Source organism: Thermobia domestica, chromosome 17, assembly GCF_964235325.1.
Source record: "Thermobia domestica chromosome 17, izTheDome1.hap1.1, whole genome shotgun sequence".
In the NCBI taxonomy this organism is placed as follows: domain Eukaryota; kingdom Metazoa; phylum Arthropoda; class Insecta; order Zygentoma; family Lepismatidae; genus Thermobia; species Thermobia domestica.
The window spans coordinates 163,709,594-163,781,682 of NC_137470.1; the positions used below are offsets into that span (position 1 = coordinate 163,709,594).

General features: G+C 36.3%; 2 long non-coding RNA genes across 2 annotated transcripts in view; one reads left to right on the top strand and one right to left on the bottom strand.

Moving 5' to 3' along the window:
- Positions 1 to 15,100: 15,100 nt before the first annotated feature.
- LOC145673790 (uncharacterized) lies at positions 15,101 to 27,798 on the top strand. Its single transcript, XR_014128814.1, has 2 exons — positions 15,101 to 15,246; positions 27,592 to 27,798. It is a non-coding gene; the product is annotated as an uncharacterized LOC145673790 (long non-coding RNA).
- Positions 27,799 to 61,358: 33,560 nt separating this feature from the next.
- The window catches only part of LOC145673791 (uncharacterized), a 13,512-nt gene continuing 2,781 nt past the window's right edge, over positions 61,359 to 72,089 (bottom strand). Inside the window, exons 2-4 of the long non-coding RNA XR_014128815.1 lie at positions 65,157 to 65,279; positions 64,669 to 64,807; positions 61,359 to 61,426 (exon numbers count right to left, since the gene is read on the bottom strand). This is a non-coding gene — a long non-coding RNA (uncharacterized LOC145673791). The remainder of the gene's footprint in view (positions 61,427 to 64,668; positions 64,808 to 65,156; positions 65,280 to 72,089) is intronic.

Sequence of the window (72,089 nt, forward strand, 5' to 3'; positions counted from 1 at the left end):
ATGTTATTTTGTTTGTTTTAGAAACGAGATGAGAAATTCCTCTTCTCGTGGGCAACATTAAACTAAACCGAAATATTCTTTCCAAATGTCACGTTTCTGCTTTTAATGGTATGACCTGAGCTATAATTAGCTCCTAGCTTTTAATCTTCTACGAGATAATAATAATTATTATTAGTTTATTATTATTACTATTATTATTCCTGAAGATTTGATAGTTCAAGTATTGAAACATCCGACTATTCAAATGTCTGAATATAATTAAACGTATGTCATCGCCGATCAATCGCCATCAAAAATCCTAAAGTAAAAAAGAAAATGTGCGACGTGGATTCGAGCAAGCACCTTGACCACTGAACCGCGATCGCTATGCCGTAAACGATTCGTCTCTAGTCTGGTTACGTTAGATTTCTTTGTCTCCGCTTGCAAAGTTGTATGTTATATTTCTTCGATTCGAAACGTCTTTCGTATTTCTTATGTGAATAATTTTCACCAAACTTTATATTAATAACTTGAGTGGTTCTTAAACCTTTGGTTCACAAGTTTGTTTTTTCTCCACACGAAACTTCAGATACACAGATTTAATTCTCATACTTTGCATTTGTTTCAAAATTGTTGCATTTGTTGCATTTTTTGAAAATTCCGAAATTCAGAAAAGTCTAGGAATTCGGAAAAATTCTGGATTTTTCGAATTTCAGAATGTTTACGAAATCAGAAATTCCTAACGTCTGGATTTTTTCCGAATTCCGGAATTTTTCCAAAATCGGGTTTTTCCGAATTCCGGAATTTGAAGGGTTTTATTTTCGGGAGTCCGGAAAGTAAAAATTCCGGAATTGGCCATCCCTTGTTTACACACAACCTTTCAGAACACTAAAATAATAGCTGTCTACAAACAAAGAAGTAATGCAAAGCATTTTGTATCCTGCAATACATCATGTATTAAAATCCGACAGCAGTTTCAGTATCTAACCAGAAGTTGAATATATCTAGCTACTGGAAGTTGAGGTATGAAGAATTGTATTGTGTCTTAGCTTTTTGTGTCTTATACAGCCCTGCAAACCACTGAATGTCTAAACGGCTTTCGTTAAATCCAAGTTGTAGTATTCACTGTTACATCCATTTGTGTCTATATGATCTTGTTAGTAAAGCTTTCTATATGATAGGGTTAGTAAGACTTTCTCTGCTCTCCCGTAAAGTTGTAGGATACAGAACGAATTAATCAAGTTATTGTATTACTACACATCTGCTTCCGCCTCTGTCAACTTTGATCGATCTCGTCGACGCTACATGTTTGGTTTATATACCCCTTTCTTCGTTTACTGAACTAAACAGTAACTATTCTGAATTATATTACTGCGCATGTCTCGTAGATAAATATTTCTGATGCCAATAGTTTCCATTTTCTCCAAGGAATGTTCTTTTTCTTATTCTCAGCTTGACCCTTTTATTACATTATATGAAGAGCATGTAAGTCCAAATACCTCAAGTATTACATAGAATGTAGGTTTAACTCTTCCAGCAAAGAAGGAACATGTAATCATTGTATACAACCCAGAGAAGTGATAGCTGGTAATACAGTGGTCGTAATCCCTAACGACACAGAAGGTGAGTAGTGCCCTCCCCGCTGGTCTAGTGGCTAGCACTTGCGTCTTTGGTGTACGGTGTCCGGGGTTCGATTCCTGGCGGGAGAGCCTTTATGATTTTTAACTGTCCTCGATGTTTCTGCGTTCGTGTCCCTGTAAGTAAGTTACTGAAACACGTTCGGTGAGTCAGTTAAAAAACAAAAAGTGGACAAAACACTGGCTTTTCGCGCCGTTCATGCGAGTTCGAATCTATCTTGGCTTGATTTTTTATCCATTTGAGAGAGAGTATTGTTTCTTTTCGCGACAGGTAATCACTCTTTTCGTATTTTCGCCGTCCTTCACAGTTAAAGTAACTGGCTATTCTTATTCTTTCTACGAATGATGTATCTTCTCTTTAGTTTCATGTCAAACATGCACACGTAATGAAAACACACTGTTGATAATAATAATAATAATAATAATAATAATAATAATAATAATAATAATAATAATAATAATATAAAATATTACTAGCTAACTCGTGTGTGTATTTCGCACAATATAATTTAATATTATCATGTGTAAATAAGTAAGTCTGGCTGGTGCCCTCCCTCCTAATTTTTTCGATGCGCCTTAGTGGTCCACAGTGTCCAACGTTGGTCCCATCCCACTATCACCTCCTACTCTCTCGATATATGTTATCAACATTTTGCTTAAAGAGGGCTCTGCCGTGGCCCCATGACTCCTCATGACAATGACTCTTCGTCCTGTTTGCATTGAAATCGCTTATTTTTCTGAGTACTATGAGTGCATACTGTCCAACGTTGCTCCCATCACTCTACCATTTACCATTCTCTCGATATAAATTGCTAATATTTTGTTTGTAAGGGAGATATGGCGTTACGATCATTTCGTTTGAAGAAGAATTGAGGAAGATATTGCCTTGTCACAAACAACACCTTTATTATTATTATTATTATTATTATTATTATTATTATTATTATTATTATTATTATTATTATTATACTTAGCACTAATGCTGCCTACCACCATTTGCAATGCAATGTGTTACTAAAAAGCAAATCAAATAACACTCCTCGCCATTCACACTCCCGAACTCGAAATACATGATTTACAGTTCTCTGTGTTTTGGGAAAGCACATTTATTATATTATTCTTTCAAATAACACGTTTCACAAGTTACTTCACTTTCAATGTGTAACTTCATATCCTAACTAACAATCATCTTGTTTCGATAGGAAAATATCAACATTTCAATAAAAGAGGAAAAGTTACTCAAACTTTGTGAATACCCATTCATGGGCGAAATTTGGTTCCCTTGGAACTTTTAAAGAGTTTGAAGGGCCGCCATTTTGAACATTTTCATCTGATTATTCTGGTTAACGAACTCAGTCAAGATATTGCAACAATTAATATTTGTGCCAAGTTTCGTCTTAATCCATTGAAAATTACGGTAGTTATGGCTAGTGATGTGAGGTGGAAAATTTTCCGCTATATTTTTCCGGAAAATTTTCCGTTCTAAAAAATATCAGTAATCAAGTAACAATTCCTCAGCAATCATGAAATTGATTGAATTCATATCTAGAAATGCTAAAAAGTGAAAAGAGAATCTGAAAATTTTCATGTCTTAGAAAATTTTCAGTACTATGTAGGAACAAGTTAAACAATTTTTCATGAATCCAAATATTTTCTGCCTTATATGGAAAAATTGAAGAACTTTTTATGAGTCGGAAAGTTTTTATCATTTTGAAGCAAGAAGTAAAACAACTTTTTTGTGAATCGGAAAGTTTTATTGCTCTGTAGAAACGAGTGAGAGGAATTTTCATAGATCGGAAAATTTTCATCACGATGTAGAAACAAGTGGAAAACACTTTTCATAGGCCTGACAATTTTGATATTATGTATAATGATGTTAGGTGGAAAATTTTCCACTATATTTAACTGCACATAGAACTACAAAATTGAATTTCAGTAGAGGAAAGTTAGTCAGCAACAAATTATAATTTTCCAACTAGCTTTCAGGAACCGGAAAATTTTCTATTTCAAGTTGGGAAATAAAATTTTACAGTGTATCTCTCTCTATCTCTTGCTCTGCGAGCTCCTTCGCTGCTAAGCGGTTAGCATACGCGCCTTTGGCATGGAAAATCTGACTTCGATTCCCAGCGGGAGCTCATGTAGTTCGGATTCCACATTAATCAGTTGGTACCGTTTTATATAGTCTCGCTGTTGAAAGGGACGTTAAACTCAAAATCAACTCAATTCAACTACGCTCTCTCTCTCTCTCTCTCCCACTCTCTCTCTCTCTCTCTCTCTCTCTCTCTCTCTGTGTGTGTGTGTATGCAAAGTGCAGAGAACATACCTCGAGTTCGTAGAGTACAAATATCCCATTCTATTATTTAAAATTTCAATATATTAAAAGTCATGAATATTTTCCGATTCATAAAAACATACTCCACTTATTTATTCAATTCATAAAAATTGTTCCACTTCTTCCGACATAGTACTGAAAATTGTTTAAGCCATGAAAATTTTCAGATTCTTTAAACGATCTTTCACTTTTTAACATTTCTATATATGAATTGAATTGATTTTATGAATACTGACGAATTGTTACTTGATCATTGATATTTGTTAAGAACGGAAAATTTTCCGGAAAAATATAGAAGAAAATTTTCCACCTCACATCACGGCTAAACAACGATGTAGGAATAAGTGGAATATGTTTTTACGAATCGGAAAATTTTCCGTTTCAAAATTTCCCGGAAGATTTTCATCACTGTACAGGACACAATTTTTCGATTCATGAAAAGTTGTTTCACTTGTTCCTACATAGTACTGAAAATTGTCTGAGCCATGAAAATTTTTAGATTCTTTAAACAATTTTTTACTTTTTAACATTTCTATACATGAACTCAATCAATTTTATGAATATTGAAGAATTGTTACTTAATCACTGATATTTGTTAAGAACGGAAAACTTTCCGGAAAAATATAGAAGAAAATTTTCCACCTCACATCTTGACTAAACAACGATGTAGGAATAAGTGGAGTATGTTTTTGTGAATCGGAAAATTTTCCGTTTCAAAATTTTCCGGAAAATTTTCATCACTGGTTATGGCATTCACAACTAGCGTTATATATATATATATATATATATATATATATATATATATATATATATATATATATATATATGAACAAAAACACCAGAGGTGAAAAAAGTTCGTCAAGCAGCCAAGTTCGTCAGCCTCAAAAAGTGTTGAGATGAGGATGGATGAGCCAAGTTCCTCGGCCACTGCATCTGAAACAAACACTGGAACTTGGCGCTAGGTGTCAAGGAAAATGATGTTAAGGAACTTTAGGGATAGTGGTGGTGGGCGTGGTGGATTTGGGATCACCACCAACCTTAGGAATATCAACTTTGCTAAAACGCTAAGGCCAAGGGCGCCCATCAAGAGGGGCAAGGTTGGGCGCTTGCCCCCTTAGAACAAATTGCACTTCAGAATATTCAAAACCCAATAGAATTTTTACAGTAGTTACAGCAAAATTTGAAACTATATTTGAAACGTCGCTTATACTTGCCCCTCCTTGGAAACTACAACATTGGCGCCGTTGGCTAAGTCACATATACAGTATACTGCAGTAAGATTTGAAAGTACGAAACCCAGACAAGAAAATCTTATATTCCTCCACGAAGTGTCAAGGTAAATGATGTTAACGAGCCCTCGGGATGGTGTTTTGAGCGTGGTGAATTTGGGGTTCACCACTAGCCTTAGGGCTGAAATGTCCCAGCCATCTTAATATATTCGAATATGATAGACACCTCGCGCCAAATTCCAGTGTTCGTTTCAGATGCAGCAGCCAAGGAACTTGGCTCACCCATCCTCATCTCAACACTTTTTGAGACTGACGAACTTGGCTGCACTTTTTTCACCTCTGGTGTTTTTGTTCATTTTTCACTTTTTTGTAGTTCACCATGTCAATGTCGTATATTGGGATTCTCAATTGTGGCATATTGCTGGATTTAAATTTAAAATTGTACATTTTTAAAGGAGTCATAATGTGTCACATGCAACATTAGTTCCCAAGGGTTCTCTCATCGGGAATCGAACCCAAGACCCTGTACAAGAAAGGCGCACATGCTAGCCACCAGAACAGCGGGGAGGATTTATTTTATTAAATATCTGTCAGAGAGTTATGTCCAAACGAGTTTCTAATTCATTTACGCGGAGTACAAAACCACGATCGCTAATATCTCACTTTTCATTACCCAAATACGAAGAGTATCAACAGGGCCCAAAACTCTTGATGCTGAATCCTCGCTGCTACATCACTAGACATGGTTGGTGTTTCAATATACTTAGTTGTTCTCTACCTTTCCACCTTGCAAAATTACGGAGTTCATTACATGACGCGCATGTTGCGCAGTTTCATACTGCCTCGGGTTTTCTTTCCAATGATCCACACCTATCAAATAGTTTGTAACCTTAATAATATTTGCCACCAACATATCCTAACTGTATATAAAACTACAGGAACTGACAAAAATTAAAGGGGTGCTTCCGGTTGACGTGGAAAGTTGAAATGATGAAGGGGCATGAAGAATTTTCCGATGTTATTTAATTTTTTTTTTTTGACATAATCTCATGTTTTAGGAACTTGGAATTGGAATAAAAAAAAATGAAATTCGGTATGCTTGTATGTTTTTGTTAGTATTACCTAAGTAAATCAGTAAAAATAAACAATTCCAACTTTAGAGTGGTTTTATGGGGAACTGAAAAATCTTTCCCATAGTATTTATATGGGACACCTTTTACACCCAAAAATTATAGGGCACTTTCTGTAGGGCTACAGTGATTAAATTTGATATGATTGTAGCTTTTCGGAACTAATCGACCGAAAAATTGCCAAAAGTGAATATTTTTAATTTTTAGTGTGTCTAAAGTGGAGATGAAGAAATTCCCCATGCAATTTAAATGGGCCTTTTTTGGACTTATAATCTCATATTTTAGGTACTTGAAATACAAACGTGAAATTCGGTATGCTTTAACGTTTTCATTAGTATTACCTAAGTAAGTCAGTCAAAATAAAAATTTCCAACTGTGGAATGGTTTTGTGGGGAACAGAAAAACCTTTTCCATGTTATTTATATTGGACGTCTTCTACACCCCAAAATGTTTAGGCACTTCCGGCAGGATTAGAATGATGAAATTTGGCACGATTGTAGCCTCCCGGGACTAACCTACAGGAAAATTGCTAAAAGTGAATATTTTTAATTTTTAGTGAGTCTAAAGGGAGATGAAGAAATCCCCATGTTATCTAAATAGGCGTTTTCCTGGAATACAAAATCTTATCTTTTAGATAGTTGAAATAGGAAAAGAAACTTGAAATTCGGGAAGTGTGAGCTTGAGAGATGTGAGGAAGTAGGGCGAGCAAAGGCGAAGGTGTTGGGGGCGAACCCCCAGGAGGGAAAATTCAAGAAATATGAAGAACAAAGGCACGAAATTCACTGTTGATGAAAAGGCTAATACGAAAGAGATTCGCACACTGTTGACAGAAAGAGACACGAAGCATCAAGTACATTTTACATAACGACTGTGATAAACAGAATATAACTCGTAGTACCAATATATTTACGAAATCGGTTACATTTTGTTGCTAGTCTCACATAAATTCGAACAATTGGATTTCTCATTTCTTCGTAAACTTCATTAATTTCAAATATTCTCACCTCAACATTATCTTACTTATCAAATTAATTTCAATATCTATTTAATATCAATGACTGCAATAAAGGAAAAATCTTCACCGAGAAAAGAAAATAAATATTGGTTTTCCTTGTCTGGGTTTCCAACCACGAAATTTACGGCAGTATGTACGTGTCTTAGTCCACGTTTTTAAAAGTTAACTAATTCACAGAACGTGCCTCATTAACTTTTCTTAACTACTTATTACTACCTTTCACTTATTTTACTCGCACACTGAGAAAAATGAATGTGGCGTACGTAAAAACGTTGGTTACATGTGTAAATCCTGTAGTTTTTGGACTTAACGTACACTAAACGTATAACTGAAAAAGTATATTTTAAACATACTTTCCGTATAAGTGTTCCGAATGAACGTACTTTCCGCACGAACGAAAGACCTGCATGGAGGCGGTCATGATCTCACATAGAGATGGCCGTATGTAACTTATAGCTGATGTACGTAATGTTCGGAAGATTGTTAGATGTCAGACATCCTGCAACGACATTGTGTAACATCTAAGCGGGAAAGAGGGCAGTACGTATGTAGCATATGGATAACGTATGTTAAGTATTGATTTCTGTAGTAAACATAAGGATCCCGTATATTTGTACACTATACCGCTGTCCAAATAACGGATTTTTCTCAGTGACCTTAGCTCGTTTTTCTATTAACCTAGAACGACAGGGACACGAACACAGAAACATCGAGGAGAGTTAAAATTCCAAGGGCTCTTCCACCGGGAATCGAACCCAGGACCCCATACACCAAAGGCGCAAGTTGTAGCCAATTAACCAGCGAGGAGGGCACCAACTCGACCACTCGGACGATTGACAACGTTATCACTACACACATGATGTGTTCAATAACGGAATCGTTCCCGATTTCTGATTGTAAGAACAGTTTTTTTTTTTTTTTTTTTTTTTTGCCAATGAAAAATTATCCATAGCAAAATTCCTCAAATTTCATTCTCAAGCCGTTATAGGGTACCTTCATGGAGAGTTTTGCATCTTTATCTTATTAAGAAGTACCTAATGGCTATGAACAGTTCTTCGCCCATAAAAATTCTCATAGTACATTTCTTAAATTTGGTACCTTTTACTTACACAAGTCATTACGTAGGTAGGTACCATTATGCAGAGTTTCAATTCTCTATCTCATTTGGAAGCACCTAATCAATGATGACTGAGTAAATGAACCGATCTCTGTTTGAGTATGGGCGAAAAGCTGTCCTTATTCGCCCATAGAAAATTCCATAGCACATTCCTTACATTTCCCATGAAAAGTGATCCATGAAAAATTTCCCATAACACATTCCTCACATTACCGTCCTTTTTCACACTCAAGTCATTATAAGGTACCTTTATGCACAGCTTCACGTCATTATCTCATTGGGAATTAGCAGATCACTGTGATGAGTGAGTAAATGAACCCTTTTCTGCTTTGCTAAGGACAGTTTTTCGCAGATGAAAAATTTTCCATAGCACATTCCTCATATTTCGGAATTTGTTCACACTTAAGCCATTATAAGATTTACGATTACATTTATGAAGAGTTTCACGTCTCTGTCTCATTGGGAAGTACGTAATCATTTTTGATGAGTGAGTGAGTGAAACGATTTTCTTTCTAGCTAAGAACCATTTCTCACCCATAAAAAATTCCCATAGCACATAAATCATATTTCGGACATTTTCTGTACACGAGTCATTATAGGGTGCCTCTATGCAAAGTTTCACATCTATATCTCATTGGGAAGTACCTAATCAATTTGATGAGTGAGTGAGTGAAACGATTTCTTGCTTGGCTAAGGACAGTTTTTTGCCCATAAAATTTTCCCATAGCACATTCCTCACATTTCGGAATTTTTCTATGCTCAACTCATAATAGGGTACATTTATGCAAAGTTTCACGACTCTATCTCATTAGGAAGCACCTAATCAATTTGATGAGTGAGAGAATGAACCGATATCTGTTTGAGTAAGGACAGTTTTTCGCCCATAAAAAATTCCCATAGCATTTCCTCACATTTCGGACTTTTTCCATATTCAAGTCATTATAATGTACCTTTATGCAGAGTTTCACGTCTCTATCCCATTCGGAAGTACCTAATCAACTTGATGAGTGAGTGAAACTATTTCTTGCTTAGCTAAGGACAGTTTTTTGCCCATAAAAAATTCCCATAGCACATTTCACAGATTTCGGACTTTTTTCATACCCAAGTCATTATAGGGTACCTTTATGCAAAGTTTCACATTTCTATTTCATTGGGAAGTACCTAATCAATTTGATGAGTGAGTGAGTGAAACGATTTCTTGCTTGGATAAGGACAGTTTCTTGCCCATAAAAATTCCCATAGCACATTAATCATATTTCGGACATTTTCTGTACACGAGTCATTATAGGGTGCCTCTATGCAAAGTTTCACATCTATATCTCATTGGGAAGTACCTAATCAATTTGATGAGTGAGTGAGTGAAACGATTTCTTGCTTGGCTAAGGACAGTTTTTTGCCCATAAAATTTTCCCATAGCACATTCCTCAATTTCGGACTTTTTCCATACTCAAGTCATTATAAAGTACCTTTGTGCAGAGTTTCACGTCTCTGTTCCATTGGGAAGTACCTAATCAATTTGATGAGTGAGTGAGTGAAACGATTTCTTGCTTGGATAAGGACAGTTTCTTGCCCATAAAAAATTCCCATAGCACATTAATCATATTTCGGACATTTTCTGTACACGAGTCATTATAGGGTGCCTCTATGCAAAGTTTCACATCTATATCTCATTGGGAAGTACCTAACTAATTTGATGAGTGAGTGAGTGAAACGATTTCTTGCTTGGCTAAGGACAGTTTTTTGCCCATAAAATTTTCCCATAGCACATTCCTCAATTTCGGACTTTTTCCGTACTAAAGTCATTATAATGTACCTTTATGCAGAGTTTCACGTCTCTATCCCATTCGGAAGTACCTAATCAACTTGATGAGTGAGTGAAACTATTTCTTGCTTAGCTAAGGACATTTTTTTGCCCATAAAAAATTCCCATAGCACATTCCACAGATTTCGGACTTTTTTCATACCCGTCATTATAGGGTGCCTCTATGCAAAGTTTCACATCTATATCTCATTGGGAAGTACCTAATCAATTTGATGAGTGAGTGAGTGAAACGATTTCTTGCTTGGCTAAGGACAGTTTTTCGCCCATAAAGAATTCCCATAGTACATTCCTGAAATTTTGGACTTTTCCCATACTCAAGTCATTATAGGGTACCTTTATGCAAAGTTTCACATCTCTTTGTCATTGGGAAGTACCTAATCAATTTGATGAATGAGTGAGTGAAACGATTTCTTGCTTGGCTAAGGACAGTTTTTGCCTATAAAAACTTTCCCATAGAACATTTCTCAAATTTCTGATTTTTTCCATACTCAAGTCATTATATGGTATCTTTGTGCACAGTTTCTGGTGTCTGTCTCATTTGGAAGTACCTAATCAATTTGATGAGTCAGTGAGTGAAACTATTTTTTTCCTAGCTAAGGACAGTTTTTTTGCCCATAAAACTTTCCCATAGAATATTCCTCAGATTTCGGACTTTTCCCATACTCAAGTTGTTATAGGGTATCTTTATGCAAAGTTTCATGTCTCTATCTCATTGGGAAGTACCTAATCAATTTCATGAGTGAGTTAATGAGCCTGAGAACTGGATATTTTAGGGGTCCAGTACTCGAATATGGTTGAAGGTAGGAATGTGAGATTTGGGATATGATTACGTTTCTCGGATATATCTTCAAATTCTAAATTTCATGTTTCTACCCTTAATAGAATCGTTTTTACAAAGCCTCGAAATCGGCGACTTTACTCAAAACTCTTGTTCGTGTATAATATGCTTACGGCAGTGCAGGCCAGTTTTCATTTTCTTCGCGGAACTTGGCTGCCATGCACTGCCGTGCATGTTGATACAGACAGATAGATAGATAGACACAGAGGGAAAAAGAAAAAGTGTCTTGCACCCTTCTCCTTTCTCGCACCTGTGCTGCGTCAGAGCTAAACCAGGCCTCTTTGCAAAACGTATTGACCAGCCTAACCTAAACACAAGCCTCTTAGTAGTTAACGTAGAAATATGGTCGAGAGGTTTAAGGCATATAGTGATTGTATTTTTAATAACCATGAGTATGGGTTTCGAACCCTCCACTCCCATGTTTTTTTTATACTTTTTGCAGCTACGTCGGAACATTCAATTTTTATTCTTTATTAATTTCAAATGACGTTTACATTCAAAATAAGAGGAATTTTGGTGGCATTTGTTCGGATATTCTTCTCTTTCGAAATGAAGACAAGAATAAAAGCAATACGCAAAGACAAAAAGTATTATCAGTACTAAACATTACCAATAATAATTGCTACGAAAGACTAAATAGACCCCTTTTACTATCTCTCATGAGCTGTATGTGTTATTAACAAAACATTTAAAAAATGTCCTTGCCGGGGATTTGAACTGGCGTCCTTTGCATTTGTAAGCCAGCACCTTACCCACTACACCAAGATCATGGTTTGGTGAACGTTGAGTTGTTGGTGTACTGTATTTCTTCTATTTGTGTTTTATGTTCCCACATCTACAACTTTTGCTCTTTTTTTCTCTGTTTAGCAGCTGTTTCTGGTTTTCTCTTTCGGTGTCGTTCCTTATTTACACTATGCACTATTCGTATTCACAGCTTGAGCCTCTCTGTAATGTCTTATTCAGACCATAGATGTTCATTTTACTTCGACCTCACTCACCCTCGCCCTCGCAGTAGCAGTTGGCCCTCGCCCTCGTTCACCCTCGCCCTCGCAAATGGAATTGTCCATCGCCCTCGCGCGCCCTCACCCTCGCTGTCGAAACTTGTCCTCGCCCTCACGCACCCTCGCCCTCGCCGTCGAAGCTTGTCCTCGCCCTCGCGCACCCTCGCCCTCGCGGCCAAAACTTGTCCTCGCCCTCGCGCACCCTCACCCTCGCCATCGAAGCTTGTCCTCGCCCTCGCGCACCCTCACCCTCGCTGTCGAAGCTTCTCCTCGCCCTCGCGCACCCTCGCCCTCGCGGCCAAAACTTGTCCTCGCCCTCGCGCACCCTCACCCTCGCTGTCGAAGCTTCTCCTCGCCCTCGCACACTCTCGCCCTTTTCGTCGAAGCTTTTCCTCGCCCTCGCGCACCCTCACCCTCGCCATCGAAGCTTGTCCTCGCCCTCGCGCACCCTCGCCCTCGCGATAGGAGTTGTCCATTATCCTCGCTCGCCCTCGCCTTCGTGCTCAAAACTTTTCCTCGCCCTCGCACACACTCGCCCTCATATCATTGAGGGCGAGGGTAATTGAGGGTGAGGAGGCCTCGAGAAGTCCTCCTTTGTGAGGATCAGAGCATCAATTATATTCAACCTATTTGTTGAATTATTTCCTTATCGTCAGTGGCGGATCCGGGGGGACTTCTTTATTTTATATATACAAATAAAACGCATGATTAAACTGTTTACCCACAACAAAATCCTGCTTGTTTTGCTGAAGTGGCTTTTCCTAAGTTTTATATGTTTCATATATCCTACAGTTTTTTTCAGGCCTTTTTTTAATTTGTCCAAATTCATATTTCTGCTTTTACCACACAATCGTTCAATACTCGCACTATAATATTTACAATCAGTATAGCATCCTGTAACGTATTTTATTCCTAATAAAAATCACTGAACAACACAACATACAAACCCTATCTCACTGGCTTGCACGCGAACCGTTGGTGCATGGGTCCTGGGGACAATTCCGAGTGGGAGAACATTGAACGACAGTGGATCGAATTCCGCGTTAAACCTATAGGTCCACTTCTCATATAGCCTCGCCGACGAAAGAGGACGCTAAACGGCAATCAGTCAACAGTTGCAAATTTCGGCTGCATAAACAACTTATGTCTTGTGGAACTTATTAAATTAATTTTGTTAAAGCAGCTCTTTTAACAAAATTTCAGTATTAACGTGTCAGATATTTCTATTTAAGGACAAGAAAAAACATATTATTTATTTTGTAACTAAATGATAGCTCTATCCACGTAGATTATAAAAGCAGAAACAATGAAAATCGATATAATAGTGACTGACATTATTTTAACAAATATCGATTCAGAAAATAGTTTGGGCTGTCACAAAACTATGAAAAGTTAAAAATTCCGATTAATTGTAACAACTTCATCAGTGGTGGACATTGGAGGAGGATGTATGCCATTAATCAGCCCATTTCATGGGCATCCAAACCCACGAGCCCAACGTTCGCTAGCTCGATATTCACGCTCAACCGTTCTCGGGTTCAATAATTAAGCGCTACCCCGAGCGCCAATGAAATAAGTCAGCGCGAGTCCAACTGAGGGAAGTGAGCCCGAGCATGATTCCCAAAGGAATAAATGAGCTAGAGCCCAGTTGAAAAAAATGAGCCCGAGTCCGAGAGAGTCCAGAGCAAAATGGCCATCTATGAACCAAAGTCATTCCATCAAGTCTTTTTGCATCTGATCTACTGCATTCTAATGGTTCTCTCATTGATTGTGTTTGTTCAGATATCTGCGCTCTTGTCATTTACTACTGAATGACGTGAGTGACTGTTTGTCTGTCTACCAACACTCTTTAAACATGACAGTGTAGTAGACACTTCGTATCTAAAACGTCTCCAGCACAGGGAGGGCAACAATGAGGCACACTTACTTCTTAATGTAGCGCTATTTCTACCCGGAAACTTTCATGGGAAAAATCAAATATTATTCTTATTTCATTATTATTTTTAATAATTATGTACGTACACACGAGAAATTGTTTACTGCAATTAATTGAAAGGAAAAATACGATTAATGTATAACCTTGCTATGACACTAACTTTTCATCTAGGGGGGATGACAGACAGGGTTGGCTGGTTTAAACCAAGGTGGTTTAAACCATGGTTTAAACCAGCTGGTTTAAAAAAAACTGGTTTAAACCAAAAAAACAAAAAATGTTCGTAAAAGTGTAAGTGTTTGTAAAATCTTGATGAACACACATTTGTGGGTTATCACGTTTCACTGCCGTATATTATTCGTATTATATTCAGACCTAAATTCCCCATTCTTTACTCAGAAAAATTAAACTACAAAAGCAACTTTTTTTTACAAGTTTATAAATGTTTATTTTGTGATTTTTTGTAGTTGTTATTATTGTTATGTAATTGCAATCGAAGAAAAATTCTAAATATTGTTTCGTTTCAATGTTTACTATTGATAAAATACATCGAAATGCCGTACTTCTTGTATGTGTGTGTGGGGGGTCATACAGACCCCACAAGAGGCATTTAGTGAAATAAGTATCTTTGGTATCTATTTATGCATAAATGAGTTTGAGCCAAAGTGGACTCAAATAATTCGTATCTTTATTCACTTTTCTTATTGATATGCAGATTAAGTCGGTGTATTTCTTTAATTTGGACCAATAAACGTTGTTAACTAACTTGAACTAAATTAGTTCTTCTGTACTTCGTAGTACTTTGAAATTGTTCATATGTAATTCTGTGTAATGGTTTCACTTGTGCAACTTTTTATGTTTTTGTCCTTCTGAAATCACTCTTGACAGTTATATTAAGAAGCATGTAAAGATCAGTACAGCGTATTTTTTTTATGGAAGTGGCTGGATCCACACCCAAAGAGAAGAAAGAGACAAGAAACTATCAAGGTGTGGATAGTATTTCGTATATGACGTCATTATAACTTAAGCCAATGAAATTTGTTGTATGATAGAGATAAGTTTCGGCATGGTTTCATCGGAAAATTTATAATTGAACGCCATTGTTTATTGTCTGTATTGGGTGTGAATTTAATTTTCAGTTCTTTTTTCGAAAAATTATTTGTCGAGACAGAGTGAAGCATGTTGCAAACCACGCTGTATAGTTTATGTTCAGGTGTAGTTCTAATTTTGATAGTTATAATTTTTTCTAAACATTTTTTGAAATTATTTATGTAACTGGATCTACCAAGAAATGTGACGAGGGCTCTTAGAAATTTACTGTTGTGTAGTGTGTAAAAGTTAATATGCATGTCTTAGAAAAGTAGTTACTTATTAACATGAATTGCCTGTTATTGTTTTAAGAATAAAATCGTTTAAGAATTAAACATTCGGTATGTTTTTGGAACTGGGGGATCTTTTCTGTATTATTTTGTGGTTTGGGTAGGTTAGTTTAGGTCAGGTTAGAATAGGATATTTGGGGCATTACTCGAGCAGACAGTTCTAGCAAATTTTCACATGTTTATTGGAGCCACGAACCAACTAAAAAGCACGAATGCTATCTAACCGAGTCTAACCTCAAACCCCGAGCAAAGCGAGGGTGTTTCTCCGTAGGGAGCAGGCGCGTCAGCGACGGGTAGGGTTCATACTCTTAAATGAGGATAGTGGAGAAATACCTAAATTATCCGCAATAATTTTTACGTGGTGATTTTATCAGAATAACTACTTTCTTCCTATATTTTCTGTGTTTTTGATGGTTTAGGCTAGGCTCGGTTAGGTTATGTTATGTTAGTAATTACACTTACGTAACATCAACTCATTTCTCCTGTAAACATGGTGATTTTACCCGATTTTGGCCCCCTAGTTCCAAAATTATCCCAAACATTCGTGTCTAGGACACTCGCACAAGTTTATAGAGAGCATTAGAAAGAATTGTTGAAAATCTAACAAAAAATATTTGAACAATTCCCTACTCTTACAAAACATTGTGCATGGTAACATGATATGCAATCGGCATTACTTGAGCAGACTGTTCTGTCAATTTACATTTTAAGGTTAGCTTAGATTAGGACGAAAAATGTTTCGGCATTTGTGCTGTATCGCGAGACCATATAACATTCGAAAATGTTACAATTTTGGTAATTTCTGTTCGCATTAGGTTAGGTTAGGTTTATGTTATGTTAGTGTAGGGGTCCAGCATAATTTTCCAGAAAATGATAGAATTTTGCTGATTTCCACTAATATTAGGTTAATTCACGTTGCCTTACATTAGTTTAGGTTACGTTATGTTACATCTAAGTACTTGTATCATCCATTTCTCCTGTGTTTTGTGCGTGCTTCTGGACCCCTTCTGCAAAACATACTCGAAAATAAATACCAAAATGTACTACATTTGGTTCCGTTGGTTAGATTATATTACATTACGTTACATTAGCCTAGGTTAGGTTCAATTACCTTCTAAAATAGATGCGTGGAAACGTTTATGATTTGTAATAGAAAACTACTATTTGCAATTAAATACGGGGCCTTGTTTAGCGATGGAAGGGCCAGCTTTTCACCTACTTTTTTGCGATACTCTACTCAGATTCGGTCGTTTTATGGTTCCATACGATAAATTAGGTAAAGTTACCAATATTTAATTCACATAGTATTGCCGAGCGAGCGTTAGTGAGTCAAGGCGTGTTAGAGCCCCGCAGGCACGTTGTTTTCTGTCTTCGTTACGAAGAGTTCACTTTCTTTTCCCACATAAGTCACTATAAAGTTCAAGTTCGGTAAACTAGGAGTAATTAGTTAAAATTTTCATAACACTTTACTCAAACATCGATTGCCAGTTTTTGCCCCCATCTCTAAACTGTTAACAAATATGGCGTTCGGATGTATGACAAAAACTAAGGTGCAAAACACAAACCATCTTGTGCTAGATAACCACTAAAAAGCACGAATGCTATCTAACCGGCAGTCAGTCCAGGGCGAAGCTGGTGGTCCCGCACGGGGATGCGTCCAAATAGAGTAGGCGCATTAACAATGGTGGTTATGCGAATGAGTGAGGGTAGTGAAAACAGATGGTTCTTGCAATAATATTTGTTATGGTTTATACAATATGAGTTTCTAATTATTGGAACAGATTAAGGATAGTCCGTCATGAAAATTAAGGTAGTTGTATGGATAAAATGAATGAGTACATATGACAGGATTGTATAGTATACTAAATTCCACTATCGGAGGAAGTTTTCAGAATGTAGGAAACCAGTATTTCGTGTTTACAAGTGTGAAACAATTGCAACTGGGATTAAAATGATTGCGTGCATATCAAAGACGACTGTGTAACAAACTAATACCATCTGCGAAGTATTTCTGTAACGATGTAGGAAACTTAGAGCTCCCTCGTGACTAAGCGGTTAGCGTACGCGCTTTTGGTGTGGGAGACCCGAGTTCGATTTCCGCGCGAGCTCATGTAGTTTGGAGTACGCGTTAAATTGCAGGTCCACGTCTCATATAGCCTCGCTGCTCAAATGGACGCTCAACTAAAATCGATTCTAATCGATGTAGGAAACTTGTAGTTTTACTTTACAACATTGGAGCTACTAGTGTGAAACCAGTACAGGTACTCTAGCCTATGAGATTCTAGGCGATATCAAGTGTTTTTTGCGCTGTCTTTGATTATGTGCATTTCCCGTCGTTGGCGCGTCTACTTCCTGCAGATGCAGTTTTTCGTTACCCCGCAGGCCACCTAGCACAAGTTAGCGTGTGCTGTTTCCGCGATCGCTTTTGTCGCATACTTTCGAACCGTGTTTATGCCTATAAGGAAAAATTGTCGTAAAGTGAATCTTCACCCATGAATGCAAATCCTACCTAAGAAACAGTTTTTAAGATACTATAGTGAAATAATTGAATATAGTAAGATATTAGGTACTAGGATAGCGCATAGTCATTTCTAGGGCACATTAGTTTGTACGCATATTGTGTTTAGTGTTTATACACGGAAATGAACGTTTTAATTTTACGTCGCATGTTTATGCCCTTTGGGCTAAAGGTGACGTATAATTAGAAAACATTGTATGGAATGGCAATATGGGAGTAACCGAAATAACCCGGAGAAAACCCACGGACACGGTGCTGTCCACCACATCGAAATAGATTTGGCGCACCAGAGCTATACCGCCAATCCACCATACCTTCCTCGTTATGTACTAAGTATTGAATATTACCTATGAGTTTTACAAATTCTGCTATTCTTAAACTTAGTGCCCGCCGATATAGTTATCATATATAGTATTTTACCGTATGTTTCTTGCAGCTACATTTACTTTTCCTTGCAAAAGTGTGAAAGGACGTTAGATTTGGTGTGCCCTCTCATTCTAAATAGTTAACACTTTTGTATGTTTAGCATACAAGGTTGGATGGTTTAAACCAGCTGGTTTTTTCAAAAAAAAAAAAAAAAAAAAAACTGATTTAAACCAAAAAACAAAAAATGTTCGTAAAAGTGTGTTTGTAAAATCTTGATGAACACACATTTGTGGGTTATCACGTTTCACTCCCGTATATTATTCGTATTATATTCAGACCTAAATTCCCCACTCATTACTCAAAAAGATTATACTACAAAAGCAACTTTTTTTTTACACGTTTATAAATGTTTATTTTGTGATTTTTTGTAGTTGTTATTATTGTTATGTAATTGCAATCGAAGAAAAATTCTAAATATTGTTTCGTTCCAATGTTTACTATGGATAAAATACGTCGAAAATGCCGTATTTTTTTGTGTGTGTGGGGGAGGGGGTCATACAGACCCCACAAGAGGCATTTAGTGAAATAAGTATCTTTGGTATCTATCTATGTATAAATGAGTTTGAGCCAAAGTGGACTCAAATAATTCGTATCTTTATTCACTTTTCTTATTGGTATACAGATTAAGTCGGTGTATTTCTTTAATTTGGACCAATAAAAGTCGTTGTTAACTAACTTGTACTAAATTAGTTCTTCTGTACTCCGTAGTACTTTGAAATTATTCATATGTAATTCTGTGTAATGGTTTCACTTGTGCAACTGTTTATCTTTTTGCCCTTCTGAAATGACTCTTGACAGTTATATTAAGAAGCATGTAAAAATCAGTACAACGGTTTTTTTTTTTTTTTTTTTTTTTTTTTTTTTTTTTAAATCAGGATTCTTTCGTGAGTGAGTCGGCAGACGTATCGCATTTGTGGCCAATTAGTCCTGGTTCTGAGTTCAAATGGAGGACAATTTCTCTCGGATGTAACTCGAGAAGCGGTTTTTATTCCGCTTTAAGCTTATGTGACCCCTTCCAGCATAACCCGGTTGTTGCATAATAACATCAAGGCGAAACAAACTTATTTCTGTCCATATTGATATGAATATATAGAGCAAATCATTTAAACCATAAAAACCTGGTTTAAACCCAAAAAAAAAAACTTTTTTTTCTTTTTTTTAAATAAAATCCATGGTTTTTGCCAACCCTGTTAGCATACCATTTTTTAAATTTTTGTATTCCACCTCTTGCAAACCAAGTTCATGAACAGTATGACCTATTGTAGTGCGAATCACGACGGAGGTTTTAAATCAGTGCACTAGGTGGGTACGCAGACCATCATGCAGGATAAATCCTTACAATATAGGCCATTTCTACCAACTTTTTCAGCTCGAGGAGAGTGGAATTACTGGACCATACCACCAGTTTTGGCTATTTTGCTTTTATTTAAAACTGTTCTTGATATTGATACTCTACATTGATTTGTTTTAAAGTGTACCGCCCACGATAATAATCTGAGGCTAAGGAAGACGCTAATCATGTTCACAAACGAAATACTGCTATGATGAAAGTAGGAGAAACCCGACAAAACTTACCCACACGGTGTTTGACTACCACTAAGCCCACTTGACGCGAGCTGGGTTCAAACCAAGCATCCACGCACGAGAAGTGGGCACTCTGATATACATTGATTAACTTGCTCTGGTTAGTTTGCATGTGCAAGGATATATAATCACTTACGGAATAGTAACGACAGTCCATAATCACAACTCTTTTTACGAATTCAGTAATCTGTTTCAGATGTAGTTCAACTATGAACGGTCTTATCTTGTATCCCGAATGTTTCGAGACTTTCTATGTTTGAGTTGTTTACTATATATCGTAAAGCATCGATCAACAATTATTTCATTCTACTGTACTTTCTAATTATTGCATATACTGTTCTACTTTGTACGCTCGTTCGTTCCAAAGGAACTCTTATTATGCACGTGTTACTAAACAATTCATCCGTATCTCACGGAATAGGTATTTTAACTACACGAAGCTAAATTAAGTCAATACCTATAGGTGAATTGTAGGAAATCTGTATAAGTCCTTGCACGGAAACTTAAGTTTTGCTATAATTTAGCTCCAGCCCAAAAGTATAGAGGCCACAGTGACTTAGTGGTAGAGCCCTCACCTACGGTGCGTGGGGCTCTGGTATATTATAAATTATAAAAACGAAATTACGGGTAGATCTAGATGTAAGGAACACTTGAGTTGCATATATTAATACTATTTTAATGATGAAATCGTAGTAATGTAATAAAGTGAAAATCTCAACTAATGGCTTATCAGTATTAAGTGGGTACGCTAGCTTGTTTCATGCCATCATAGGCAGCTATATAATCGAAATATAGTTAGGAAATCGTAATTTTGTATAATGTCAGTCGTAAATGTTAACTATGAAACTGTGTTTGTAAAGCGACAATGAAACACTCAATTGAAATGATATATCCACGTCCGACAATCAACTAAAAAAGCAGTAATTGCTTCCGGTTATTTTAAAAAATCTGTGCTTTGGCATTTCAAACGTTTATTTGGTAACACTAAACCATCGTAGAGACTTTGCATACGTATATGCTTCAATATCTCCTGCACTTTTGTAACCCTTATATATATATATATAAACATTCATGTGTGTAATGTCCGATCCCGTCCACTTTTCACTCATGAGTAGTTGATAGGATAGTTCGTCTGTTTACCTGGTGTACTTATTTTGATTTCCTTGAATGTGATTTTTTCCCCTACAATTAGTACTGACTTGTGAGTGTATAATTTTATTTATTTATTGTTACATATAAAATGCACATATGAAGTACGCTGTTTTTGGTGCCCTGCACAACAGTACTCGTTCAAAGTAACAACAACCGACTATGACCGTAAACTTAAAATGTTCTCATATACATGCAAGGATTACTTTTATTATGAGTGGAGAATCTATCCTGGAAATTCCATCCACCAACGAATGACAAAATGCTTTGCTCTTGTTTCATTATTCTTGTGTTCTTATAATGGATATATTTCTATATATATAAATGACCTTCATACATGTAGATTCAGTTCCGTGGGGAATGATTGATTATTTGGTTAAATTAAAATCTAGCACAAAACAGTAATTTACTAAAAGAATGTATTGATGGAGACCTCAAGACTTTACATTGTGTAAGAGAAGAATTTTATATCTGTCAGTAGATTGGACATATTTTTCGATAATGTAAAATTTTAATTTCACTATGTGAGTTTATGCGGGTCAGATGTTCGTAATACACGATCATACACATTCATCTCGTATATTTGCAAAACGTAATCAGACTACGTTAGTTTAATTCTTTTTAAATAATTTTCTGCTTTAAATTTTGAAGTACAAAAGAGGGTAATTGCTCTTCCCGCTGGTGTAGCGGCTAGCGCGCGCCTTTGCTTACACTGGGGTTAATCTTTAAAATCGCGTACCATGCGTTTGTGTTGCTTCTCATCTGGAAAGAGGTGTAATCTCATTAACTAAAGTTCATTCAACGAATCTTCTGATCTTGATGTAAACATTACAGAATGGTATTACTCCGCCAGTCATCGGATGATTGGCTATCGGTCAGCGCTTCTTTCGAGAAGCACGTGCTTGTAGCCTGTCGGCGTTTTATATATTCCTCGCACGCAGCCATACTGTAAACCGTGATTCGCGCGTGAGGTGGGTCAACGCAACTTTCTGCGCATGCGCATTCTCTTTTATTGCATTAATTCAATTTAGTTCTTAGACACCGTGTTGTTTCTGTTATGTAACTGTAAGGAAACTGCATTTCTGGTAATGAGCCTTACAAGAAACAAAAATATTGAAATACAGCTTATTTTACAATGGACTATTTTCTTCTGCCGCATGGATGTTCCAAGGCTCTTGAACCAATAAAGTGAAGCAGTTACCACGTGTATCTGCTTATATGAGGTACTGAACGTTCCTTGAATAACCTATAACTGGAACGGAGTAGGGGTGTGCACGGTGGCTCAGTGTTAGAGCGTTTAACTCTGGTACGTAGGGTCCCTGTATTAAATCCTGGCCCAAGTACGTTTATGGTAGACATGTCCGTGGGTTTTCTCGGGTACTCCAGTTTCCTCGCAAAATCCCATTTCAGCAATTTTTTCATTCATTATTTACTTGCGTTAATCATCCGTCTTCTTTAGCTTCAAGAGCATAATCGTGGAAAGTTAAACTGAACTCAATAACCAGCTGATTCAGACCACAGCATGTGATCCCAATAGGCAATTGTATTATTATTATAATTATTTTAACTTTTACTGAAAACGTTACTTGCTGGTATCTTGGAAAAGTGAAGAAAATAACCCGTCGACATTTTTAACGCAACTTAGAATAATGTCACTCGTATATCTATAATTGGATTTCTTTCTCATTCTCAGCAAATTTACCGTTTAAACTCAATAAATGTACCAACAACTATGGATTCAGTCAATTATAGATCCCGTTTGAGTATTGATAAAACACTCGTGCAGGGTTCCTACTGGTCAAGGAAGTCAGGGAAATTTTATAAAATATATTTTTCTCATTTTTTTAACATTACTTTTACATCAGTTTCAACTTAGCCAACAATTAAAGATCACGGTATGGAACGTTGCTCACATTTTTATGGGTGCTAAATGAAGTGTACGTATGAGCAATTGAATACTATTTGTCTTTATAGAATATATAAATATTTACCGTTATTTATTCCTTATTTATATATCATCATCATCCGACACCTGTCATGAAAGTCAGGTAATTTGCTGCCGCAGATCAGGTAAATAGATTTCTCCACATCAGTAGGAACCCTGTAATAGGTTATAAAGATTAATTCGTGTATTATTTGGTGCATTCTGGAGTATATGAGACGAAATGCAAATACAAGAATGCGTACATAATCATTTCAAAAAGGAATATTCTAACCAGAGTGACCATAAGATGAAGTTCATATGAATACTTGTAAAACAAATTTTAAGTTATGCTCAATCCATATAACAAATCTGGTAATAGCTGTTATGAGTGAAAAACGCTTTTTCTTTCCTGGTTCATTTTTGAGCCTTTGCTTGACCTCTTGGCATCTGTAAAAAATTGTGTACCAAAGTTCTGTTTTTCTTCACTGAGTTGAATAATAATATAACGATTCTCCACTACTTCTAGAAATAAATAAATATGTATCAGATATATCATAAAGACTAGCAGTTCGTACAAGAGGTATATCATATGAATTAAAAGATATATTCAGGAAGTAGTAAATATTTTGAAACTTATAGGGAGGATCGTTCGAAAAAAAGTGTAGTTAAACTATACTCCTACATCCATATATACATATGAGAATTAAAAGAACTATCAGTACTATCTCCTAGTTGTCAATTTGAAGTGATAGCAAATAGTCAGCTCCATCTGACCAAATTTCAAGCAACCCCTAATAATGATTTATAATTTAACTATAAAATCTTACCTTGTGCAACTACTTCCATTCCTGTTTAAGTCGTTATTCTCACAATATTTCGCTCTTTTCTGGAATCATTCCTGAATCTCAGACGTAATGTTAGCAGGAATCTACTTTTTGATAACATTGTTATATCACTTCATAAGCTGTAAATAGAAAAATCTGCACAAAGTGTTCTACAGTACACTTCTGTAAATTATATTCACCACTCCTGAGCTTCATGCCGACTTTTTCCTTCACAGGTTTTGAAGTGATGTAGTAATGTACTCAGAAAGTATATTCAGGCTAGCATTACCCCTGCATTTTGAGAATGGTTCCAGAGAGGATCGAAATTTTGTGAGAAAAATGAATTAAATATGAATAACAGTTATGCGTACAAAGTAAGATGTTGAGTTTTAAACCATGTACCCAAGAGCACAGTTTAGTAACTATAGCTACTTTAAGTATTGTAATTTCAAAAGATTTCAGTGCCAACAGTGAAAAAATTCAAACTCGAGACTACATTTTTCATAAATGTAGATAATTTACGTGTGATTTGTTATTACAAATATGTAGTGCTGATAACTATAAATCATACTTTGCTTTCTTCCTGGTGTAGTAGCAGCACGCGTGTTTATGGCAAGCGAGGTATCGAGTCGTGGGAGAGCATCGAACGCACTGCAGTGGTTCCAGATGCTACTTTAAATTGTAGGTCTCGTCTATATAATCTAGCTGCTGATAAAAGGAATAAATACAAATTAAGTAACCAATCAATTTAGATTGTTTCTATTCTTCCGGAGATAGAAACAACACACAATAGTACTGTTAGAAAAAAAGTACAAAATTAAGTGCTTATAGTTATAAAATTACTTTGAATTTTAATGTGGTCTTCCCCTTCATGGTGATGTATGGGAATGCGTTTTCTTTTCTTTCTTTCTGTTCTTAACTAATGTTTTCTAAAAATATCTAGCTTCGTTGCAACCCACATGAGTTTTATATTTTAGTTTAAATGTCTCTCTGCTATGTGAGTTAACTGGGCTATTTATAGCTAAGCTAAAAATTGATGTGGTAACAAAGAAGCGAAACATATATATTACAATACGATCCACACTACTACTTAGATTTGTGTTCAAAACTTTACTATACTGGTTTTTAATGTGTATCCTGACGCTATATCCTAGAAGTGTTATTGTGTTCCAGATGGAACATATTTCTGTGTAATGCGTGTGAAGCGTACGGGTTTCGAATGCAGTAAATTCTGTTTTTTTCCATCATATCTCCCTGTGTTTTAATGCAATTTGTTTCCTTTTGTCCCCTAATGTAGGTCAACGCTGAGAATTGCGCCTTTATCGGGGAAAGAACCTGGGTATTCAAATTATGTGGGTACATGAAGGATTAATATAACATATCGGGTTTAGACAAGTACTTATCTAGTTTCTCCCTTCATGTAATGGAGATTATATTTTATTTTCCAGCAGGGTGGATTGATTTAAATCAGTCTGATTTAAATCACTTGATTTTTTAAAATAAAAATCGTTGATTTAAATCGAATTCCAAAATAAATTAATTTAAAGTGAAAATAAGTAAAATCCCGTTTCTGTTCTGTTATTTCGATTATGGGAGTTAATAATTATAATTCATTGAGACTCAAATGTACAGTAGTATGAAAACCAGTGTCATGCAGAGGATGATTAGGGAAAATCCCGTTTTGAACAGGTAACGGAGCAATCCTGCTTTCTTCTTTTCGTAACATTGGGTTTGGGTTTTAAAATCGTTAACTATTCCAACGGGGAAATAACCATCGACATTTAAGATGAAAAGTCTTTTTTGTGCGTGTCTGTTTGTTTGCTCCCAGATAATAGGGCGTATTTAGAGGGGTCCTATCTCCTCTCTATTTTTTTTTTTTGTTTTGTTTTGTTTTGTTTTGTTAATTTTATAACTTTAGGCGAAATTTATGTATTTCATGTCGCAAGCTAAGTTCTGAGTATTTAAAAATAGGCCCCTGCCAAATATCAGTAACTTTTGTGAAAAAAAGTGTTATTTTGATAAACGTTGCTGTACTTTTTCCTTAATGCTTAACCTTTTAAATTATATCACCTATTTTTAGGTGATAGGGTAGAATCTTCATTAATCAATTAAAAAAGTACGAATAAGGCATTTTACTTCGTTTTCTTCAAGACAGGAGGCATTTTAGAACACGTTACGTATGTTTTCACGCCTTTCTACGTTGAGGCATAGTGTGTGATGACGTCATAAATTTAAAAAGATATTTTTTGTCATGCGTATTATTATTATTATTATTTGGCGGGTTACACTTTGCATTCAGAAGACTGAAATTTTGCACACTCGTTCATTGCACCCCTTAATAATTTTCGGATGTTTTCAGATATCTGCGTGGAAACAGCTGGGTCCAGAGGGGAAAAAATGTGTTAAAAAAAGGATATTTTTAACAAAAAATAGTTTTTTCGTGATTTTCCCGCCTCAGATGGAGACATATGAATGGTACTGTTTCAAAGGCTGTTCTATTCTGAAGAAAATGATGCACGTACTATGCTCCTAGGATAAATAGGGATGTCTCAGGAAACTGTTACCTGAGATCCTGTTTTATACGGGAATCTGGGGTATTTGGGGAATATTATTTTTCGCGGGCTTACTTTTGCACCTACAAAATTGAAATTTTGCACATTTACTCAGTGCACCCCTCAGTATTTTTCAAATCTCTGCCTTAAAACAGGAGGAGGGGCCCACAGAGGTAAAAATTAAAAACAAAAAGGAAGATATTTTTAACAGAAAATTCATTTTTTTCGTGATTTACCCGCCCCAGATACATGATGGAGACATTTGAAGGGTACCGTTTGAAAATTTGACTTATTCTGAAGAGAATAATGTACAAGTCATGATCCTAAAATAAATAGGGATGTCTGAAAAAGATTTTATATTACATCCGAGTCATCTGGGTCATTGTGGGAATGTTCTTAGCTCATTGTTAAATAGTTTCCTCACCCTTACTACTCAAGATAGAAGCTTGAAATTTTGTACACACGTTTAGTACACCCCTTAGTATTTCCCAGTTGGTTTTGAGATCTGTGCGGTAACAGGGAAATCCAGAAGGGATCAAAATTTTAAAAAAAGGAGTAAAAAAATGCCAATTACTCTCAAAATTACCCGCTTCAGGGACATGGTAAGGAAATGTGAATGTTACCGTTTCAAAAGCTGTTCTATTCTAAAGAGAGTGATGTATGTACCATGATCCTAGGATAAATAGGGATGATGCTGTAGCTGTTTGACTGAAAGTCTATAATTTACTTTTAAAAAGAGCCATAATTTAAAAGGGTTGAGAAACATTGTTTGGGATTTATATATGTTAACAATTGGGGATAATTCAAAATTCAATCCCAATACTTTCACTTAAATGGCATAATTAGCATTTAATACTAATTCCTAATGCTTTTTCTTCAGTTCGTGACTTGTATTATACGAGAGAAAGATTTGATTTAAATCAAAAAAATCGATTTAAATAAAAAAAATCAACAAAAATGATTTTTTTAAAAAAAATCATGATTTTTTTCCACCCTGTTTTCCAGTGATCTCTGTCTCTGCGCTCTGACCTTCATCTAGAAAAGATCCGTTAGGTTGAAACTTCTACAAAGTTTGAAACTCATATTAAACTTCTATAAAGTAACAATTCAAAAAAGAATCTGTACATGGTATTGTTTTGTTTCAGAGTAGGTAAATTTTGCATTTGTTACGAAGTAAAACTAATAATTAATGTTTTTTACAGGTGTAAGAAGAGAAACGTATTTACAAAGGAGCTAGCGAATCATCTTGTGCATGAATAACTGCTTCAAAGAATCTTAATACATGGTACTTTATGAATATTAATTTTGAATACTAATTTTGAGTACTCAGTGATTTTAGTGATAAAGGCTCTTCGGCTTCAAGAGCAGGCGATGTTCCCTCTTCCATTTAAAATTCATCTTTTTATGTGGATCATATCGAAATTATCGGAGAATGAAAGCTTCTAAGATCCATAAAATGTATCTTGATTAATAAAATGTGTTCCCTGACGTCATCTCATATATATATATTTTGTGTTTTATCTGATCGTTGTTGACTAACCTGTTTGTCAAAACACGAATTATTTTCTATATAGTAGTTCTATTGATCATTGAGTGTTAACTATTTGTTTGTTTACCTCTCCGTGAATACGTTACTAATTTTTTCTTTCCACATTTTAACTTTTTCATATACCACTATTTTCTGAATAGATTGTGGATTGTTTTAACTGTTTGCAAACTAAGTTTTGTAGGCGAATCTTAGGGCAAAAATCGTCACGTTCTTAACGCGTTGTAAGGAGCAGAAAATGGAGAACGTTTCTGCTGTTATTCGAAGAAGTGCTTTTGTACAAGTAAATGGGAAATTTAAAAAAAAAAAAAAAAAAAACTATATAATAAACTAAATTTTCAAACAAGGCATAAAGATTATAAATTTAAATTAGTTAAGATATATGATGGACGGAGACCCGTTAAACTATTTTTTTTATAATAAGTATGTCGGTGTCAGGATTAGAAATTCTAAGTCGGGAAGTTTCCACCTGATCCTAGCATTTGCACTAACTGGTATCGAATTTCTCAATATCTCGCAATAACTAAGCTGTTTGGTCAAATAGAAATCAAAAGACTTCTTTTGACTATAAACTTCAACCTGGCAGAAGATATTGCAGTACCAGCTCTTCCTTGTGTAAGAGCTTTCTTAGAATAAGTACTAAAAATTATTGCTCACTTGATGTCATCTATTTATCGTTTATTGCATTTAGTTTATGTGTAGGCAAATAACTAAACAAGTAGCTTCCATTGTATGTGATTTTTAAAATTTAAAAAAAAAAAAAAAAAAAAAAAAACACTTTTAATAGAGTATATTCTGAATTTAGAACTAAGAAATTAGTCATACTGAGAGTATACGTCTTGAAATGACGTAAGTAGTTCTCTATGATGCAAAATATACCAAACTTCATGTGGTTGGCTAAATGGAAAACCATGAATTTGGTAAATGTACTAGTTAAAAGTGTATTATTCTTAAAAAATAAAGTGCTTTTCCTGGCTAGTGTTTGTGAACTCATTTTATTTCTTCATTTATTTATTTTTGTCCATATATTATGTTTTTATCTGATTCTTTTAAGAAATTGTGTTTGGAAGGAGTTTCAGACGTCACAGTACTCTTGAGAAACCGATGAATCATGCTTACCGAGAAGATATCTCTCTCAAAATTCCGTGTGTGTATGTTAGAATAACTGGAATTGTTAGAAATGTATGTATGATTTGCACACGCTTCACAGAGAAAATGGAGCCAGTTGGATATCATTTTGTGGTGCTTGCGATCAGATTCTAGCATCCATTTTGATATCTTGCTGCGGTCTATTAATATCGTCGAACTTTTCCAAGCTGATTTGGAAGTTTGTTAAACAATTCATCTATTTTTCTTGTTAGTTCATTGACTTATATGTAAATGAATATTACCATCAGTGAATATGTATTTACATCTTTTGCATTGTAACACCGTGTATGATGCATGTATAGAGTCTACAAAGTTCTGATCATGTATTGGAAAAAATATATAATAGTGTTATCTTCAAGTAAATGGCAAACAGGTGTCTATAAATTTTCTCAGAGACTCAATGATCAGCCAAAAAGAAAGATAAAATAGTAAGCATTTGATATTAAAGTTACCTAAGAGTATTATCAAAATTATTTTTCCCATTTTGATACTAAAATGACTATTTTGTTCGAAGTAAAGAAGGTAAAATTATAGTTGTCTAATATTTCTTAGCCTGGGTGCACATCAGTAAAAGGTGTAGTGAAAATACAAAATCACCTAACTTGTCTTATATACATTCAGCTGAAATTATGAAATGTAAATGTAATTGAAATACAGTAAATTGTAAATTAAAGTAAATTATTTGTATTGTTAGGTGAATAACAAGTAAATCTAATAGACTATGATAGAAGAACAATAGAAATAAATGTGGAGCTTTTAATAAATGTTTGCAGGAACATGGATTTAAAAGTAAATGCAGAGAAAACTAAATAAGTGAAAATTCGCCGGGATCGTAATACTACAAATAATGGATACGTCAATATATCAAACAATACTATAGACAAAGTGATACTTTCAAATATCTAGGATTGATATTAACAGACCAATCGACCAGACCATATCTGCGAAGAAATTAAAATGTCGACTGTAAGCAGAGAATTCGTATTTTATTCAGTTCAAAATCTTTTGTCGATGATTTTTAAGCTTAAAATATATAAAGTGACATTCACACCTGTAGTTCTGTATAGTTGCAAAACATGGTCGCTAACTCTGAAAGAACGCAAACTGAAAGTACTTGAGTATACAAAATACTGAGGCAAATATTCGGACGCAAGGGGAACGGAAATGCGGAAACTTCAGAACGAGGAACTGCGTAATCTACCCCGTTTGCCAAACGTTGTTAGTCAAGTTTAGAAGGCTCACGTGATGTAGCAAGAATGAAATTAGGAACTATCTCAAAACTTTAACAGCAAATCCAGTCGGAAAACGTCCAGTAGGAAGATCTAAATGCAGATAGAAGGACAATATCAAGATGGATTTCACAAATATAGGAATACAAAATAGAAACTGAATCCAGTTTGCTTAAGAACAAAAGTCAATGGAGAGCTTTTGTGAATGCGGTATTGAACCTCCTGGTTCCGTAGGTTGTAGAGATAGTTTAAGTGAATAATAATGGTAAAAATTCAAGTGTTGAGCCTTTATGTATGAATATTACATAAGTTAATTGCTTTGGATCTTTCTTTCAACAGTATTCTAACATACATACTACTGTGTCTGTTTAGAAGAAAGAAAGAAATGGAATGGGGTATACAAAACTCTACATGTCTTTTCGACAAAAACTTCCGAATGGTTGGGAATGCAGTTTTTTGTACTATAAAGTGAAATGAGTGTACTGATCATGTATTGGAGAAAAAAAAATTTTCATCCACGTACTTTTGTTAAGTGCATTTATATAATGTAATTTCTACTTATGTCAAAATAAAATTTAAAAAAGAAAGTTCAAAATGCTCCAAGAGCATTGCCAGATGTAACAAAAAGAATAGAGAGATGAAGCGGAAAAGATAATTATAATTGTTCCTACATGTAAAAGTAAATCTTTTATCCGCGCTTTCTTCTGTTTCTCGCAAAAATTCGCAAAACATAATCTCTCTATGACTTACGGTTCCCGAGAAATGGCTTCTTAAATTTCCGAAATTCGAACTTTTTTTGCCAATATTTCGGGGATGGTAACCAGTTGACCAGTGGCCACCTGTTACTATTTGGTACCAAAATGTTCACCATCTTCATAGGTATTGATCAACACCAATATGATCTCTCTATGACTTACGGTGCCCGATATATGGCACCTTAAATCTCCCAAAATCGGAACTATTTTTTGGCCAATATCTCGGTAACGAGAAGACATAAAGAGATGGTAATTCTGTTAATCAAAACATAAGAGGATGGTAAACATTTTTGTACCGATGTTAACTGGTGGACAATGGCCACCGGTTACTATTTGGTACTCACCATCTCTTAGGTATTGATCATCACCAATATCATCTTTCTCTAACCTATTGTTCCCGAGATATAGCTCCTTAAATCTCCGGAAACGGCAACTTTTTGGCCAGTATGTCGAGAACAGTAAGATTGACGCGAGAAATTCCATCACTTCCTCAGATAGTTTCTGATACTCTATCGATTGGAGAGCTCAAAATTGAAAAAATCACAAATAACAGACACACCCACACACACACACACACAAACATAGGGAATTCAGTAACGAACTTTTCAAGTTCGTTGAAAAATATAATAATTAGCTCATTCTCTGAGGTTATTGACAAAGGAACATTTAACTTGTACCCATTTTTGGCTGGTAGCTGTCAGTATTACAGTGTTTTGTATTACGACTTCAATATTTGTGTTATTTAGTTGCATTGCTTAATTGAAGTACAGATTCGTGAGAAACAAGCAAAATACTGTAATGGTTTTAGATTTCTTCATCCCATCCTATGTTTTGAGTCACGGCATAGGAAATATACTTCTCAGTTAAGTCCATACAGCCTTGCAGCATGGCCTCTGATTGCAACATTTTCTACTCTGATAGAATTTTTTTCCCTCTGCGAGTTAACCCTAAAGTGGTCGGTTGGAAAAAAGTTTCATAAATAGTCGGGCTGAGTCTGACCCAAGAAAATAAAACTGCATAATTAATTTGTAACCGAAATTTTTAAAAATAAAAACATACTTTTATGTAATTACAAGTATTTTTAAAACAGAAAAAAACATTTCAGATCAAAACTGGTGTTTTGCTTATTTTTTAAAAATGTTTTTGTTTACGTATCTTTGTTAGTAAATTATATGAACTTTTCTAGAAAATTATAAAAAATAAACACTTGCTTAAATGTTGTTCTAGATAAGTAATATTGTAAAAGACACAAGTTTATTTAACATAACCTAATGCACCACCTATGTTAAAATGTACTGAATACCAGGGGGTAAAGTGTTTTTTTTTTTTTTTTAATTTTTCATTATTATCAAGATAATTATCTAATGGTGGAGTGGGTGGAGTTTTCTCAGCAGCGGGAGCAGATAACAATTCTTTGTAACCACTCCTAGTAATCTGGTCGCTGTTCGTGGTCCTATCGATAAGTATTCTCCTGAGACTGGAACTTACCTGGACAGGACGATGAAGGACCTCTCCAAGAAGAGTTACAAACTGTTCTCAAATCGCTCGTCGGTCTCAATAATGAGATGAGCATTAGGCGCCGAGAGGTTCGGGTGTCTCGTCTCGAAAACCTCACGGACGATCAGACGGTCATCCAGACCATAACGCACACAAACATCACCCATACAAGCAACGAAAACACACTGGATTAAATGACACTATACTTATTTATTAGAACACTATCATATATATATAAAAAAATAGCGAAGAGGAATGAACACAACACTGGACACTGAATACGTAAAATAAGTTTCGTCACTGAAATCACACTTTGCCCTTTCAGTGCGCGATAGCCCTTTAAATATATAAGATTATAATTCGGATTTCACAGTAAATGCTTCTTTCACACCATTGACACACTTGGTAATACTAGCACTGGGGGAAAGTTGTCTGGATCGTCCCACGATGAATCCAGTTGCTGCGCTGAGTAATCCTGAAGCGTAAAGATGCGTCTTCAGCAAATTAAAAAAATGTCTCCACAGTGGAATGCTGATGTTGGAGGGCGCGTGTATAACTTTCTAAACGCACAAGGTCTACGGACCTGGGACTTCACTAGTTGGGGCTAGCCGTAAGAAAACGTCCTTCACCGGCTAATTAGCGTGTGCCCCTTAACAAAAAGTTACATTTGAAGCTCGACGCGAGATGCGTGGTTACGGCTTCCAGACCTGGAGTCAAACTCCCTGAGCACCGAAGCTCAAGGTACGGGTTGCAATGGTCAACTGAAAAAGGTTGGCAGTTCATTTCAAAAATCACTCAGTTAACTCACCTGTATGCACATACAAACAGAATATAGAAAACGATTTGTGTTAATTTTAGTCAACTGCCCATAATGCACCAGACACGGAGATAACTTTGGCGTGAGAAAGTACAGATAACGAGTACGAAACAACGCAGTTGGTGCCACTTTGGTTGCTGAACATCTGGTCAGCTCGTATTTCTCTAATCTATTATAATGTTTCCATAAGCAATTAAAGAAAGCACTTAATTCAGTTCCCAATAACTATAGAATATGTACTGTGTATATAATGAGTCAGGGAGAAACACTGAAATGGTTCGTCACTAGCTGAAATGTTCTCAGCAAAATCAATGTTTTAAATATATATATGAAAAAACGATGAAAGACTTCTTTGTCCAATTGTGTGGGAAAGAAGCAATTCCCACCAAAGAAAGAACTTATATGCGTTGCAGAATAAAGTATAAATCGAAAATAATAATCACTGTCTTTACGAAATATACAGTGTCCACAAAAATTCTTCTATAACCTGGTAGCGGTTATATCTTCACTCTTATCTTCTTCACCAAGCTCAGTGTTACTATCATGGTCAGTAAATAATTAAAAATCAGGATCTGCATCGGAATCATCCAGTTCAGTTTCATCATCATATAAAATTCTATGAATTTCTCTCTCAGAAAGTGTTCACGTTCTACTATGTTCTAAAATTGCTCAAAGTACCAACTGAAATGTTCTTCGTATATACACACTCAAAAGATGTCGAATAGGTCATCACAATAAAAAAGTATACTTCCTACAAAAATCCCACTGTGATTAATTCCAGTTTCAGGTTTATTGAAACGTGGACTCCTTCCAATTTGGTTGTTCGAACTTCTTAATAACTAGCTAAAATACTGTTTTTCGCACTGGGGGCGGATAAGGTATATACAATGTATCATTTTTGATGGCAAACAAATGAATGAAATAAATTAGGAAGAGTTGCCCATGCCGATATGAATTTCACACACACACACACACACACACACACACACACATATATATATATATATATATATATATATATATATATATATATATATATAATTCATATCGACAGGGCAGCTTTTCCTTATTTCCTTAAAAAATGATATATATATATATACAACTATAATATTTAATTTGATTTATGTATTCTTTTATATATTTTTATTTAGTTAGTTAGTTATTTACTTATTTTTAAGGTTTCATTATTTACTTATGGTTTTCTGCATGATGTTAATGTTTTCAAAAGGTCACAAGCTTTATAATTTTTATTTTGTTTAGCTCTTTATTTCAAGCAGGTGTTTCCAAGGTCTTGTTTTCACGAATTTTATTGTTAGAAAGCTGTTTCCGGCTATTATTAGTTCATAGTTATTTGTTATGTTGGGACTCATCAAATTTTACAGGAGAAAGGCACTTACGCTCCTCTCCGGAGGGAGAGGTAGTGGTATAAAAAGAAAAGTGAACTTTTAATTAGTAGTGATTCCTTATTAGTGGAAAGAACAATGATCTCCTTTCTTTATTGTATATAATTTTATTTCTGATTTCAGTTGTAGAGTGTAGTCTGAGGAAGGAAGTGCTATACTTCCGAAACCGTTACATTTCTAGTTTAATTTTTTGTAATAAATATTCTAGCCAGCCTTGTAAGAAAGCTGTGTTTTTCTTTATTCAGGAAGTAAGGAAAGTATATTCTATTGAAAATCCACAATCATTGTAATGCCCAACCTAAGTCATATAGGAGCAAGTCACTGCCTAAATACTATATAACTTTTCTTCAAACTCCTCCCAAAGCCAATGGGCGCATTTGGACTAGCATCAATTGATGTCATATCGATATGATTGGCATTAACTAGATTACAGTTTTGTTGTTTCACTTCATAGTATTATTCTTCACTTAGTGTGTAACAGCGAATAATCAAATCTTTGAAATATTAAACTAACCATTGAGCTACTTCGTACACGGTATGAAGTTGTCCTGAAATAACAGGTCTGAGAAGAACATCGGCTTTGTGAATTTCTGGTAGGCTATAAATTATGGGTAATCCAGGGTTAGAAATTTTTAGAGCTTTACTTGTTACATCATCTAAAATATCTGACCTAACAATGATTATATTATTATTAACCACTACTTCTTGTAAAGGGGTAGACTTATCTGATATACAAACTACCTTGCACTTTCTCTAAAACATTCCTCTTGTACATTTGTCATGGTATAATTATGTATGTTACTTTGTCTGCCTTTATTACCAATTGTTACGTTGTGTAAACCATTTCCTAAAGTCAGTCATAAGCCTAGAGTAAAAGTTTATATTTATTTTTTGTCTTCTGTCGTTACGTAGAGAGTACTTAAACAAGTATGTATTGCGGTAATACAATCATATCCAAACTTTTCCCTCTCACTTTGGTCTAAGGAGGCACGGTGGCTCAGTGCTGGAGCACTTACTTCTGGTGCGTGGGGTTCCTGGTTTGATCCCTCACCAAGTAAGTTTGTAATGGGCATCGTGTCCGTGGATTTTCTCGGGATACTCGAATTTCCTCCCACAATATCATTGCACTGATTCTCCCATTATGATTCACTTGCTTTATTATCCATTTCCCTTGGCCTAAAGGGCATATTCATGGGGCGTTAAAGTGAAAGATTGCATTTAATTTTTCATTGTGGTCTAACATTTCAACAACCGTCTCTCCGGATAAAATAAATTTCATCGAAGGTTTGTTGGGGTTAGGACTGAATCGAAGGCCTATTCTAAACAATTCCTCGAATTCCTGATGTACCGGTAAATTCTGTTATTAGATTATGTTCCATCTACTTTTTTCAGTTTTTTTTTTAAACCGGTATTCTCTTTCATTTATGAGAGGAGAATGACCACAGATTTTAAATTATGTTTAGGTTCGGGCCAGAGGAGGTGTTCACCCCGACGTTCTTCATTCCATACCACAACAACTCCAACTTTGTGACTGGGTACATTATCTCCTGGAATAATGCACCATTGACGGAAACTTCTGGGCCATAGAATCTATATGATCCCCTAAAATGATGATGTAACCATGGGCAGTGACGCGACCGGTAATGTCAGTAGAGGACCCACTGAAAACCGCGGATCATACCTTCCTTTGGGCGTCCGTTATACATAAACACAGCCCGTAATTTGAATGATGCCTCATCTGTCTATATCACACGGTTCCAGTCACAAGCTGTCCATATTGTGCCTTCGTTACACCATTGACATCGTGCTAAAGCTTTATTGTTCTGTATCAACGGTTTTGCCCCTGTCACCCAACCTTGTATTATGTCCATGTCGGAAGTCGCGGAGGACTATGATTGTCGACACAGGTTGTTTGAGGTGCTGCTCCAATTCCTCCTTGACATGCTGCAGTCACACGACAATTCTGGCCGTCACCATAAAAATTTTCCATTTCTTCATAGATCTTCGCTTTCATCCTCTTGTAGGAACTTTGACTACTCCATATTCCACTTTTGACAGTTCGACATTTCCACTACATTCAGACTCCATATCTTAAGCAGTTTTAACCTAAAGTCACAACGGTTCGTAATTAGTCTCATGATATATTGGGTCATTTCATTCATAACTTTAATGTAAACAGCTACAATATTTCTATACGAGGACAAAAATTATTGACCAACCCTCGTATGTTTTAGCATAGCTCTGAAACTTCTTTAGCAATTCCAACTAAATGTACCTTATCTCTTCTGGAAAAAAAGTACTTTGGGGGTAAGACCCCTATTCTCCCTAAAGGGGGCGGAATGAATGACATGTAAAAGTAATCTAAACCATCCGTATTAGTATCAAATCCATAGTTTCCGGGGCCGTGAAATGAATAGTAACACTTCTGATTCTATTTAGTCCAAGTTCAGTTCCCATCAATATAGGCAAAAGAAATGGTGAAAAATAAGATATCTAAAATGACCGGGATTAATATCGAAACCGTAGCCTAGACAGGGTTTTTGCGACATGTCTGAAAATAGGCGAAAGTATCAGTTTTACTTCCTACAGACTAACACACAGAGAAAAAGATTCCAACAACCTATATTTTATAGTACATCATTAAAATCCATTTGATGCTGGGATATTTTATATAAAGGAGGTATTTCCATTTAATTGTCTCTGTTACCAGAATTATCGTCATTTAGCGAATCATACAGTGCCGTGTTTTATTCATTTCAATTGACCCAAAAGTTGTAAACTAACTTCTACTTCATCTAGGCATAAAGAAGGTTAGTTTATCCGAAATAGAGATAAATTTGTGAAATTTTCCATCAAGAATGTCTTTCTTCATTATTCTGACAATAGAAAGGTATTCATGGATTTTAGATTGCCTTACATAAATACTGTTTTACCATCAAAATACGGAAAGTTCCGTAAACCTCGAATGAATTAGAATATTAAAGAAAAATGGAAAACTCGTTTTGAAATATCCCAAATGGAAACACTACTTGATGTTCGTTATATGAATATAACAAAGATGAAACGTTAACTAATTTGAAGACTTAAACGCTGTGGTGCTATTCTATTTTTTACAACCGGTTTTCTCTCGCTCGCTATATATAGGAGAGAAATAGATGGATAGATATAATTCCCTTAGGAAACTAACCATACAAGGTAGACAAAAGATTTTTTTATACCACAAATGACTAGTAGCAACCTACAGAGTATCCTAATACAAGGTGACGAGACGAAATTATGTAGCACTGCAAATATCTTGGAACCGTGTTATCCAAGATAGATTGTTGTCAAAAATTATTGGAGAGACCATTATCCAGCAATGGATTGACGATTAGTGATAATGATGTTTCAAATTAAATAATGGTTTTTCAGATATAAATACCCTCACCATTTTACTCATATGACCACAGTTCCATTCTTGATATATCATGCGTTCGTGCGTGCGCGCGCGAGCGTATTTATGTCTGGGTATAATAAAGGGTTCTGCAAACACAAAATATTTTAACAACCGGTTCTAGCGAACCGGCTGAATAGCAGCACTGCTTACGCGTAGACAAACGCACCAAATATATTTGTTATGTCTTCATTTTATGTATATATATGCGACGTCACCAAACTCATTTTGACGAAATTAATATAGGAAGTTTTATTCTCACTTATAACATCTGGACTGGACAATTTAGTGAGAGATCTTAATCTCATTCGTATCAGCAAGCTGGGGACTGTAGGAATGGAATTTACTGGGTTCTAGCACTAGAATTTAACTTTTTTAAAAAGAAACATACATTAATAATTTTCGGCGTACTATGTTATCAAAAATCCCTCTCTAGTTTAAATATAGATAATTTGGTCTAGGCATTAGGTTAACAATACACATAAGAAAACTAGAGGTGTTTAACGATTATTCTAAACTTCAAAGCACTATTTTATACAATAGGAAGATAAACTACTAATATCAGTGCCATATTCCGCAGATATAATGCAAACATAATGTCTGTGTATTACAATAACTGCTGGAAAATTGGTGGAGATTCGAAGTTTATTTCTATATTGTTAGGATTACAGGAATAATTTGTTGTTTGCTTTGCTTCTAGGGCAGTAGGGCGAATGAGTCACACTTAACTGTGAAAGACTACCCTTTGAGAATACTTACACATCACAACATAATAATGTTACATACTTTCAATTAGTAAATTCACATAAAGTACTGCTTACTATTTCTACATATAAAAAGGATCAAACGAAAAATTTAGAGCCATGGTCAGTTCGACTGAAAATTCAATTCGTACATTCGCAACTAGACTTTGACTGAAAAGTTAGGATCTTTCGTATACAGAAATGATGGTAAATTCATCATAATATACAGAAAAAGATAATAGCTATCAAGGTTGATAGGATCACATGATGGATGACTACTTCTGGTAGAGAAAATGAAACGCATTACAGTATAGAGAAAACAATAAATTTTAAAAACATTTATTAAGTTTACAATGCTTTGTATATTAGCTGCACATTTTAGTTTAGTATTAACACAGACACATGAGAACATTAATTCTGAGACCTTTTATTGTAAAAATATGACTTAAAATAACGTGGCTTAATAGACTAACTCAAAAAGAAATATTGATAAAAATTATAATTTAGAGTATTATTTGAATTTCTATTTAGTACGTTAAACCAGTTTAACTAACTGTCGAAAATAAATATATTTATTGATTTATATTCAAACTTGTACATTCTGCATATGCGTCTCTATCTTATTACATTCTATATTGTCTTATATGCAATATGAATGCATTTCCAAATAAGATTCTGTAGGTAAATAATATTAGTAACAAAATTAATTTATAATTTTCCGCCGAATTCCAACTCACTTCTGTCACACAAAAACCTTACGTGTTACGAACTTTTTATTGTCATTTTCCTCTTCAGGAGGGTAGATTTAGTTCAAGTAACCTACTTTCGTGTATGTGACACAAAAGGTTTAAATTTGTTGGCTTGTGTACATTTCAGGATCGCTAACATGACCGGGGACAGACCCGATGAGTTTAAGCCCAAGTTTAGTCAAGATGGGCATGTCTGCTAGCTCAGGAATTAACAGATGCAGCTCCGAAGGTGTTATTCGGCGTTATTCTACGTAGTTTTTTGACAGGCGAAGCGGGAAGCGTTGCAATATATCTACAGAGACTCCGGCCACCCCACATTGTTGTCCTTTATGTCAAAGGACTCATTAATGTAAATATATAGGGATTTCTAAGCGATGACAGGGAACAATTATCATGTCTCGTGTACTATTTCCTAATACGTAAAAGTTGTAAATGCATACTATGCCTAACTAACTGCTATGTTTCTACGAACTGCCTTCATATTATGCCACTTTAATATTCGGCCACTAAAGTGACCTGATGATCTTACTGCTGTATCTCCAGTTTACAGAACAATATGAGTGGGGGAAGGAACGTCGTATGCACAACTCTCACCTCTTCGTGTTAGAAAGTGTGAATGGGTATTGGCTTTGCAGTATAACACTTCCAATGGGGCGAAAAAGTTGTAACACAATCTTTGAGCATAGCCAGCTGGTCATTTTTCGTCATAAAAGGGGGATTCCAATAGGTATATTGCCCGTCTCCTGAATATACCACGAAGTACAGTCGGTGATATCTTTCGACGTTATAAGAACGAAGACACGATAGAATCAGTGAAGCAGAAGGGTCGGCCTAGCAAGCTAAATGAACAAGACAAACGTGTGATTGTAAAAAAAGTGAAGAAAAACCCAAAATTAAGTGCACTGAAGATTGCAGCGGAATTGTTGCGAGAGTGTGGAAAGGATGTACACCCAGAGACTGTTCGGAAAGTACTGAGAAACGAAGGATACCACGGAAAGGTAGCTACAACGAAACCATGTGTCAACAAAGTGTGCAGATAGAAACAACTTCAGTTTCCTAAATTCTATGTGCAAAAGAAACCAGAATGATGGAAAGACGTTATTTTTGCTGAGGAAAGCAAATTCAACATTTTAAAGACAGATAGCAGGGTTATAGTGTGGCGAAAGGCGAATGAAGAACTAAGGAAACTGAATTTACAAGCAACAGTCAAATATGGTAATGGTAACATAATGGTTTGTAGTAGGGATGGCCAGACGGATCCGGATCTCGGATATCCGGATCCTACAAGATCCGGATCCGGATCCTATAAGATCCGAATCTCGGATCCGGATCCGAAATTTCGGATCTTGGATCCGGTTCCTGGATCCGGATCCGAAATTTCGGATCTTGGATCCGGATCCGGAATTTCGGATCTTGGATCCGGATCCGGAATTTCGGATCTTGGACCCGGATCCGCAGTTTTGTATCTTGGATCCGGATCCGAAGTTTTGAATATTGGATCCGGATCCGGATATCCGGTTCCTGGATCCACACCCGAAATTTCGAAGTTCAGATTCATACTCCAGTTTTGAATATTTTAGGCGTTAGATTGAGACCCAGAACTAAAATATCCATATGTATAAAATTGACTAGGTGAATTTTATCTAACTCAGTGGGAAGACAATTCAATTTAAATGACAAAAGATTACATCAAAATCTCATTTTCACATTTTTCGGGTTAGACCATTGTTCCGCACACCCTATCATTTAGTCTTTAGTATATCTTTAAACGTACTACAAGTATGCCACTTTCATCTGAAGTCAGTAGTTGTATAGATCTGCCTTTTGTTATATATTAATCGAGTTAGGATTAAAATTCGATTGTTTGTGAGACCTATGATAATATTTTCAGAATGAGTTATAACGTTGAAAAACTGCATAGTAATGCTGCATATTTTCTTTGTGCCACAATGGAATTTAATGTAGTCTATCTTATGATTAATTCAATGATCTGAACTGCTGCAGCATTACGCTAAAATCATGGATGTCTTTGAATTTTCGTCATCATTTCTATTTTTTTTTTTATTACGAGCAAAATAAATATCATAAGCGGTATTTTACATAATACATATAGACGCAGATCAGTCAGTTGATTGCTTAAAGTTTATAGCAAAGCTATTACATTTCTAAGACACTGGCGGCCTTAGGACAAAATCCATGGCTTTCCCATAAAATCTTAAATATCTCTATATAAAAAGGGCAAAGTCCTGAGTGACTGAGTGAGTGAGTGACAGATCACCGTACAGACCAAATCGCTTAAGCTACAAACTTGAAATTTGGACAGTTTATAGGGTTTGTGACGTAGGATACCACTAAGGAAGGACTTTGGGAAATTCGACGAGGAAGGGGGGAAATGGGGTGGAAAATATTGATGATTCTTGACGTTAGATACTTCAAATTTGGTATTTGGATTTCTCATTGAAAATAATTTGATACTTGTTAAAGTGCTTTTTGATATTTAAATTAGAAGGGGCAGGGAAGATGTAGAAAGTAAAAGAACGGGTGGTAATTGCAATTATTGCAATTAGTATAATAATATGCCTATATCTCGGAAACTTAAAGGGTTAGAAACATGGAATTTGGTATTTGGACTTCTCACTTAAAATAATTAGATACGTATTTCAACGTTTATATATATATATATATATATATATATATATATATATATATATATATATATATATATATATATATATATATATATATATATATATATATATATATATGTGTGTGTGTGTGTGTGTGGCCCAGAAGGGAAGAAAAGGGGCGAGAAAAAAATTAAGTGGGGATTACAATTATTGTATTAATATGTTATATCCTTTAAGGTTAGAGACTTGAAATTTGGTATTTGCACTTCTCATTGAAAATAATTTGTCATGTGTTTCAGTGTTTTTTGACGTTTTAGTAAAAAGGAAAAGAAAAGAGATGGAAAGGAAAGAGGGTGGGGATTGTAATTATTATAATAACATGTCGATATCTGGGAACCTCTGAAGGTTAGGAGCATAGAATTTGGTATTTGGACTTTACATTTGAAATAATTAGGTATGTACTTAAGCGTTTTTTTGATGTATGTCTTAGAGGGGAAGTAAAGGGGCGGGGAGAAAAGACTTTTATATCTCGGAATCCTGGAATGTTAGAGAAATGAAACTTGTTATTTGAACAAAAATTCGTTATCTTGTGAAATGAAATGCTTGTGTTTTACATCCCACGTTTATGCCGCTTAGGCTAAAGGAGACGGTGATTATGAGAAATAAATGAAATGAAGAAAGTAGGAGGAAACGGGAAAACCCCGAGAAAACCCACGAGCACGGTGTTTGTCCACCACGAAGTCCACACGGTGCAAGCTGGGATCGAAACAGGGACCCCAAGCACCGGAGGTGAACGCTCTACCACTGAGCCACCGCGGCCCCTTAAAAATTCGTTATGTTTGCAGGCGTATGATGTGCGAGGCCGTAGACCGAGCAAATGTGTGGGCTGGGGGGAAAGCCCCCATGTACTCGCACTGAAATTCGGTATGTCTCGGGATACCGGAATGTTATTACATACAATTTGATATTTGAACTGAGATTCGGTATGGTTGTAGGTTTACGAGGTACGAGGTCATAGGCCGATCAAATGAGATATCAGAGGGTCTAAGGGCAAATCCCCAGACATTTCTTTTTAAATTGATTATGATTAGAGGCTTTTGTGGTGGTGTTAGTAACGGGGGTCTAGTGGCGAAGCCCCCAACTAGCCGAGGTCTATTAAGTATATAAATGTATTTGCGTAATGACTGGAAATTGCATGTATGCCTGTGGACAAAATTGCATAAGTAGCCACGAGAAATGACAATCCTAAAAGCTACCAAAATGTACTCTTGAATGAGTTGTATAAAATTAGGTTTGCGCAGGGGCGAATCCAGAACGGACTCTTGGAGGGGGCGGATGGATTCTTAGGGGGCGGTTGGGGATGCTAGCAGTGAAAAATTACTTAGATGATCTGAAATTGCCACAAATTACTACTAAAGTACACTGTTAATGGTGGCGCTGGGTAGGGGCAAACGACTTTTCGCCCTCCCCCTGCATCCGCCTATGTGTTTACATGAATGATATAGCTCCTTATACAACCTATGCAGAGTTAATAGTAGTGGATTACTAATTACAAAGGTACGTGTTACTGCTCGAGGCTCCATATGGTATTTTGTATACACATACAGTACATTAATACATTGATTTTGATACATTAATTGCCATTTAGAACTTCATCTCTACTACAATTCTTAATTCTAACTGGAGTGGTACGGTCACAGAGAAACGTATTTTTAAAGAAAGAAAAAAATGCTCATCAAGAGCAAGAAAAGGAAGTTGCTCCTTAATTTGATTTGATCTATATTTTATGGACTGTTCTATTAGCAATGGCCTAGCCCATCACGACTAGGAAATGGCTTCATTCAGTGACCACAATAACTCAGAAAGAATTAGAAAAGTAAGCAGCCAGAGTCTAATGAAGAAGCTTGGGCTTGAGACTAAGGTTTCATCCCAGCATTTGACTAGTGTTACAGAAAACAAAGGACAAATTTCCACCAGGACGACAGCTTTAAAAAAGATTTACTACCTTTTCGGTCAAGTATTTCTACTAGAATCTAATCTGACAATGAGATTGCTCTCACCTAACTCGACAGTTTTACTCAATCAAATTTGGAGTAATTGTGACATATTAAGGCACGAAAACCAAATATCAACAGAATGAAGGGAACGCAAGGCTGTCACACGATCAGATACCAAAAGTGTCTTAAAATCTTATTTTAAGCATAGGAATGAAAATCACTTTGTCAATAATTTCGAAAATTTTGCTGATTCGGAACACCCGAATTTTCTGACACGGAGTTTCGAATCCGGATCCAAGATCCGGTTTTTCGGAACCGGATCTAAGATCCGAAATTTCGGATCCGGATCCAAGATCCGTTTTTTCGGATCCGGTTCTAAGATCCGAAATTTCGGATCCGGATCTAAGATCCGAAATTTCGGATCCGGATCCAAGATCCGAAATTTCGGATCCGGATCCAAGATCCGGTTTTTCGGATCCGGATCCAAGATCCGAAATCTCGGATCCGGATCCAGTGTCCGGATATCCGGATACCGGATATCCGGACCCAAGTGGATCCGGATATCCGGATCCAAAAATATCCGGATCTGGCCATCCCTAGTTTGTAGGTGCATATCTGCTGTCGGTATGGATGAACTCAGGTTTATAAATGCTAAAATGACAAAAGAACAGTGCCTGAGCATTCAAGAAGAGTCTTTACACAAGAGTGCGGACAAATTTGGAATCAGCGAGACTTTCAAATTTTATCACGATAACGACCCAAAACATAAGGCGCATGTTGTGCGTGACTGGCTTCTGTACAACTGCCCCAAAGCTATCGAAACTCCACCACAAAGTCCAGACCTCAATCCCATTGAAAATTTGTGGGATGAACTCGATCCTAGAGTTCGGAAAGTGGCAGTAACATCAAAGGAGGAACTTGAGAGAAGGTTAACAGAAGAATGAGCCAATATTGCTGCTGAATATACCGCAGAAATAACTGGAAATATGCAAAATCACTTGAAGGAGGTGGTACACAATAAAGAGTATCCAATTAGGTATTAAAACCTTTTTCTTGCATCGAAGAAGGCGACAAGAAAGTTCCACATTATGTGGTGGCCGAATATTAAAGTGATTATAATTTTTGTGTTTGAGAAGAAATGTTCTGATTTTTGTACGTAAGAGTTAAAATTTTATAGTTTATTTTTTGTAAAAAGTTGCAAGAAATATAGAGGTTTCACATAGAATAAACAATATTATCACTCAACTTTACTGTAGTTCATAATATAAGATAAAATGTCAGTACAATGTGGTGGCCGAATATTAAAGTGAGTCTCTGTAGGTATATATCATGCCTGTATATATATATATATATATATATATATATATATATATATATATATATATATATATATATATATATATATATATATATAGTGGCGGATCGAAGGGGGCTAGGGACTATAGCCCTCCCTTGACGCTGAGGTATACACTGGATAAAATGGGCTTTAATCCTGCTTTACACTGGATAAAACGGCAAAACATGGTTTGGCCCCTCCCTTGATCCTATCCTGGATCCGCCCCTATATATATATACAGGCATGATATATACCTAGGTATATTGCAACGCTTCCCGCTTCGCCTGTCAAAAAACTACGTAGAATAACGCCGAATAGATAGATAGTATGAGTGTGTGTATGTATGTATGTATCGTATATTGCAGCATAACTCACGAACGCCTGTAGCAATTTAAACCAAACTTAGACATAAATTTACAATCTGCAAATGAATATTGAGGGGCTAGGACCCTAGGAGGGAGGATGGGAAGAGGTGGCATAAAAATAATCCAAAACTGTATATATTCGTTTCGAATCCACAATTTTCGGGGTCGCTGAGACGAATAGTGATACTCGCATGCCCCTTAAGTTCAAGTTTACTCCCATCGGTAAGGAGGTAAGAAGGGAAAATTACTAAGATTAGTGTCGAATCGATAGTTTTCTGGATCTCTGAGATGAATTATGATACGATACTGTTCAAGTTCACACACATCAATAGCATAAGTGAAGAATGATAATGTGAGATTAGTGTCGAATCCATAGTTTTTGGGGTTGAGAGCATGACTGTTTCATTTGAAATTGCTTTTAGAAAACACTTATACCTGAGCTTCTCCGTGGCTAAGCGGTTAGCGTACGCGCCTTTGACGTGGGAGACCCGGGTTCGATTCCCGGCGGGAGCTCGTGGTTCGGATTCCACGTTAATCAGTAGGTCCACGTCTCATATAGCCTCGCTGCTGAACGGGACGTTAAACTCAAAATCAACTCAACCTCAAACTGGATTGTTATCAATATGATTATAAAGTATTTTTCTAAGGGGTAGAGTGTTTCAAATTTGTCAAAATAGGGTATCTTGTGGATTTTTCTTACACTTTCATTGAAATGCGTATCCTAAAGAGTAACTCAATATTTTCCATAAATCTATGCTTTCGATGAGAAGAATAAACACATCAGCCGGCAGTCACATTAAAAGTTAATTGCATACAATTGGTGCATTCGACTTCCGTTACATTGGCGTGGGAGACCCGGTTCGATTAACGTCGGGAGCTCATGTGGTTTGGATTCTACGTTAATCAGTAGGTCCACGTTACATATAGCCTCGCTGCTGAACGTGACAAACTCAAAATCACCTCACTTCCATTACACGGCAAATAATGGTAGTCGAGCGACTAATGTGTACAAATTGGCTGCACGACTTTGGCTTATCCCAACCACACCAACTGGCGACGTCATGCAATTTTACGCGAAATAAGTTTTTGGTTACTTTCGAGAGTGCATAAGCACACTTTTAGATCACGCCACACGTAGAACACTAGCAATATAGTCACTATTACATTTTCCCATATGAAAATCATCATACTTCGATAGCACGTTGAAATTGCGCGAAGGCTTGGATGTCAAATACTGTTCAATACCGTGTTAAAGAACTCGCATGCTCGGAAGTGGTACGAATCTACAAACAACTATAAGCTTCGAGACAAACGGTAATCGGATAGCGTTATATCTGGACTATAAACCGAAGTGAGTGTTGGTGAACGGTTGGCTTTTAGTTGTGATCGTTGTTTTTCAGCGGTTCTCCGACATTGATGATGGCTGATTCGCCACAGTTGTTTTCAACCAACCAATTTTCAGCTGAAAAGGAACCAAGTTGACAATTTTTAACTACTAAAAATAATCGTTGGTCATACGGTGAATATTGGTTGATTGAATTCAACGAAATAAGCAACCATAGATTATAGTTTAATTAAAACTAAAATCCGTTCGTTAAAATTAACGATTTTTACTATCAGAGAATGTTTTATGTCCCAAAGTTATTTTACGCAAAAAAAGTGAACTCAACCATAAATCAACGTTTTGCCGACCATTTTGGTTACTTGGGAAGATGAAGTAGAACACTCCAATTTGATTCTTTTTTGTTACAGACTTCTTGACCAGTGTGATTTTATGAAATTTCCTCCTAAGAGACTCAAAATATACGATGGGTAAAGACAGTGCTGCAAAATTGATGAAAATTCGCGTTGAGCATGATCGGAGATAAGCCTTGGAAATTTCGTATCTCTGGGATCAAATTTTCCATGAGCCACTCCCTGAAATCACTACTCCTGAGCTATATTGGCGTGTGCTATTTTGCAGCAACAGAATTCTTTTCTGTGCAGGCAGCGTAATAGCAATTTTCATTTGTAAACTTAGTAGTTTTTATCTTATCTTGATGTCAGGAAACACTTACCAAACATTGTCAGTGCTGTTTTGAAACACCATGTATAGAGTGCATGTGGTAGCAATATTCGGATAACGAGATCATAGATAAGCATGATCACATTGTACACGTATGTCTCCAATTCCAGGAAGACGCCAGCGAACGCCTATTGTACAGCTGTCTTCGAGTGTAGGTGTAACCGTATATTGAGAATGTGAGAGGACCGGTGTTTATTGAGTTGAACTGCCACTAACGCGGGTCATGACATTTCAGTAATCCATCGGTACTATACACCAGTGATGTGCCGTAAACTATAATTTTACGTCTACGCGATTGTCTACTGTAATCTATACGTAATCTACATTACACCTTTTCCCGTGTAGACTATGTAGACAACCACTATCAAATGTAAGGAACAATTTCGCTGCTCGTTTGTTCATATTTCCTCATTCAGTTGTTTTGCTTCGGTGCAGCGAAAGATAAGGGAAACGACTATCATATAAAAAGTAGAGGGAATTGTTTAACCTGTATGTTTACTCTGCTCTGCACATACCACTTCCTTAGATTTTCCACTTCGAGCACTGCTTTTATAATGAAATTTACAAAACTAATTCTCACCTTTGGGCTTTCAGTCTTGAATCTGCTGTATTTGGCAATTTTTTCTTGCATATTTTACAAAATGCATAATATTTTTCAATTTCCTTCATCAAGACGATACTAAGTATTCGAAAGTTACTATTCGCTGATCTAGGCATTTTATTTTGTACGCAATTTCGCAAGGTAACGACAAAATAAAGCTCGTTTATTGTCCACGATGCCATATTAAATTACGTGTTGTTGACATATTTTACATAGTCTACGTTGTTTACATTGTCTACGCATAGTTGACACGTAAATGTAAACTATCGTTTTTTACGCGTAGACGCACATCTCTGCTATACACGATGGGAAACGGAGGGTTCTCACAGCAGCAATACTCCCGAGACGCAATAGCGGATTTAAAGGGGGGCTTTTGGGCTGAAGCCCTACCCGAAATATTGGAGCAAGAGGAATTTGAAGTCATTCACACTAAAAATGCTGAGAATTTTGCTGAAGTAATAAATAAGTTTTTATCTGAATTATGGAAATGGATGATTCGGGCTTCCTGTGTTTGGCTTTAGATATTAACTGCTAGTCTTTTCAATGACGAGAGTCGATGGCCTTAACAGCCAAATCGCGAACTAAGTTGTAAAAGACAACCCCAATTGCATTCCAGAAGATTGCAATTTCTGTATGATTGAAGCAAAGATATATTAATTTGGTATTTTTTACTTCTGTTTTGTCGTGAAGTTTGTGATATGTATTCTTTGTTACAAAATATTTCATGTATCTCCCGAAGATTTTTTAAAATCCTAGCTCATTAAGAACACAGAAAAAAATTACAATGAGATACATTGAACAATGTAACAATTTTAATAAAATAAACCTTTTAAATAAATTAGGTAGAATATCGGGTAACGCCACTTCTTTGGTTCCATGAACTAACCTATTTTTAACTATATGCAAGTGTATATTACTCTATCAAATTTGAACAGCAAAACTGAATTCCACTGTTTTTCTAAATTATTTTGTTCCAATCCCCCTCAAAACAATTTCTGGATCCACCATTGCCGCAACGTACCGAAAAGTTCCTGGAAAGAAGGATCATTCGCACCGCCCTGACAGGACGGTGACCGCTAGTGCAATCAGAACTACCATGGTTAAGATGTGAGTGCAGGAACACTAAACAATCGATCGTTGATGACTGATAATCTATTCCAAGTTTCTTTTGCACAATTATTGTTGACGCCTGCTCATCATCAAAAATGTTTTCGGCGATATTGATAGAATGCAGTGACAAGGGAAATAGAGGTTGATGGTTGATAGAATGCAGTGACAAGGGAAATAGAGGTTGATGGTATTCAGTGATGAGAGTAATTTCTATCTTAGACACAGTGACGTCGTATCTTCATGACATGCTCGTATATGAACTTGTAGGTGAGCAGGAAAATACAGCGTGTTTACATTTCTCATATAGGACACACATACACGACTTTCTGGTACTTCGTAAGGGAAGGGACGTTAAAATAAGCTATATATTCGCCTTCATTCAAGGGAATAGCATTAGTACGTAGTACCTTCGAGGTGTTGTCAATTACATAATCGATCTTATGTCGACACGTCTTCAGCAGCATAACACGCGTCCATATACCATTAGATGGGCAACGACAATCGCCCAGACATGCAGCATCTTTCTAGTTTCTTGCGTGGTTGCTTAGTAGAGTGGAGTGAAAAAATCAAATTTTCGAGTATCGAATTCTAAAAGGGCTCCAAAGTTGCGTATTTGCATGCTAATCAATGAAAAAATAATGAAAAAATCACACTTTGGATCTTCAGTTCGCGCAAACGCCCTAAAGTTTGAAAAAATGACAGAAAGCACCAAAATTTACCTTTATGCGAAAAAAATCAAATTTTTGAGTACAAAACTAAAAAGACTCAAAAGTTGCGTATTTGCTTGCTAATCAATGGCACAATAACGAAAAATAATCACACTTTGGATCTTCATTTCGCGTAAACGGCCTAAAATTTTGACCAAAAAAAAAAAAAAAACGAAAATTTACCTTTACGCAAGAAATATGCAGATTACTTTTTTTTTATTTCTATAGCGTCTAAGTATTTTATATTAGTTGTGTGAGGGCATGCTTGTTATTAATTCGTTAATGTGAGTGATTTTATAATTTTATTTTCATAAGGATTTTGCAGCTCTTCGCCCATTTGTCAACTTTTTTTTTTTCTAATGGCCCAGAACTCATCACGAGGAGGTGGCTGGAATTCGAGTTTCACCCACATCCTAGTCAACTCTCCGACCAATTAGGGTGTGCTAAATTATGTTGATTTACTCAAGGATGCCTTAAATTCAGATTTTTTAATCAAATTTTCGCATTGTGAGTCTTGAGAGCAAATTTCCTCTAATGTACCCTTCTCTGCTTTCTTGTCCACACAAGAACGACACATCTTTCAACTTCCTGAGTATGGCATGGAATGTTGCAGCGCCGTAGCTTAGAATTTTTGTGTTGGGGGGCAAGCCCTCCTATTTGGGCCCCCTCTATCCATCTTCCTCTTACTCTCTATGGAACCCCCGGAATCTGTGGGCCCTTCCACACAGCAAGGTATGCGGGGCCGTTAGTTACGCCCCTGGGTCCGTTCCATACATGACAAATTAATTAAAGGGACAATATTGACAAATCTCAAATCCATACGAATAAATATTATTTCTAGGGCCCCTAATAGTATATATTTTTTTTTACTGAAAAAAGCCCACGACTCATTTTTGTGTTATTGACTTTTTGTGTGCTGTTTTGTTTATGTAATGTAGTGAACTTGTTTGATGCTTCATTTATAATTTCATGTTCGTATCGTATATGGAGTAGGAAAATTTTGTCTTAAAGTGCCCCCCTCGAACGGCAGGGAGCTTCCCTGGGGGCAGTTTCCTCCTTCCCCCCACAAATTCTGGCCCTGCCATGTTGAAAACAGTAGAATCTTCCATCGCTTTATTCTTGTGTACAACTTTGAACCAAACCCATGAATTCCTACTCGATTTTCTTAAACTGATTTTCGCCAGTGTAATTGTTAGTTCTCACATATTTCATGTTAATAAAATTTAAACTCTCTCTAAAAGGTCTTATGATGACGAGTCTCTGCATTTGATAACATATTCCGAATATTTATTTCTCCCTTTTTTCTGTATTCTTAATAAACTCAATAGGTGATATACGTATTATTTACTTTTTGTTCTTCATCTCGCTGTGTGTGTTGGAACTTGTCCTCAGCATTGTAGTTCATTTGCAATTCTCGTTTACTTCATTGTTCGTTGCAATGCCTAAAAAACACAGTTTAGTTTTGCTGGCATAGTTTCTTAATGTATTATTTCCATCTTCCTCAAGCTGCAATTCGCTCATTGAAGCCTCATTTCCACCTTTAGAACTTTAGTTTCTACACTGTTATAATAATATTTCTCGTGCTACCTTTCGATTTGTATGGAATTAATCTCTATATACATTTTTCATATTTCTCTATCAGTTTTAATTCCACTCGCCACCTTTAAGTTTACTGTGTATTTCCTTGAGTTTGTCGATTTCCCTTCTTAATTCACCATCAACTTCTCCAGGTTTCTTTCATTATGGAATAGAGTCATTTGGTTGAGCCGATAAAAGTGTGGCTGCAGCCGAGACTACTTCAACACATCAGAAACTGTAGTTCTATTTTCTTCTTTGAAAGCGGCACACATCGCACAGACATTTCAGTCACACAAACTTAATACTTAACAGCACATGTACTATTAATTTGTGTACATATTTCATTACTTCTTCCATATAGCTCTAAATAGTTTGTGATCATTTTCATCTGCTACACACAATATTGAGGAGGACACGTCTCACTGTCCCCCAGCCAGAGGGGCCCATGGTTATATATTTCTGTCCTTCCTTTTAGCTAGTGCGATACTTTTCCTTGTGTTTTCTGCCATCTCTGGTTGAGGAACCCAAGAGGACAAAGCCTCGTGCATTTACGGCCGGTGCATATGGTAGACAGCATATCAAAACAACTGTATTATTCTCTTTTCGGCACAATGCCCCAGTTTCAATTCGTAAAGAAAGACAAATCGTAACTGTGTGCTCTTCATGGTGCACTTTCATGACCTTGTTCAGCAACGCACTGTTTCATGAATGACTGGGTGCTTCAGCCTGTTTGTTGGACGTCTACTGAGTTTGTGACAGATACGTGACTTTTGTCAATATGTATTGTATTACTGAGATAAGTTTCCCACTGGACACCATGGCGGACATTCTATTCGCTTCAAGTTAATACTATATATGAGAAATAACATTTCAGTATTAAAATAATAAATAGAATGGAATATTACAACGAAAAAATGGACTATCAGAATTACGTAACATTTTAATTTAGATAAGTCAATTTATACTATTATATAAAAGTGGAAGTGTGTGATTCATCATCGACCAGCCCATACTACTATAGGTATTAACGTGAAATTTGAAGATAGTAGTACTTTTGTCACGAAGGTAACCCACATAACACACGACGAACCTAGAACGTCCCATTTTTGTCCCAATTATCCTACATAGTTCCCTGATTATCGGGATAATGAGTAGACATTCCATGGAAGTTCTGCATGGGATGTTCTAAAGGATTTTCACGTAGGTTGTCCACGGAACACCCCGAATGCGACAGGAGATTCCAGGAAATCCCACGCCAGATATATCTAGGGCCACATTATCCCACAACTTACCAGTAGAAATACCTTTGAGGTCCCGTTGAATATCCCGTTATCCGGGATATTAGCAGACACCTGGGTATCTCGCGGAGGTCCTATGGATGTCCCGGGAGCAAATTCGGATGATACTGGGATGTCCCGTTGTCCATTGCGGATCAATCTCAGATGTCCTGTGGACGTCCGTGTGCTATGTGGGTAAGGAATATGGAAAGAGTTTTACAAGTATCCATCCTGAGGGGATAAAAGATGTATGTCCCTGGCTTGCAGCATACTTCTGATGGCACAGTCCACTGATAAATAAGTCGAACTTAAAATAATATATTCTGTCTTAATGAGGCTCTGTATATCTCTTTATAAAGGCAGTTTTTATTTTTTGAGTTAATTTATATTTTAAAATAACCTGTAAAAAAAGAAAAAAATCTCTTAATGAAGTAAGTTATTTTAGATATATTTATATATAACTGCAGAATAATATTTTCAGTATTATTATAATGCAACTGTTAGCGTTGAAATTAACTACGTTCATAATACGTAGCATCATGGCAACAACTGCATTGTCGCAGTTCTGTTTGGTCGTGGCAAATTTCAGAACCAAAACAAGTGAATGGAATAGGCACAAGTCCATAAGCCCTAAACGGTACTACACATAAACTGCAGAAGTTGTAAAATTTAGGGTTTGTGCCCGCATTTTTACGAGGGGCGTTCCATATTGATTTACAGTTTCCTTTTTCCTTCTTTCAGACTCCTCCATTGAGCTCGACATTACGCTTGAAAGGAAGTAGTACTTAGGTATGCCTTCAGGTGGAAGAACAATACAGAGAAGTGTACTCCCTGGAAAACTACAGCACTTACACCAACAGTTGTAAGCAAGTGAGCGGACAACATGGAAGGTGATAAACAAACACAGAGCTGGAGAATGTGGTTTCTGTGGAAAGAGGAGGTACAAACTGCGGAAATTCACAGGCGATTGGTGACAGTGTGTGAAGAGTGTGCACCGTCACGTAAAACCGTATACAATTGGGTGGACGGCTGGAAAAGTGCCGCACATCAACGGAGAAGGGAACCACTTCCGGAAGAAAAGTGTCTGTGACAACACTAGTGAACACTAGTGAAGAGTGGAGCGGCTTGTTCATGACAACAGGTGCATCACGTGCACGGAACTGAGGCGGCCACAGTCACTTTGCACCGCATAGTACACGAACACCTTAAGATGGGTAAGGTGTCTGTCAGGTGGCCCAAATCCCTGCATGCAACACAGAGACAACAACGCAAGAACGTGAGAAGTTATCTTATGGAGCACTACAGCCAGGATCTAGAAGGCTTTATGTCCAAACTCATTACTGGCGAAAAGACTTGGCTACACTACCATGAGCCAGAGGCCAAAGCCCAATCAATGCAGTGGAAGCATAAAGGCAGCCCCACGCCAAAGAAGTTCCCCACGCAGCCCTCAGTAGGCAAACACATCGCAACTGTCTTCTGGGACAAGGATGAAACTATCCTCATCGATTGGCTGGAACCCGGGACCACCATTAACAGCTAGTCATATGTGACAACGCTGCGGAGTTTATGCCGTGTAATTCAGAGGAAACGACCAGGAAAATGGGCGAAAGGTGTGCTTCTGCAACACAAATAACGCTCGTTCCCACACGAGTCGGACAACCACAACTGCCACTAATGAGCTGGGGTTCTAGGTGATGCCACACCGACCTTATTCTCCTGACTTGGTCCCTTCTGATTACAGCCTTCGAGGGATTGAAGAAACCGGTGCGTGGACATCATTTCGCCGACTTCCAGAAACTGCAAGACGCTGTCCGGACGTGGTTGCAACAGAATCCGAAAAAGTGGTTCGCAAAGGACACAGAGAAGTTGCTACGACTGTTCTTAATGGAAACTATGTTAAGAAAGCGAATGTATCTGCTGAGGCATGAAGGTTCTTATAAGTTAAAAAAATAAAAGTAAAAATAAAATAAAAAATAAAGTGTAAATCAATATGAAACGCCCCTCGTAGGACATATGCTGGTTAAATCTTATGAATGTTACTCTATGATTGATATATATATATATATATATATATATATATATATAAGTCGATGTGCATAATTCTGAATTTAACCCCAACTTCATACACGTGTGACTTAAAATCTGAGGGAAAAAGTACTGTGACGGTAAGACACCCAGACCAGCTCTAAAAAAAAAATAAATAAATAAATAAAGAGGAGCGACATAAAAAAAATAAAAATAAAGAAGACCAATATAAGTGTCAAATCCATAGTTTTCGGTGTCATTGTGATTACAGTGACACCGACGATACTGTTAATGGTAAGTTCAATCCCCATCGTTAGGAAGGGGGGATGAGACTGGGTGAAAAACACAAAAATGGACAAAGGCGGCATCGGCCCAGGTATTGGTCTTACTTAACTACACTTAAACCTAAGCTTACGCAAGAAGGGGCATACAGGGACAACTTCTTTGACGTTGCTCTTAGTTATTTCACTTATTTATTTTCAAATTGCATAAATCTTAATGTTCCCGTGTATGGTAGCTGACTTTGGCTTTCGCTATTTTTCTTATTGATTTCTTTATTTTCAAGTCTTTGCATAAACATTGTCCTAATCGTGCAAAGGAGCACTTGAGGTACTACTAAGATATGTACGTGAAAAGGCGATTACTACCACCAAAACAGAACACGAATATTGTAGATGAAACTTTTAAATGGCAAACAATTTAATACGACTCAGATTTTCTTATCTTGGCCTAAATTTATTTTCTTATTTAAATTTATCGTAATTCAATGCCTTCTTTCGTCGAATGCTTTTGAGAATACTTCATTGGCAACTAGAAATTTTTCGCTAAATATCTGATAGAGTATAGACAATAAACTTAGAGTAAATTAGTAAATGATACAGATTATATTTTTGCGCCGCAAATTTTTAATAACATCCTCCAAATATACTCAGCTTGAGGAAATGATGAAATGTTCGAATTGATTATGAACTCTTGTACAAGGATTACAATAAAGAACTTAAGATCCAGTTAAAATTAAAAACTAAAATAAATTAGTCATATTGGTAATATTTAAGCATAAGCGACGTGAAATAAATACTTTCTAAATATTTATGAAACACTAATAAAGCACTTAAATTATGACGAAGAAACGTAGAATAGGTATGATTTAGTCTTTCTGATCACGTACAGAATGAACAAAAATAACATTTCGATATTGGTAAAATACGAATTTCAACAAAGCGGTAAAATACGTGAAAAAGCAGCTTGTATATATGGTGTTTCAGGGAGAAAGAGGAATACTTTGGAATATAAATGTCAACATAGGTGACTCTAAGCAAAAAAGTTAATTGAATATGAGCCCTATTCTCAATGGTTTCAGAGTTACAGATTGCGAACAATTTCTGACCTTATGTTGCTTATTGCTCGCTCTGTAGTTAATCTTGGAAGGGAAGTTATTGAAGGAACTTGGAAATCAACGTTACCATACAGTTCCCTTAAATAAATCTTAAATTAATGTTACATGTACTCTACAACTTCCCTCTCAAAGACACCACCTGCCACAAGTTGCAAACCGTTGGAAAAGTCATTCCATCAAATTTTAAGTGCGTTATGTCTCACCGCTGTAAAGTGACGACAGACTGAGTAATAAGCAGCCTAAGATAAAAAGTGGCTCACAACCAATAGCTCTCAAACCATTCAGTATACGACCAATGCCCATATGAAGTTGTCTGTTTAGAATTAGTCATACTACCGTTTCTCAAAGTATTGCCCTTTTCCCTTGAAACATCCTATATGTTTAATAATTTGTAGATACAGTATGTTATCTTTGAAGTAAAAAAAAAAAAAAAAAAGCAAAATATCTATCGTAAGAAGGAAGGAGCCAGAAACCAGATATAGTGGAATTTTATTTCGCCATGTGTTATAGCTCAATATTCTAAGAAAAAAAGAAAGAAAGAAAGAAAAAAAAGATTTCCTCAGAAAATCTTACATATTCAGAATTCTTACATACCTGTGTACAAGGTTATGTGGATTTTACTGAAAAGCTCTTTTTTCTATTCTGGAACTTAAGACAGAGGATGGAAGAAAAAAAGTAATGAAACTAAACTACAAGTACTACAATATTTTGGTTATCATGATCCTATTCTTCAATTCTACACAACACGTAAAAATCAAAAATACTGAAATTACAATACAAGACACCTCACCAAAAATGAGTATGCGAGCCCTAAATATTCCTTTATCAATAACTTCAGATATTGAGCCATTTATTTTAATGTGAAAAAAAAAAAAAAAAAATACCCGAAGTCCTTATAAAACATGTATGGTAAATATACCCCATTTCACAGATAAATTTATGGTGTCATAATTCTTTTCTTCAACCTAAGCAAACAATTGTACGCAATGTTGTTCATACTGTTGCGTATACTGTTGAAACATGATGATCGCTGTTCAAAGTTACCAACACCAAAAGCATACAACTTATGAAATAAGGAATAAAGATGTAGATACTACAATATCTAATAAACTTACCCATAATACAAACATTTCCTTCAATTTATGAATTAATTCAATTACATTTACAATTGATGATTTCAGTTATCACGCGTTAAAATAATTTGTATTTAAGATGATTGTAGTTTCACAACTGAACTTTTCATTGATACACACCAAAACTTAGCAATATCAGGAAAACAACACATCATCTCCACCTCGAAGGAAGTGGTCATTTTAGAGAGATACATAATTCTTCTAATACTCTTAAATTAAATTTATATCAAATGATTCGTATTTTACATGTTCGTTTCTCTAATCCTTGTCTGTGAAGAAATTTATAGTGTATGAGACCTGCACAATTTCATATTTACTTGATGAAAAAGATAAAAAAAAAAATATATACTTTCCCAAATACAGAGCTTAGAAAAGTAACGGCGACACTGTTTACACGTCAGAAGGATGTGTCTCAGCAATACAGGAGTTCCGCAGGTGATAAGGGAATGTGAGACGATGAAGTACGGCGAGAGATAACGACTATGTGTTATTCAGTCAAAACAAGCAATGTTCTAGAGAAGGCAATTTGATGCGCCATAACAATATGTTTCGGAAACACGAACCACGTGCATGGATCGAGATTGAAGTGGCAAGTGGGTGCAGTCCACAACAATGTTTTCCGGGACTTCGTGGCGACCTCTTCGTCAAAAGTGACCACTTCGCGGGAAGCACCACAACACAAGGAAAGACATCACACATACAACATGGTGATCGCTGCGGTGCATTGACAAAGGTTGACGTGCTGACGGTTATGACGCCTTCCACACGTGTGGTAAAAAAAGATACAGAGATGGGAGGCAATTAAATTCAGGGAATGTAGCAGATGTTTTTATGTGTATAAAACCAGATAGGAATTATAACACTGTTCTCATTACTTGTATAAGATCAGACCTTTGACGAGTCTATACGTAAGGGAGAGTCGTACTACAACGTACGTTAAAAAAATGTAAATAACTTTTCACTGATGGTGATGTCCTGTCTGATATGAACCAATGATCTAACCAGAAAGAAAATATTACATGAATCATATAATGCACTTCCAAACCAGCTTGTCTAAGATCGACGATATCAATGGACTACAGTAAGATATGAAAATAGATGCTAATAATTGGTTAAAAGCACTACGAATTGATTTTCAACTGGCACTTTCTTCGAAGAGTGTAAAGATTATACATATATTTCTAAACATTCAATAGATTTTGGTAATATATTGAATCCTGGAAATGAGATGCTCGGCATGGCTCATTGGTATCAAAGAATATGGTGATGTTTGAAGCTATTCCCAATCAAAACATATTAGAAATACTAACTAAATCCAAAGTGTAACATACGCACCTAAACGTAAATGTATTCACTAATATTATAAAGGTAACCAACAAAGTTCTGTCAGTTTTTGTGGAGGTCTGCGTTAAATTGTCCCTAGGACACCGTAAGTTGAATGCGAATGGAGATAAGGCGAAGGTCAGTTCTTGGTATGGGTATATCCAACATACTATGTGATCGTGGCAGTTCAGTTACACCGTGAACTTGCGTAAGGACAGAATAAACATGGAACAGAATGTCACAAGGGTGTGTATGCTGTACAAGTTGAAAATGGGGCCAAATGCCGCTGCAGCGCGGCGGAAAATATGCCACGCTTTTGGTGAGGGTATCGTGACTACGTAGAAAGTGCAGTGGTGGTTTAACAAGTTTAAGGACGGTGACGAAACACTCGAAGACGCACCACGTGCCGGAAGACCACCACATGTACACAATTCAGGCGAACAGTGGCCAGATATGTGAGGAACTGGGACTACAATTCAGTATGAGTGGAGAAACCATTCGGCAGCACCTACAACTTGGAAAGCACTACAAACTGAGTCGATAGGTCCCACATAATTTGACTTCGAGCCAGAAGGCAACGCGAGCAGATACTTACGTTTCTTTGCTGTCTCGTCTCAGGAAGGAGCCATTTCTGAACAGGGTTTGATATGTGATGAGAAGTGGGTCTTGTACGAAGCTCCACGGAGCCGTTATTATTCGTTACTATCCCATTAACTGGTTTCAAAATAGCCGAAACCAGCACAGCACTAGAAGGTCTTCCTTGTGTGTTTGGTGGATTGCTCGCGGCATCGTGCATCTGGAACTGCTACCAGCTGGTCAGAGCATCAACGCAACTGTGTACTGTCAGCAGTTGAGCCGTGTTGAAGAAAAACTTAAAACTCTGGAGTCAGCACTTCTGAATCGCAAAGGGGACCTCATGTTGCAGGACAACGCTAAGCCCCACGTGGCTAGGATGACCCGGGACACCATTCTAAACCTTGGATGGGAAATACTATTGCTTCCGCCATACTCTGTGGACATTACACCATCCGATTATCACCTGTTCCATTCCTTGGACAATCACCTTAGAGGACGCCAGTTCAAATCCCTAGTAGAGATGCAAAATGCACTTGATACCTCCTTTGTTTTACGGCTCATTAGGTTCTATTACGATGGAATCCATGACCTTCCAGAACGTAGGCAGAGGGTGTTGATGCTGATGGGGATTATTTTTGATCGTCCAGGTACGTCTTAGGTGACATATCGATGTTCGAAGGTGGTGGGTGAAAAAGCTTCAGAACTTTCTTGATTATCTTTATAGGCAGGAATAAAAACCTAATTTTCGATAATAAACTACTTATTATTTACAATTATCTAAATGCAGTTTAACAAGTTTATACAGTACAGAGAATGATGTATGTCATCTCAGATTTGTACCGCTAATATGGAATTTATATCTTAGCTCTTAATTTAGAACATACCCAGATATTTTCTAATAATTATAAACCTCTTTTTCTCAATTTTAATGATTATTCATAAAAAGAAATATTTGGCTAGTTATAAACCTACATGTAAAACGAATACAAAGTACGACACACCATGCACGTATTGTAACAAACGGGCAATAAATTCAACAAGTTGTTCAAATGAAGCCATTATAAAAGAAGGGAAAATAACTGGTATTGCAAGAGTTCCGACAATTTTTTTTTTTTTTTTAAATAAATACGTGTTTTGATTTCTACTGAGCAAATGGCAGGCTTACATTACACTTGACAAGTTTCATGTGAGCCTGAATAAGCGCTGACAATACGTGGAAACTTTTCAAAAACTTCCATAACTACTGATTTAAGCAAATATGAAGTGCTTTGTCTATCATATATGTTAAGTAAATTTAAATTTACCAATTAGTATATTTTGTTTCAAAAATTGAATTTTTATCATGTTCTCAATTTCGTGAATGTTCTATTTGGTCGCACTTGAGTACTCGTTCACTCTTCCAGCTTGTGTAAGTCCGTTGATTTCAATGAACAACACCAAGATATCAAAAAGGATGCTCACAACTGATCAAAAGCACCACAGATTGATATCCAACTGACTCCATTCTCTCTTCCAGGCTTGTGCACATCATACATAACAATAAATTTCTTCATTCTCTGCTCCTTACAAGGAATGTGACAATTTGTGTACTGCAACTCGCCTACAAAAAAAGTTTTGGAAACAATGAAAACCATTTCTAAAATATCGAGAAACTAACATTCTAGTATGCAACAATATCACAAGAAAAAATAAGGCAAAACAAATAGTTATCACTCAACGATTATACAGCAATTATATTAAGAATAATTAATACTTATATAGTATGTGTCTTGGGAATCACAGTGGTATTATTATATTCCTAGTGTAATTTCGGGAACCAATTCTGTTTCCTTCGACTTCTAGACAGCAAAAGACAGCTTCGGCTTCAGAAATATTTTCACACTTTATTTAACTCACGTATTCTGTTTAATGTTGTTTAAATAAAAGAATTAGTTTTTTATTTATTTTTTTTTTTTCACGTTAGCACGAAACAGAGTTTAGTAAATCATTTGCAGTTTTAATTTTCTGTTCTGCATGCGTCTTCCAATTACACTCAGAGAAAAAGTCTTTTACTTGCCTGTTACACGAGAATTTGTATTCGAAGTACAGAGAAGCAGTAACTCACTATAATTTGTGGATGTGTTTGAGAAATACCCTTGTTAAGTTATAAAGGCAGAAGTTCAATTAAAGTATATTTTAATGGGTTAAAAAGTACCTTCTTTTTAACACAGTGTTCGAATCCAACTTCGATTCAGTATTAGAAGATTGTGAAGACTCTGCATTAGATGAAGAGAAATATTGGAGCTGCATACGTTTAGAAAATTGTGTTAACCCTTCTTTAATCTTCTTGTAGAATATTAATATTCTAAGTTCTATTATAGTTATTATTTGGAAATCAGATGTTCCTTTCGTATTATTACAATTATAAAATTATGAGTTAAACATTCTAAGTTAGTTGCAGAGCCTTTGATAACAGCGCTTCCAATATACTACGTGTTTTGTCAACCTGTCAGAAGCCAACTTTCGTTAACTGTACAGTAGTTTAATTGATTTTTCCCTCGAAAGCTCTCCGTTAAAACTTTTAATTACTCCCTCCTTAGTCCTTTAATTGTTAGTAATGTACATCTTGCATAAACGGCTAGTTTTAAGCATGGTGAACCTAATACTTCAATTTACCTATTTTTAAAAATAAACCTCGAAAATAGTTAAATATTAATTGGGAGTTTGATGCAATAAGGGCGTAAGTCTGAAATATGCATTTGGAGAAAACGATGTTGAAAATTTAAGTGGAGTTTTATTCTTACATAAAACAATGTAATATGCAGCATTTTATTCCGATATCGAGTTGAAATTTTGACAGGAGGCTTAACAAGCATGATAAAAACCACTCATGCATTTGATGCAAAAAGGGAGTAACCTTTTAAGCGTAGGGCTTACGCCCTTATTACATCAAACTCCTCAATTCTACTACGATACTTCCTAAGTATGTAACAATGAAGTAAATAAATAAATGAAAGAAAATCTGTGACAAATAATCGGGTAAAAATAAAATAAATCTATTATGTTTAGTTTTCTTTAGTGCCTGAATTGTAAAAATACATTGTGAACTACCTTAAGACGAAAGAAATGGGCTTGTTCTGTAGTGCATATAAGAACGGACAATGTATTTCCTCATTCCATTCACTACTCGGAACGTGGAACACAGATATAGTCCAATGATCTTCCCTGAACACATTCCTCATTAATTCAAGTTCAAGCATACGGCTCGAAGCCTGTTAAAAGGTAATGCACGATTAACTGAATTTCATAGACCAAACCACTAACACTAGATATTGGACCCTCAATTAACGTGGAACTGTAAACTATTAGTTCAGTGTAGATAATAAATACATAAAATAAAATAGAATTATTACTGAAAATACGCCAATAAAAAAAAAAAAAAAGTTTATTCAGTGCGCAAGAAACAAATAAAATCCAAAGAAAACGAACTTCTACAATCTCACAATTTTGAATGCAGGGATGAAAACAGCTCTCAGGTACAATGTGAGATCAAAAATACGATTTTTTCCCCTTTTAAGCAGCAACTGCTGACGCTACACTCATTTGATGTAATTTGTTCGATAGTTGATCCGTTGAGACAGCCAGCGTCAAGATGAAACACGTTCTGACTTGTCAGTCCGCGTCCAGAGCCGCTAGAGGGAGGTCGTGTTTACCGTGTCTTTCGCGCATCATGGATTTCGAACAACGCGGAATATTAAGTTCTGTTTCAAGTTGCAGATAAGTGCCAAGAAACTCACGAAATATTGAATTGGTGTATGCTGATAATGCTGTAACTCTGAAGACTGTTTACAAGTGGTATGAACGATTTAAAAGCGGAAATGAATCGGTAGAGGATAAGCAATCTTCGGGACGTCGATTAACCACAAAAAAGAAAACGTGCATAAAGTGCAAAATTTGTTCGTTCAAATAGGCGAATAACTATTTAAGAGCTTACCGAAAAACTTAGCATCTCACAATTTTAGCATTTTAACCGCCGATTTGCCAATGAGAAGAGTGGGTGCGAAATTCATTCTCCGACTTTTGACTGACGAACAAGAGTTTTTGACCGATAAAAATATTGGTGTTTGTCCACATCCACAGTACTCTCCGGATATAATACCATGCTAGTTCTGCCTCTTCCCCAAAATTAAAAGTGTGCTTAAAGGAAAAAGTTTTGACACCATTCCTGACATCAAGAGGGTTACGACAGAGCAGCTGAACGCCCTTCCAAAAGCCTTCCAGGAATGCTTCCAGTCTTGGATTCAACGTTGCGATAAGTGCATTGCTAGCCAAGGTCAGTACTTTGAAGGAGATTAAATCAAATTCCATGTAAGCTTATTACTTTGTTTCTAATATGGTGAAATTATTCACCGTATCTTTTGACCACGTCTCGTATATTTCGAAAAATACGGAAATACTTAAATTTTAAAATATGAAAATAAAATTTTTGACACCTTATTCATTAGAAGTATGAAACTTTGAATACAAGGGAACCTTAAAAAAGAAGATATTAAAAATATGTATTTGAACAGCACTATTAAGATAAATATTCATGGGTTTTCATTTTGTTACTATGTTTGTTATATTCAAAGTAAATTTATATATAATATTGGCCTTGAAATGTTAATTTGCTGATCGAATGTAAACACACTTCATTTCTTCATTCAGGTATATGTCTTTATGTACAGTATGACAAAATACAATCACCTTCACGTACAAATTCTACATTACTGCTCTGAGCTTACATCAACCTCTCTATACTCGTATTTAGGCCTTGCATTCTACTCTTACTTAAGCAAGATGCAATTATTGTTGCAAACTTACGGTGAGTCACACGTTAAGCATCATCCATTGAATTCTTCGATTACTGTATTTGGGGAAACTGGAAGTTACACATCCTATTCATCTTAGCGATGACACGTACTTAACTTACTACGGTATCCAGGCATAACTGCTAGACACCCTGTAACCGAAAAACAATTATATATATATATATATATATATATATATATATATATATATATATATATATATACAAATAAATAACAAAGAAATAAACAGATAAATATGCTATTCTAAGTGCTAGCATAAGGATCTTTTCCCCCTGCAACTCGTACGCAGAATAGTGTTCCCACATTTAGAAGACCACAGCAAACGTGTCACATACTCAAGATGGCCATGGTTAAAATCATGATTTATGGTAGCAGGTTAAAGTAATTTTGAATTTGATCGACTCTGTTTATTTATTAATTAATAGAATAATCTGCAAGTAGGTATCTAATATTTACCCTAGTAATTATTAAGATACATACCAGTTTTCAGAATTCAAGTTTTCTCACCATTTTTCTCGGCCTTTTCAGTTTCTCTACGTTCACAATATATTCCACTTCCCGCTTTTACGTTAAGGAAAATTTGAGTATTCCGTCATTCACATCCTGTAAACCAGCGAATGTAGAGGAGAAATGGTTGTTAATTAAATTTAAAAAAGAACTTGGGATACAGGAAAAAGTTAACTGTATATTGAACTTCAAAAGTACTAATAGTATTACATAAATATCTTCCATTGCTATGCAAATTGAATAATACATAGCCAGACAGAAATAACTAACAGTTAGATGTAAAAAATGTATTCTGAAAATTGTTTACTTTAATGTTGTTCTTTACTGCTAGATATTTAAACTAATCGCAAATAATCTCTGTCAATCTATATACTGTTAATTATATATAGCTGAAAAGCTTTTCACCATTTTCTCTTTTTCTGTTAGGTCCCTTGAAAAGTATAAAACCGGATTTATACTGTATACCAAAAGGTACAACTATTCTACGAAAACCATCTAGCAGTTTTCGAGGTTTACATAACCCTTAGTATTTCCCAGATGATTTTGAGATCTGTGCGTTAACACAGGGGAATCCAGAGGGGATCAATTTTTTTTAAAAAAAGTAAAAAAAAAAAAAAACGATTACTCTCAAAATTTCCCGCTTCAGAGACATGATAGGGAAATGTGAATGTTACCCTTTCAAAAGCTGTTCTGTTCTAAAGAGAGTGATGTATGTACCATGATCCTAGGATAAATAGGGATGATGCTGTAGCTGCTTGACTGAAAGTCTATAATTTACCTTTAAAAAGAGCCATAATTTAAAAGGGTTAAGAAACATTGTTTGGGATTGATATAGGTTAACGATTGGGGATAATTCAAAATTCAACCCCAATACTTCCACTTAAATAGCATAATTAGCATTTAATAGTAATTCCTAATGTTTTTTCTTCAGTTCGCGACTTGTATTATACGAGGAGACGGATTTGATTTAAATGAAACAAATCGATTTAAATAAAAAAATAAAAAAAAAATGATTTTTTTTTTCCACCTGCACAGAAACTTTAAATAGTGTTCAATCACATATCTGCCTTTTCACTGTCCAGGGTTTGAAAAAACCCGGGTATTTTTGAAAAAGCCCAACCCACCTGGGCCCATATGGGTTTTTTCGGGTATTTTCGGGTTTAATTGGGTTTTTTCAAAATATTTCAATGTCTTTGGGGTAAAAGTGTTCAAATTTGATTTATATTTCAAGATTGTCATTGTCGCAACTTGGAGCAATATTCTGTTCACTACTGTTTTGAAAAAAAAAATGGCCCCGACATTTCAAAATTTTACATTGAATCGCCCAAAAAATCGACACGGCAAATTTAGAACGTCTTGCTTCTATCCTTAAAATTTAAACTAAAATTCCGAAAATTGCACCCTGTAGCGTGGATACCCTCTAGTTGAAAAATGGCAGCCATTTTGAAATTTTACGTTTGATGGCCATCAAAAAATATATATACAGCTAATTTAGTGTGTCTCGTGCTTCTACTCTGAAAATTTCTATTCAAAAGATCCAAAATTGCGCCTTGTAGTGTGGATACCCGCTATTTTGAAAAAAGAATTGCCGCCATTTTGAAATTTTACGTTAGTATGCCGCCAAAATCTATACAGGAAATTTAATGTGTCTCGTGCTTGTACCCCGAAAATTTAAGACCGAAAGTTGTACCCTGTAATGTGTGTGTCGTACAGGGAGACAAACGAACAAGTGTAGATCAAGTCATCCCAGGAGCCTTAGTAACGTTCGCCAAATATGAATACCAAATATATTAATTTAAAACCAAGATATTCATGGCAAATATTTTACAGCGTAAAATAAATGGTTTGATTTTGAAGTTCACTTCCAATACTTTGCGCATTCAATTACGGGAATTTCCCTAGCACTAGCACGGCGGTTCTTTCCTTAAAATTAATTTAAAACAATTAACAAAGAGATAATTGACATTTTATAAAGTAAGTGTTTCAAACTGCCTTAAATTAAATTAAATATCTTTCAGCTTAAAATAAATAGTTTCATTGTTGAAGTATTCACTTCCGATGTTTTGTGCATTCAATTTCGGGAATTTCCCGAGCACTTCTTTCACTACGTGTTTTCCCCGAAAATGTAGCTTTCTTTACTGTACATCGACACTGCCACTAGTACGGAATTTTGAATTCAGCACTTGAAATAGTAGAGTTACATACAGGGTCGTATCCAGAAGCAGTAGGACTGATTTTTCCCCCGCGCGCGGAGCAATTTAGGGGGGGCTGCAAGACCGGATGTTATGGAGGGGAGCCTTGGGAACAGGTGTCGACCGGCGGCAGTCGCCTGCGTGCGTTAGTTGAGTGTGGGCCACTGTGTTAGTGACCTCCTGTTGTGATACCTGTCAGTTGCGATGGAGCGAAATTTGGAGCAGCGGTACGCCATCAAGTTTTGCTTCAAACTGTCAAAATCAGCGACCGAAACCAAGGACATGCTTACGCAGGCCTAAAAGGAAGATACCGTGAGCCGCACAATCACCCCGTAAAAAGAAGGCCAGAATGTCGAAATCGATGTTGATTGCATTTTTTGACCGTCGTGGCATTGTTCATAAGGAGTTTGTACCTCCTAGACAGAGTGTAAATGCAAGATTTTACGTGGAAGTGCTCACACGGCTGCGAAATCGGATCACACGCGTGCGACCAGACCTGGTGGAGAAATGGAAACTCCACCATGACAACGCGCCGTGCTACGGCGTTTCCACGTTGCCTCCCACCCCCTTACAGCCCTGATGTGGCACCGCCGGACTTCTTCCTGTTCCCCCGTATCAAGAGGTAACTCAAGGGCCATCGTTTCGACTCGGTGGAAGCGGTCCAATTGGCGACGACGAGGACGCCGAATGTCATCCCGGAGGATGACTTCCAGAAGGCCTTCGCTACCAGAAGTGTGTGAATGCTCAAGCGGCCTATTTTGAAGAGTATTAAGTCGATGTACCAAAATGCTCATTAAAAAAAAAAAAAAACAGTCCTACTACTTCTGGATACGACCCTGTAGTCTTCGAGCATTAAGCTTCTTAAATCTGACAAGAATTTTTACGCTATTGCTGGTGTTGATTCTACGGAATGCTTATTTGAAGAGTAGCAACTAATGACGAAACTACACTACTGTTGTTGGAAAACAAAGTTTTACGTAAGAATACTTGTGTTACCATCAAATGTATGAAATAATACAAATATATTTACTGCTGGTACACGCACCTATGGCCTTAAACTCGTCAAATGTATGGAGGATAACGTCCCCCGACGTCACCGAGTCGGCGAGCACACTATTCACGGAAAGTATTTTCTAAAATAAAAATTGCATATTTTACTTCAAGTAGACTATAAACACAATCCATGCATTAATTTGTTCTATAATTATCTCAAGCTAAAGTAAGCTTTTTTTATCCGTTCAGTGCATTCAGAACTTTATATAGGTCTAACTTTGAATGTTGTTGTATACTTTAACATGAAAGCATCTAATTCGCCCAAGGAAAGTCCAAGATCTGATAAAAATCACTTTAAATGTGATCGCCTTAGTTGTACCAATAATATATTAACAAAAAGGTCAAAAACCCAGGTGGGTTTTAAAGTGGGTTTTTTCAGGTGGGTCCAGCCCGAAAAAACCCGCCGGGTTTTTTCGGGCTGGGCCCACTCGGGCAAACCCTGTCACTGTCCCGAAACAAATTCCATGGCAAGACATTCCAATAGAAAGGAAGGAAAATCGCTCAAACTCTATAGACTGAAACTCAACTTACTATGTGTGTGTGTGTGTGTGCATAAAATTAACTTCTAGTATTACTTCGAAGTTCCTAACTATATTTTAGACCTAGTTTTAACAGGAATCTTTATACAAGGGAATTTGCTTTAAAACCTAGTGAGAAATGCACAAGCCGAAGTGGCAAATAGGAGTGCAGCACAGAATTGGGGCGCCGCATGTCCAACTTGTATCACTGTCATTCACATTATACTACATCAATAAAAACAGTCGTTTCGAGTGTATATATTGTAAAATGAAAGGAAAACTTTGAGTTTTACGTCCCAAGATTATGCCGGCTAGGGTAAGCGAGACGGTGGTAATGAGAAATGGTGATATGAAGGAAGTGGGAGAACCACGAATAAGCCCACGCACACGGTGTTTGTTCACCACAAAGTTCACTTGGCGCGAGCTGGGATCGAACCAGAGACCCCCAGCACCAGGGGTGACCACTAAGCCATCGCAACTTCTGTATATTATATTGTGTACGATACCCCCTTTGAAGGACTATATGGTAAATATGATTTCATTATGTTATTTTTATCACTTTGATTGAACTTGAGGTATGTTGAAAAAAAAAGTGCAAGTACTTAATGTTATTCCAAAAGACCAAGACCAGTAAATAAACAAATAATAATAATAATAATAAATGCATACATGAGTACATTGCCTCTAACATGAGTTATAATGACGAAGCCGTAAAGCAAACTGTCTGGTCTTTACGATGTAATACTCCATAAGGAAACTATAATAAAATAGGTCTGCAATAGTACTGTGGTAAGGAAACGTGTGGTCATAAAAGTGTCTCAAAAAAATTGGCATGGGGTTCTGTACCACAAAAATGTTTTTCCCACTAATTTTGTTTATACAGTTCTTTTCATTGACGATGCACATGCTCCCTACAGAAGCACCACCGGACTCCAGCTTCGGTTAGAGATACTACTTGCATACTAGTGGTCATCTGGCACAGGACGGTTAGTAGTCTTTTGCTTGACAGTCTTTATAGCATATGTCATAACGAGGAGCATGAGTTAAGCCTTCCAAAAATCAATCTGTACACAGGAATGAAACTCGTCCCGCAAGAAATGTTTGAAGGTCGTAAGAGTATATTTAATCATAAAAGAATGAAATACATTGCAACATAAGGTATGATCTCAGATTCTTAACCTGCATGATTGTTGTTATATTAAGTTCCAAATCAAGCAGTCTTCATTTGTGAAGTAATTTAAGGTGCTGATTGAGAATAATAAACCATTTCCCTTTCAATTTTTTTGCCTTAAATGATTCCCTAAGATTCTAGGTCCTTATTAATCTGGCACATGCCCAAATTATTGTGCATAGGTTGACAATAAGCATGCAAACTGATGTACCCAGGAAATAACTGCGTGCTATGCTATTGCCATGAAATTCACTCAAAGTGCCTTAGAAATCGTTTCTAAGGGTACGAGTAAAATATATATATACATACACACATCAACTTGTGTTAGGAGCAGTTAAAAGCGAGAATGCTATATAAGTGAATCAGGCCAAAAGCGTAGCAAGGGTGCCCGCGCCAAGGGAACAGGCGCGTTAGCAACAGAGGTGCGCATATTGACAACGACAGTGCATATAAACATAAAAGATTCCGTACATGGTGCAGAAATACTGCGCCGTAGGAAATTAGTAGGGTTAAGTGCTATATCGCGGGACCAATCTTAGGAAATTTGCCGGGTCTGTTGGAGAATTTATTTAAGTTTGTGAGGAAGAATGAATGAAAGTCAGGTAACGGGAGTAGAAAAAGCTAAGAAAATGGTTGAGTTTGTAAGTTCTAAGCGGCAGTGTATGTGGAGGTGGAGGTGGACTATTTCGCGGAGACAATGCCGCGAAAGGAGCGTGTATGTTAAGGCTGTCAAATATCATGTGTGAGTTATATAGAACTATTGAAAAATAACGAGAGACAGTTGTTGAAATTTTACGAAAGACACGGTATGTAAAACAGGCGAACAGTGTGTGGTAAATGGAAAATGAATTGAAAATACAGAAAAGAAAATGAAAATATTATTTTCAGCATGGGAAAATGGTACCGTACGTGGGATTCATTTTCTTCTTGAAATTGCAAAAGTGTACAAGCCTGTTTTGAAGGTAAGCGACTTCTAACTCAAAGGCAATGTACATCTGCACAGTGTACAGAAGCTATATTTTATCTTTACAAGTGAAACGTTACTAGTATGAAATCATGACAAGTCAGGGTTTGCCCAAGCGGCCTAGCCCGAAAAAACCCGTTTTTTTTCGTATTGAACCCATCTAAAAAACCCACGTGGCTTATTGTTAGTATATCATTAGTACAACTAAGGTGATCACATTGAAAATGATTTTTTCCCCCAGATTTTGGACTTTTCTTGGGCGAATTAGATGCTTTCACGTTAAGGCACACATTAACATTCAACATAAGACCTTCATAAATCTCTGAATGCAGTGAAAAAAAAAAAAAAAAAAAAAAAAAAACTTAGTTTGGGATAATTGTGGAGCAAATTAATGTATGGATTATGCTTATAGCCTGTTTGAAGTAAAATAGAAAATACTTTCCGTGAATAGTGTGCTTCCCAACTTGGCGACATCGAGGTTTTACGGATTTAAGGGCATAGGTGCAATGATGTAAATACGCTAGTTGTTGCTCGGGGCAAGAACTCGACTTAGCAGCCCCCAAATATTTACCCAATTAGGCACCCGGGGAACAAGCCCAATTAGCCACGTTTGTTCCCCTAGTTACGTCACTGCATAGGTGCCGGTACTACCAGGAAATATGTAAATACATTAGTAAAACTATCAGAATGACTTCTTACCTTTGATGGTAAATACAAGTAATTATAGACATACAAGTAATCATTATTCTTCAGTAAAATTTGGTTTTCCAACAGCAGCAGTTTAGTTCAGTTCATTTGTTGCTACTCTTCAAATATGCATTCTGTAGAATCAACACCAGCAATAGTATAAAAATTCTTGTCAAATTTAAGACGCTTAATACTTGGAGCTCTGACGACTACGTAACGCTAACTATTTCAAGTGCTGAATTCATACTTCCATACTAGTGGAAGATTGAATGTACAGTAAAGAAAGCTACATCCTCGGAAAAATTCCGTTGTGAAAGAAGC